Source organism: Salmo salar, chromosome 25 (assembly GCF_965601325.2).
Source record: "Salmo salar chromosome 25, fSalSal1, whole genome shotgun sequence".
Classification (NCBI taxonomy): Eukaryota; Metazoa; Chordata; class Actinopteri; order Salmoniformes; family Salmonidae; genus Salmo; species Salmo salar.
This window is the reverse complement of record NC_138315.1, coordinates 9,713,942-9,786,030: the sequence shown is the minus strand read 5'-3', so window position 1 is coordinate 9,786,030 and position 72,089 is coordinate 9,713,942. Positions and strand designations below refer to the sequence as shown.

Below are 72,089 nucleotides of genomic sequence, written 5' to 3'. Positions count from 1 at the left end.
AGAAGGATGCCACCATCATGGCGATCCACAAGAGAATGTCTGAAGAAGACTCGAAGAGTCGCTTCAATGAGAAGTTCAGCATAATTCAGGATAAAGTGTATTGAAAAACTCCAAGAGGATGTGGAACACGTCTTCATCCCCTCTACATTGAGTAACCAGATGATCCAACTTATCATGCCAACCCCATGAGTGGCCATGTTGGAGTTTTTAACCTGTTGGGGGTAGGGGGCAGTATTGACACGGCCGGATAAAAAACGTACCCAATTTAATCTGGTTACTACTCCTGCCCAGTAACTAGAATATGCATATAATTATTGGCTTTGGATAGAAGACACCCTAAAGTTTCTAAAACTGTTTGAATGGTGTCTGTGAGTATAACAGAACTCATATGGCAGGTAAAAACCTGAGAGGATTCTGAACAGGAAGTGGCCTGTCTGACAAGTTGTTGTTCATCTTGGCTCTTTTTATTGAAGACTGAGGATCTTTGCTGTAACGTGACACTTCCTACGACTCCCATAGGCTCTCAGAGCCCGGGAAAAAGCTGAATGATATCGAGGCAGCCCCAGGCTGAAACACATTATCGCTTTTGGCAAGTGGCCGATCAGAGGACAATGGGCTTAGGCGTGTGCCCGAGTCGACCCCATGGTTTATTTACCTAAATGCAGATTCCCGGTCGGAATATTATCGCTTTTTTACGAGAAAAATGGCATAAAAATTGATTTTAAACATGCTTCGAAGTACGGTAATGGAATATTTCGAATTTTTTTGTCACGAAATGCGCCATGCTCGTCACCCTTCTTTACCCTTTCGGATAGTGTCTTGAACGCACGAACAAAACGCCGCTATTTGGATATAACAATGGATTATTTGGGACCAAACCAACATTTGTTATTGAAGTAGAAGTCCTGGGAGTGCATTTTGACGAAGAACACCAAAGGTAATAACATTTTTCTTATAGTAAATCTGACTTTGGTGAGTGCTAAACTTGCTGGGTGTCTAAATAGCTAGCCCTGTGATGCCGGGCTATCTACTTAGAATATTGCAAAATGTGCTTTCACCGAAAAGTTATTTTAAATTCGGACATATCGAGTGCATGGAGGAGTTCTGTATCTATAAATCTTAAAATAATTGTTATGTTTTTTGTGAACGTTTATCGTGAGTAATTTAGTAAATTTTTTGTAAATTCACCGGAAGTTTGCGGGGGGTATGCTAGTTTTGAACGTCACATGCTAATGTAAAAAGCTGTTTTTTGATATAAATATGAACTTGATTGAACAAAACATGCATGTATTGTATAACATAATGTCCTAGGTGTGTCATCTGATGAAGATCATCAAAGGTTAGTGCTGCATTTAGCTGTCTTCTGGGTTTTTGTGACATTATATGCTAGCTTGAAAAATGGGTGTCTGATTATTTCTGTCTGGGTACTCTGCTGACATAATCTAATGTTTTGCTTTCGTTGTAAAGCCTTTTTGAAATCGGACAGTGTGGTTAGATTAACGAGAGTCTTGTCTTTAAAATGGTGTAAAATAGTCATATGTTTGAGAAATTGAAGTAATAGCATTTCTAAGGTATTTGAATAACGCGCCACGGGATTCCACTGGCTGTTACGTATGTGGGACGAAATCGTCCCACTGGCCCTAGAGAAGTTAAAACTTACCGAAGATTACAAAAGGTGGATTACTGGCCAGGCATGTGGGTCGATACCAAAAAGTTAGTACAGCAGTGTGAAGTCTGTGAAGTCTGACAGAAATACAAACTAGACATTGGCAGACCTGCCAGGAAACTGCAGCAGACTGTGGTGAACCATCCCAATTAAATGCTGGGAATTTTCCTCCCAGCCGGGGGACCCGGAATTCATTTTTATTGGTGGTAGTGGAGTTGTTTCAACTGCAAAGCCACTGCATCTGCCATTGCTCTAATTCTGCGAAGGGAGGTCTTTACCAGATTTGGGATTCCAGACCAAATTCTCTCTGACCGAGGTCCTCAGTTCATATCAGGAATCTACTGGGGTGTAGTTGCCAAGCTGACCACGGCCTACCATCCTCAGACCAACCTGACCGAGAGGGTAAACCGAACACTGAAGGGAATTATTGCTTAATTCGTGGGTGATCAGCACACAAGGTGGGATCAGCATCTTCCTGAGATTTGCTTTGCGCTGAACTCTGCGGTCCAGGAGACTTCTGGGGTCACTCCCGCCAAACTCCATCTGGGAAGACCACTAAAAGGTCAGATGAACAGTCTTACAATGTTCCAATGTTTCACCTGACTGCCCAGTGTTTGATGCAGTCCAACACCACCACACCTTGCTAGCCAGAGTGGAGGACAGCAGAATCAAAGCCAAAAAACGGCTGCCCAAACTATGACAAACATAGACGTGTGTTTCCCATCCATGTCTCCCATCCAAGTCCGTTCTCATCAGCACTGACCCGCGGGGCTCTGGACCAAATCTAGAATCAGACAGAGTCATTTCTTCCAGTCTATGCAGCACCTTGGCAATGGCAGGCTGTGGTCTCATGCTCCATAAACTTGGTCCAGCAGATGGCACCGTCATGTCAGGAAGGGGCCTTGAAACGCATAAAGCAGCACAGACAAGGGATGAATGTCAGCCATGATTGCAAAACTTTAGTCCAATAAATTTCAACACATGAGTGAAGGCAACGTGTGAGTATAATGGGGACAGCCTAGGGATGCCAACTTGTTTAAAGACAATTGCAACTCACCAGTGAATGCTTGGTAAATAGTGGATTTTATGCCACTCCTGCTTGATGTCCTTGGCTTCCTCTCAACCATTTCATCATTGAGCTCTGGTCAAATCCCCTGGTTAAAATAATCATACAAAAGATTCAGGATGAATGTAAAACAGTGTGCAGCAATATGAGGTTACAAAAATGCAAAATGTGTGTTCTCTATGATTTTAATATGAACATTTTTCCATTTCAAAACTCACCTGTCCTTGGCCTGTGCCATGACTGCAGTACCCCTGTGCAAGGTAATGGTGGTGGCACAGTCTTCAACCACATTGTGGTGTAATGTGCTGTCTGGAAGAGTAGAGTCACCAGATGATTGCACAAAGCTCTCCCAGCTGCACATGAACAGAAGAAGCGGTTTACAATGATGGGTTCCTTGGGTGATTGCAATTTGATCTAAATGATGTAGGGGGGGGGGGGGGGGGGGAAATCATCACTTAGTTGTCATGACTGTCCTGTTCAGGTCAGGTTAACATTGACCACAATCCTACAGAGACATCTTTCACACCCACCAGAGGGGAAGAGATCGAGAGGTATGGGGGGGGGGGGGATTTATGACACCTCACGCCAATTGTAAATCTCAAGGCAGCAGACAAAATCCTTTTGTCCTCTCACTACAGAGGAATGGAATGTATGATGGGCCTATGAATAACCTGCCTCAGAACATTAACATGCAATAAATGGACTTTGGGACAATATGTTTCGTCAGCCAAAATGGTAATAGTGACGATAGATGGAATATGAAAAGGAATGTTGTTTTTGTTATGTTATTAAGAGTTAATAACAGACATTGTAACTTGAAGTGTTTTCACACTATGTACTTGAGGTTTGCATACTGTACGTTGTGTGGAAAATGTCCCGATCAAAGAGAATGTTTTTGTAAAGTTGAAGTTAGTTGTCTAAATTGGATCTGAGTAAAATCCAGATCTTGCCTCGTAACTAGGTACGCCCAGAGAATTGCCCTGAAGGCGGAAACGCCCATTTCTGACCCGAGGGTATAAAACATGTGAGTTAAGAATTAACATATCAGACTAAGTGACCCTGAGCTGCAGCCAAGGTCTGAGTGGTCAGCAAACCCAAAACGCAACACGAGGTTGAAGAAGACAAAGGAACCTTTTTACAACCTATGCTACAGAGGAGTAGCTGTATCTAAAGGGGTGAATTCAAGCAGGACCATCCGGTCACCACTCCAAGGAATCGTGTGTCTACACTGTTTTCATTCCCACGCTGGAACCATCCACACGGTTGATTAGCCCTCCTCCAAAGACCCCTTTTCAGAGCAAGGGCGAGGAAACAGACCACTAATACAAAAGACACTGACATTGTGAGGATAAACAGAGTTACACCCGGTAACTGTGAACGGACCATCATCAGAAAAGTCAGAATTCGGTCCACGCAGAGACACCCCATCGGAGACCTTCAACACGTAATTACATCATTATATTCGGACCCATAAGAGTGGCAGTTCGGGGCAAGGCTAGGGTTAAAATAAGATAGCTGACAAATGCACCCAAGTGTGTTTTTCTCTCGTGCACTCTTTCTTTTGAAATCCCCATTTGTTGTAAAATCGATATTCTGATATTCTTTGAGTTAATTTGGGAAATAAAAACTCAAAGTCAAAACTTTTCCATGGTGCCCCAGGTTAATGAGTTAATAATTACCTGATTAATTTAATCACGTAATTATAAACCGTTATTCATTCGATGAGCAGCAGTCGTCACAATAATCAATACAACATCAAGACATAGTCGTCATACTGTTCTTGATTATCTGTGGCAGCAAGGTCATGATTCCTCTTAAATTCTCACATTAAAACATAAACTGTAAAAGTTTACTATACTATATTTTAATGTGATCCTGCTATAGATTTACAGTAATCACAAAGGAACTAGGCCTACTGCATGTCCAGGGACATGAGAACAGATACAACCGAGTTTTTGAACATATTAACAAAATACAGGTAAACTGCAACCACAGCAACACTAAGCACTAAACTGCCTGTCATTTCTCGTAACCTGCAGTGAATGGGGCTCCTCATTCTTCCTTATTGACCTGTGGTACCTTGCCCTTACTACCACTGCCTCCTCCTGGTCTACTTTGTTTGACAATGCACATTCACAACAGAGAAAGAAATAAGAATATTTGGTGACAACGTTAAATTGATGTATGCTAGTAAGTTACCATTGCTACTCTTAACGATACTGAGAGTGGCTGGCCAAATAATTAACATTAATATTTGTCAGACTTAGCTAGCTAACAAATTAAATAACATTATCTAGCTAACTCATGTTAGCACTAACCAATTTGGTAATGTCTTAGCTACCGTTAGGTAGCTAGCTAAGTTGGCTAGTTAGCTAGCTATTTCATCTGGTCGCTTCAAGTACTAACTTACCTTGATAGTTGAAGATACTGTATATTGTTCGTGGAAGAACTATATTGTTCACTCATGCCGAACTTTGGCAAATTGAGCAGTGACTGGGTAAACTCCATGTTCAAATTTTGGGGAAGGCTACAGACGACAACCGGATATCGTCATACACCACTTGGCGTGGGAGGAAGTTGTCAGTTAGGGGCGTGGAATAACCTATTCAAGGTTTAAAAAGGCTGCTAAAGTTTGTAATTTCCACTTTTTAGAGACTTGATTTGACCTAACAAAAAATGTATTAACCCCTGCAAAAATGTCCATTAAAGTGGAAGTTGACCATTTTTACATGTGGCGTTTTTTCAACTTTCTGTGCTTGTAGTAAAAATATTTGGTTTCGTTAGAGAAAATTGGTAGACACATTTTTGCTAATTCATCACTTCCCATTATCTACAATGCATGATGAAAATGTGTCTAAAGAATGTTAGAAAATGCTCAAACACTCAAAATCAACTCTTATTACATCAGAATCCCATTCTGAATGATGTCTCTGCACTTGTTATTTTTATGTTCCACTGTCCCATAAATACATATTTGCATATTTTGTTGTTGTAAACAGCTTCATTCAAACATGGATTTATGGCACAGTGGAATTGTTGTAAAAAAAATGTGTACAGGGACATTAAGATTTTGGAATAGGATGTAATGAAAAACTATATATAAAAAAATGGGTTGGGGATCAAACACAGGAAGATTGAAAATAAGCCCATGTGAAGAAAAAAAACTCCCCTTTAACTTCTATGGGCTACGTGGGACGCTAGCGTCCCACCTGCGGGACACACTATTCAACAGCCAGTGAAATAGCATGGCGCGAAATACAAAACAGCAAAAATATCAAATTCATTTTCTCAAACAATCAACTATTTTACACCATTTTAAAGATAAACTTCTCGTTAATCTAACCATATTGTCCGTTTTCAAAAAGGCTTTACGGCGAAAGCATAAAATTAGATTATGTAAGGACATAAACTTCACAAGAAAAACCACACAACCATTTTCCAAGCAAGGACATGCATCACAAAAACCAAAAATACAGCTACAATATTCACTAACCTTTGATGATCTTCATCAGATGGCACTCATAGGACTTCATGTTACACAATACATGTATGTTTTGCTCGATAATGTTCATATTTATATCCAAAAACCCCATTTTACATTGGCGCATGATGTTCAGAAAATGTATTCCCACCAAAACTTCCGGTGAATGAGCACATCAATTTACAAAAATACTCATCATAAACGTTGATAAAATTTACAACAGTTATTGAAAGAATTATAGATATACTTCTCCTTAATGCAACCGCTGTGTCAGATTTTAAAATAGCTTTACGGAGAAAGCAAATTTTTCAATATTCTGAGCAAGCTATACAGATACCCGCAAAGTTCTGGGGTAAACTAAACTCAGAATTAGTATTATAAATATTCTCTTACCTTTGCTGATCTTCATCAGAATGCACTCCCAGGACTCCTACTTCCACAAGAAATGTTATTTTTGTTCGAAATACTCCATATTTATGTCCAAATAGCTCCGTTTTGTTCGTGCGTTCAGATCACTATCCAAAGGCATAACGCGCGAGCATAAATCCAGACACGTAAAGTCAAATAGTTCCATTACCGTTCATAGAAACATTTCAAACGTTGTTTACAATCAATCCTTAGGGTCTTTTTAACATAAAACGTCGATAATATTCCAACCGGACAATAGCATATTCATTACAACAGAAAAAGAAGGAGCGGCGCGCCAAACATGCCCGCGCAGTAAACAACTCACTGGTCCCAGGCAGTCCACTCATTGACTGAGTTCCTATTTTCTGCCCAGTAACAGGAGAAGGATGAAACACGTTTCTAAAGGCTGTTGACAGCCAATGGAAGCCTTAGGAAGTGCAACGTGACCCCACAGACACTGTAGTTTCGATAGGGATTCAAAAGAAGAACTACAATTCTCAGATTTCCCACTTCCTGGTTGGATTCTTCTCAGGTTTTTGCCTGCCATATGAGTTCTGTTATACTCACAGACATCATTCAAACAGTTTTAAAAACATCAGAGTGTTTTCCATCCAAATCTACTAATAATATGCAAATATTTGACTCTGGGCCCGAGTATTAGGCAGTTTACTCTGGGCACGCTTTTCATCCGAAAATGAAAATACTGCCCCCTATACCTTAAAAAGTTAATTATCCACATAATAATTCACATTTCCTGTTGCTGTGGGATTATTTTCCTGTGAGAATCTGGTGAAATTTAGGTAGGTAGAACTAATTTCATACTGGGATAGTCTTCACATTCTAGCCATCCTCATGGTTTCCATTTGACTCTTTTCTTTCTCCTGAGGAAACCCCAGGTCATACCAATGGCTCCAACTGTGGCCAAAATGGTGAGAGAGAAGATGACTTAGAGAGCCACCTCAGCATTGCCAGGTGAGACCTCCCAGGATGCTCACGCTCTGGACTGGCATGGGAGGAGGAGGAAGGGTGGTGTCATTCTGTTTCCTCAGGAATAAATCCAAGACACAGAGTTTGGAATTCAATCATTGTACAAAATAGACATCTATTACATTTTTGCATTGTTTACTAATTAAATCTGCGTCAGGAACAGATGCCTTCTCATTTTCAAATCCCATTTATTGGGGCTTTTCATGCATACTGTTTAGAGGGCAGAAAAATATAACAAAGTAAAGAGTAAGGTTCACTCTACCATCAGGGTCAGGATTCAAAAACTTTTGAGGCCCCAGTGCAGGGTCAGGGAAGCCATTACACTTTTTGATGGTGGTGTAGCGCGCTGCAGAGCTCTTGGGTATACGTGGAAGGTTGGGGTCAGAGCGGTTCACATAGACCATGCCAAATCTTTCAGAATAGTCCGCAGCCCACTCAAAATTGTCCATTAGAGACCAGGCTGTGTAGCTTTGAAGATCCAGCAAATGAGCTGAAAAGGGAGGAGAAACCATAGTTACTAAGGGCTCTATTGTGACTGGGAAAACAAACAGGAAAAAAGGATAATCGACAGTTACACATAAAATACAAATGACATATTGGACATAACATTTAATTAGTAAAATGTACTAAAATGATATTTATTATGAACTTAACAACTCAAGAATATTGGCAATAAATGAAAAATGATGGCTAAACTTGAAAAATAATCTGTGTATTAGCAAAATTATCATTCATAGGACATTTCAGTTCTATAACTGATGAGATGAATTCGTTATTGTGCTGTACCTTTAAGGGCCCGGTTAAAAGGGAAGTTTACCCCAAAACACTCTGGGCCCTTTATAACACTTGCCTGGTTGTTTGTCAGCACCCCAGACAGCTTTTAGGGCCTGAGAAATTAGATGTAGGTAATAAGCTGATTCTATCCCCGCCTTCCCAATAGAAACCCCATGCAACATCAAAGTACATCATAAATCCCTCCCAAACACACCTCTCTGGCCTCCCATGACCGCAGTAGTTCTTGTAATGACTTTCTTGGCACAATTTTTCAGATAACTTATTTCAGTAGGCAGATTTTTGCCAATATATTTGTTATTTTCGTATTGAAATCCAGGAAGTAGATTAATGCGTGCCGCTGGTTGGGACTTCCGAGGTTGGCGTGGTTGAAGGACGTAAACAATTTTATGTTCTCACTCCCTCATAGTATTTGTCAGATGGAGAACGAAAAGGAAATTGGAGACCTGCCTAATTTTCAGAACGGTACAGTTGTGCCATATCGGTCTGAGCCAGAGTATACTGAGGCCGAGTTGTTCCATTTGCGGATTGACCGAGAGAAAAAGAGCTAGAGAGAGACAGGACCAAGCAGATGAGGAGGAAACTCAGGCTCTTCCCAGAATGCATGGTGAGTGGTGGTGCTGTTGTGGGAGATGCCTACCTCTACCAACAGACAGTGAAAGTCTTGGCTGTTGAGAATGGGACCAGCTTATTCCGATAACGGAGAAGGTAGAACATCAGACCGAAGATGCCGTGTGTGTAACTAACCACTCAGATTTCTTGTCGCTCATCACCTTGGTGTGTTGGAGACTTTCTTCAGAATGCCCAGGATCAACTAGAGACAACGTGCCACACCTGACGGTCCAAATGGGAAGCTCTCTGAAGCATAAGTGTTTTGGCTAATATTAAATCAAAATGTTATTTGTCACATGCGCTGAATACAACAGATGTAGACCTTACAGTGAAATGCTTACTTACAAGCCCTTAACCAACAATGCAGTTAAGAAAAATGTGTTAAGTAAAAAAAAACGAAAAAAAAACAATTACAAACATTTAAAGAGCAGCTGTAAAATAACAGGCTATACACAGGGGGTACCAGTACAGAGTCAATGTGCGGGGGCAAGGTTAGTCAAGGAAATTGAGGTAATATGTACCTGTAGGTAGGGGTAAAGTGACGATGCATAGATAATAAACAGAGTAGCAACAGCGTAAAAAAGGGTGGGGGGGGCAATGCAAATAGTCTGAGTAGCCATTTGAATGGCTGTTCAGGAGTCTTATCACTTGGGGGTAGAAGCTGTTAACCTGTTATGGCTAGGGGGCAGTATTTTCACGGCTGGATAAAAACATACCCGATTTAATCTGGTTACCACTCCTACCCAGTAACTAGAATATGCATATACTTATTACATATGGATAGAAAACACTCCAAAGTTTCTAAAACTGTTTGAATGGTGTCTGTGAGTATAACAGAACTCATTTGGCAGGCAAAAACCTGACAAGGTTTCAGGCAGGAAGTGGTCTGTCTGACAAGGTGTTGTTCTTCTTGTCTCTGTTTATTGAAGAGTGAGGATCTTAGCTGTCCCGTGACACTTCCTACGGCTGCCATAGGGTCTCAGAAGGCGGTAAAAAGCTGAATCGTGGCTTTGCAGGCTCTGGCTGAAACAAAGTAGCGCGTTTGGGTAGTGGCTGGTTACAGTACTGTGAGACTCAGGCTCGTGCCCGCATCGACCGAAAGCTTTGTTTATTTTCCTCAGTTTAGCTAAAAGGAGATTCCTGGTCGGAATATTATCGCTTTTTTACGAGAAAAATGGCATAAAAATGGATTTTAAACAGCGGTTGACATGCTTCGAAGTACGGTAATGGAATATTTAGATTTTTTTTGTCACGAATTGCACCATGCGCGCGACCCTGATTTACCATTTAAGATAGTTTCTGGGACACACAAACAAAACACCGCTATTCGGATATAACGATGGATTATTTTGGACCAAACAAACATTTGTTATTGAAGTAGCAGTCCTGGGAGTGCATTCTGACAAAGACAACAAAAGGTAATGAAACTTTTATAATAGTAAAGCTGATATTGGTGAGTGCTAAACTTGCCGGGTGTCTAAATAACTAGCCCATGATGCCTGGGCTATGTACTTAGAATATTGCAAAATGTGCTTTCACCAAAAAGCTATTTTAAAATCGGACATATCGAGTGCATAGAGGAGGTCTGTATCTATAATTCTTAAAATAATTGTTATGCTTTTTGTGAACGTTTATCGTGAGTAATTTAGTAAAATGTTAGCGAATTCCCCGGAAGTTTGCGGGGGGTATGCTAGTTCTGAACGTCACATGCTAATGTAAAAAGCTGGTTTTTGATATAAATATGAACTTGATTGAACAAAACATGCATGTATTGTATAACATAATGTCCTAGGGTTGTCATCTGATGAAGATCATCAAAGGTTAGTGTTGCATTTAGCTGTCTTCTAGGTTTTTGTGACATTATATGCTAGCTTGAAAAATGGGTGTCTGATTATTTCTGGCTTGGTACTCTGCTGACATAATCTAATGTTTTGCTTTCGTTGTAAAGCCTTTTTGAAATCGGACAGTGTGGTTAGATAAAGGAGAGTCTTATCTTTAAAATGCTGTGAAATAGTCATATGTTTGAAAAATGGAAGTTTTTGTATTTTAGAGGAGTTTGTATTTCGCGCCACGCCCATCATTGGATAATGGAGCAGGTGTTCCGCTAGTGGAACGTCTAGATGTAAGCCTCTTGAACCTAGACTTGGCGCTCCGGTACAGCTTGCCGTGCAGTAGCAGAAAGAACAGTCTATGACTAGGGTAGAGTGGAGTCTGGATGGAGTCTGACAATTTTTAGTGCCTTTTTCTGGTATAGAGGTCCTGGATGGCAGGAAGCTTGGCCCCAGTGATGTACTGGGCCGTACGCACTACCCTCTCTAGTGCCTTGCGGTCGGAGGCCGAGAAGGTGCCATACCAGGCAGTGATGCAACCAGTCAGTATTTTCTCGATGGTGCAGCTGTAGAACCTTTTGACGATCTGAGGACCCAGGCCAAATCTTTTCCGTCTCCTGAGGAGGAAAAGGCTTTGTCGTTCCATCTTCATCACTGTCTTGGTGTGTTTGGACCATGATCATTTGTTGGTGATGTGGACACCAAGGAACTTGAAGCTGTCTACTTGCCCCACTACAGCCCCGTCGATGAGAATGGGGGCGTGCTCGGTCCTCCTTTTCCTGTAGTCCACAATCATCTCCTTTGTCTTGATCACGTTGAGGGAAAGTTTGTTACCCTGGCACCACACGGCCAGGTCTTTGACCTCTTCCCTATAGGCTGTCTCATTGTTGTCTGTGATCAGGCCTACCACTGATGTGTTGTCGGCAAACTTAATGATGGTGTTGGAGTTGTTCCTGGCCACGCAGTCATGATTGAACAGTGAATACAGGAGGGGAATGAGCACGCACCTCTGAGGGGCCCCCGTGTTGAGGATCAGCGTGGCAGATGTGTTGTTATCTACCCTTTCCACCTGGGGGTGGCCCGTCAGGAAGTCCAGGATCCAGTTGCAGAGGGAGGTGTTTAGTTCCAGGGACCTTAGCTTAGTGATGAGCTTTGAGGGCACTATGGTGTTGAACTCTGAGCTGTAGTCAATGAATAGCATTCTCACATAGGTGTTCCTTTTGTCCAGGTGGGAAAGGAAATGTGGAGATTGCATCATCTGTGGATCTGTTGAGGTGGTATGCAAATTGGAGTAGGTCTAGGGTTTCTGGGATAATGGTGTTGACGTGAGCCATGACCAGCCTTTCAAAGCACTTCACAGCTACATATGTGAGTGCTATGGGTTGGTAGTCATTTAGGCAGGTTACCTTAGTGTTCTTGGGCACAGGGACTATGGTGGCCTGCTTGAAACATGTTTGTATTACAGACTCAGTCAGGGACAGGTTGAAAATGTCAGTGAAGACACTTGCCAGTGGGTCAGCGCATGCTCAGACTACACATCCTGGTAATCCATCTGGTCCCGCAGCATTGTGAATGTTGACCTGTCTTGCTCACATCGGCTACGGAGACCGTGATCACAGTCATCCGGAACAGCTGGTGCTCTCATGCATGCTTCTGTGTTTCTTGCCTCAAAGCGAGAATAAAAGGCATTTAGCTCATCTGGTAGGCTTGTGTCACCGGGCAGCTCGCAGCTGGGTTTCCCCATTGTAGTCCGTAATAGTTTAAGCCCTGCCAAACCCGACGAGTGTCAGAGCCGGTGTAGTAGGATTCAATCTTAGTCCTATATTGATGCTTTGCCTGTTTGATGGTTCGTCTGAGTGCACAGCGGGATTTCTTATAAGCTTCCAGATTAGTGTCCCGCTCCTTGAAACGGAAGCTGTAGCCTTTAGCTTTGTGCGGATGTTGCCTGTAATCCATGGCTTCTGGTTGGGAAATGCACGTATGGTCTCTGTGTGGACCACATCGTCGATGCACTTATTGATGAAGCCAGTGACTGAGGTGGTATACTCCTCAATGCCATTGGATGAATCCCGGAGCATATTCCAGTCTGTGCTAGCAAAACAGTGCTGTAGCACAGCATCCGCATCATCTGACAACTTCTGTATTGAGCAAGTCACTGGTACTTCCTGCTTTAGTGTTTACTTGTAAGCAGGAATCAGGAGGATAGGATTATGGTCAGATTTGCAAAATGGAATGGCGAGGGAGAGCTTTGTATGCCTCTCTGTGTGTGGAGTAAAGGTGGTCTACAGTTTTTGAAATCATTTTTTCTCTGGTTGCACGTGACATGCTGGTTGAAATTAGGTAAAAAGGATTTAAGTTTGCCTGCATTAAAGTCCCCGGCCACTAGGAGCGCCGCTTCTGGATGAGCATTTTTCTTGTTTGCTTATGGCCTTATACAGCTGGTTGAGTGAGGTCTTAATGCCAGCATCGGTTTGTGGTGGTAAATAGACAGCTACGAATAATATTAATGTGAATTCTCTTGGTAGATAGTGTGGTCTACAGCTTATAAGGAGGTATTCTACCTCAGGCGAGCAATACCTCGAGGCTTCATTAATAATAGATATCGCGCAGCAGCAGTTATTGACAAATAGACACAAACCCCTGCCCCTCGTCTTACTAGATGTAGCTGCTCTGTCCTGCCGAAAAACGGAGAAGCCAGCCAGCTCTTTACAATCCGTGTCGTCGTTCAGCCAAGTCTCGGTGAAACATAAGATATTACATTTTTTATGTCCCGTTGGTAGGATATTCTTAATCGTAGATCGTCCAGTTTGTTTTCTAATAATTGCACGTTGGCCAATAATACTAACTTGCCGATGAATTCTCACAAGCACCCAGACCTCCTTCCCTTGTATTTCTGTATTTTCTTCATGCGAATGACAGGGAGGGCCTGTTCTCCGGGAAGCAGTATATCCTTCGCGTCAGACTAATTAAAGAAAACATCTCCTTCCAGTTCGAGGTGAGTAATCGCTGTTCTGATGTCCAGAAGCAATTTTTAGTCATAAGACATGGTAGCAGCAACATTATGTACAAAATAAGTTCAACGATGCGAAAAAACTAACTAAATAGCGAAGTTGGTTAGTAGCCAGTAAAACGGCAGCCATCCCCTCTGGCACCATTGCATACCACGATGCAACAGAGCCTGCAGATGATGCCCGGGAGTACCGGCATGCTGCCTACGCACAGTTTGATGTGGCAGCATGGTGCCCTTGGTGCAGGAAACCGAGTTGTCATCCCCAGTTGCAGTGTTTGGAGAATCAGGGACACTTTCCCTGATCCCCATTCAGAGTGCACTGGGTTCCACCCTGGGTGCTAGGATTTTAAATGCGTGTGGCAGGATGACATGCTAGTGTTATGCCCAAAGAGTGTCCTTTGCCAGACACTTATTGACATTAGTATGGCATCATGTCACTTGCTGTGAACAGAACACAACCTCTCCCTCATTTTGCATTCTCCACACACAAACACCTGCCAGGTGTATCTTCAGGATATCAAAAACCTTACTGGGCACACCATGTCATATCAAAGATTCTAAAGGTTGCTCGTTCACACACAAAAGTGTCATCACTGCACTTTCTCCCAGCACAACAAAGTTTAAATAGGAAAATGTCAGATTTTACTGTGTGCTTGAATAAATAATACTTCCACATTAGTTTATTATTCTGGAATTAAAGTTTCAAAGGTAAAAATGTACACATTTTAGACGTTTGTCTATATTGAAAATTGGTTACCATTGATAATAATAATACGGTTCAAATGTCACCCTCAAAACAACAGTTAATGCCAATTACTTGTGCCAGGTCTATGCAGGTAAATGATACTTACTCCAAGCCTTGCTATTCAATGAGACATGGGATGTCCAGTGCAATAAGAGAGAGGCATGCAATTATTAGGTGACTGTACCGATATTCCAGAGGAGTTTTCAATTGGGATATAATACACAACTACTTCCTGCATGAACATACGTGAGAGAGTTAGAATGTAAACAGCAGAGCAGTCAGCTGCTAGATAGTCGTAGATAAACAGTTGTGGTTGCAGGGAGAACGTTGTATTTTTTAATGTTCTACTGAACAAGCATCATCATTAGTATTGGATCTATATCAACTCGACCCGAAAAGAGAGGCGAGAAAGAGGTAAGTGTTAGGTTTCGTTCAAAATGAAATAACAAAGGAAGAGGTGCGTCCTGGGGATCGCAGACGACTTGCCGATTCCAGCTTTAAGGACTTAAGATACAACGTGAACATGATCAAGCGCAAGATAACGCTTAGCTACCAAGAAAAATGGTCAACTGATAAAAGGCTAAAACAGAAACCTGATTATAACCAGATCAAAAACACCTATGATCCAGAACCTTGTGGCAATTGTCACCTAACAAGAAATAAATTATTGGTGTTCCAGCCCAGACATAATATATACCCCTAGAGGCAGGTAGAGCCCCAAGAACACAGGGATGGGAGGATTAGAGGGTAAAGAGGCCAACAATATCTGTTAATAGATCTATGGCTGACAGGTGGTCCGGGTAAGACGTAGCAGCATAGGTGGATCAATGGATTTAGCTGTTTAAAGACCTCTATAGACTTAATCTGAACTAAAGGCCCACATGATCACCCCATTCAAATGACCTCACGTGTACCCCACCGATCACAATCTAAATCAAAATAGTGTGCAGCAAGGGGTTTGGGGAGGGGGATGGTCTGCTCTGTGTGTTTCAAAAGGCTAGAATCACGTTGTCACTCTTATTTTCTCTTCTAAACCAATGATTCGTTTGCAAGTTGGGACATGTGATGTCCCTTTTTTCAAAAAGCCTTTTAGGAGCTGCTTGGCAAATTGAATGGGTGATCATGTGACGAGGGTGGGCCTTTTTAATGAAGTAAAATACTCTCAAAAGTAAGGCCATGTTTACAGAGCAAAGTAAACCTAAGAAAATGGTCTGGCACTGTAGGCCCTCTGCACAGCCTAAGGATATCAATATCAATCCTAATTTCATCCCATTCCTTCACTATGCCAGTCAGCCATAGAGTTTAAGCTGTCCATGTGTGTGTTCCTGTCATCAGTCTCTGTGTGTGGCCTGGTACATGGAGAAAGTTCAGTTTTGGGGTCGGGACTGGGAGGAAGGCAGGGAGGTCTCCTGTTAGTTGCTTGATAGTGGAGGCTTCATAGGTGTCTTTAGAGAGGTCCAACAGCAGGGGTCTTGGTCCATCAGGGCCTTCACTGTCAATCTTGATGTATTCCAACAGAAGTCAGAAAAAATTGAATTGTTACTATGTGGGGCAAAGAATTCTGTAGGGCAAAAACTAAATGAAACCGCTTCTTTCAAATTCGGTTATTGTAATGTACTTGGTGTAAAACAGTTTGTATGTATGTGGGTTATTACCTGGGTTTCTCACAGGGTTGGAGGAGGTGGTCTCTGGTACTCCTGCATGGTCTCGAGGTTCACCCAACCCTAGGGGGAGGGAAAGAATGAGGAATGTGGAGGTTAAGTGTACCGATAATGTGAACTTATAAAAAGACAACTATTCATTGACTTCATAGGTATCATCTCCTACAGGCTTTGTTATAACTAAATCTGAGGTCTGACGCAATTCAATTGAATATTCCTGCCTTAAGTTTTTTATTTACCTAGGCCTCTTCTCACTTGTGATTGCACAAGTTCCTCAGTTGTTGGGTGGATGAATAGGGGGGGTAGGGTCTTCGGGCCTTAGGGTTCTTCTCCTTGGCATCCCCGCCACCAGATTCCAATCGCTTCCTCAAAATCTTGCATTGAAGGTCCGGAATGTACCTTTAATCTGTGCTGTCTAGGTATGATAACAATTCCAACACTGGATCAACATCTTCACATCATAAAACCAAAAAATATATACTGTAATATCTATCATTACATACTCACTGCATAGATTTTCTTGCCCAGGTTCTTGGCTCCATGCCACATATGGAGATACTGGTGTATTCAGCTGTCTTTATATTTTCCTTTCACTGAATGTGAAAAAAACATGATATATATTTCTAAAGCGATTCAATCTGGCAAAAATAAACATTTTAGATGTGCATGTTCATAACCAAACTTACTCATTAGAGCAGAAATCTGTACATGTGAATCTGAGCAGATTTATTTTGGCGGAATCTCCATAATCAGCTGATCCATGGCCCTTATGAATGCCTCGCTCCACGATGACAGAGTTTCTCTGGGTCTCCCTCTTGTCAATGTTCACTATGGAGATGTCTATGGAATCATTCTCCAATGTAGTGGAGGTGCAATACTGTGCACAGTAGCCTGGCCAGTCCATGCGGCCATCAGCTGAAATTGTAAGAGACATTAAGTAATAAATAAAAAAGCAGGACATCCGTGTTAAATACTTGTGGTGTACTGTAAGCACACAAACAATTAAGTCTTACCTAGAGCTACCACAATGTCTTTCATTTGCAGACGGTCAATGATCACAGCCCATCCAGAACAAATTTATTGAATCCACACAGTACGAGTCTTTAATATTGAAAGGGTGCCACTGGAAACCATGTTCATGAATTAGAAAAGGTAAATATTCCCAGAAAGCAAAGTGTTTGTGGCCAACAAAAAGTCACCTGTCAGTATCCTGCTTCACTGTGGACTGAGACTTCCGGGAATATGACTGGGAATAGTTAGTCTCCCAGTATTCAAAATGTTTCGCAGTAATGAATATACTATATGCTTGGAGTATAACCTACTGTCTTTTTCTAAAGGAGGGATAAGCTTCTGAAATAGCCTGGAGAGGTTGAGCTAGGTGGGAGCACCATGGAGGCAACAGAAGGAGCAAAAGAAAAGTTAATGTAGCCTGTTTTTGCCTTCTGTTGCCTCCATGGTGCTCCATGGCAAACATTTTGAATACTGGAGAGAGAGAGACATGACAGTACCAGAGAGATACACCCCCACATAGCCTGCTCAAAGAAGGCCGGCACAAACAGAGGGACACAAAAACCAACCATAAATGATGCACACACAAGAAAGAGCACTACTCAATAGCCATCATTGAATGGAATAGGAAAAAAGGTATCTATCTATTCTCCTATTGAAATTAAGCATGTGTTCTCACCTATCTGATGACAGTGTGGTGCTCCAATGCTTGATAAAGCAGGCAGAGGTAACACTTTCCTTGGAGTGGATTATGGTGGGGCCTTTTCATAACTAGAAGTTGATTAATTACATTTTATTTTGCGCATGTCCCATTATTATATCTAGCTAGCTTGCTAATGTATGTCACAAAACCTAACAAGTGAGCTTGTTTGTCAACTCTCTACCAAGCTACATAATGTTCGCTAGCTAACATTGTTTCAGTAATGTTCTGTAAGAATGTTAGTCACTTGGAAGTCTCAAAAAGGCGAGGCAACTATACTGCCAAGCACCATTGCAGCTGCTAAGGTTACAGCCGAGCACCACTACAGTTCTATCACTCTCAAACAGAGGAATGCACATGAAACGTTAGCTAGCCGCCAATGCATAATACAAGTAGGTTCTAGATGATCATTATGCTCAAAATCACATGCTTATGTCAATATCCTGACTGGTTCTACATTCCATTCACAAACATCACAGATAACACTAGCTGGCGCAACGTCTTGGTAATGTTACCTGTCGAGCAGAAAACAGGCCATCTCTGCATCAGACTTCAGCCCTTTTAGGGCCACCGAGTGACGCTGCTCAAAGAGGGAGCCTGCAGCCTTCCAATTCGATAACAAGAGACTTTTGTTGACCGATGGGGAAACTGAAAATATGAACTCAATTTTGTAAGGGCCCAAAGCATCATTTATTTATAATAATAGTGTAACACTATCATTCCACTATTAATGCAGATATTATGGACATTATAATGCAAAAAAATCTACATAATGCTCCATGAGTAGGACACAGCCCCAGCCAGCCATCAATTTCATTGATTTTACGGAGTTACAGTTCCTGTGAGGAAATCAGTCAATTGAAATAAAATTCATTAGGCCCTAATCTATGGATTTCACATGACTGGGAATGCAGGTATACATCTGTTGGTCACAGATACCTTAAAAAATATGGGCCTCACGGCATTTTTGTGCATTCAAATTGCCATCGATAAAATGCAATTATGTTCGTTGTCCGTAGCTTATGCCTGCACACACCATAACCCCACCGCCACCATGGGGCACTCTTGTTCACAACGCTGACATCAGCAAGCCGCTCGCCCACACGACGCCGTACACGTGGTCTGCGGTTGTGAGGCCGGTTGGACATACTACCAAATTCTCTAAAACGACGTTGGTAGAGAAATGAAGATTCAATTTTCTGGCAACAGCTCTGGTAGGCATTCCTGCAGTCAGCATGCCAATTGCACGCTCCCTCAAAACTTGAGACACAGGTGCACCTGTGGAATGATCATGCTGTTTAATCAGCGTCTTGATATGCCACACATGTCAGATGGATGAATTATCTTGGCAAAGGATAAATGCTCACTAACAGGGGTATAAACAAATTTGTGCAGAAATGTTTTTGTGGGTATGGAACATTTCTTGGATCTCATGAAACATGGGACCAACACCTTGCATGTTGTGTTTATAGTTTTGTTCAGTGTGCTTTGCACCTTGCAAATAAACAGCATGATAAATGTTCATATTATGTACTGTTAACATCCTGAGTATGACACATCAGTCAACTCTATGAATTGTAAAATGTGATCAAAGAAAATAGGCAATACATGTTGGCCCTGTGTCCTCCATACACTCTTTAAATATTCAGCTCTTACCTTTGTAGCAGGACAATGCAGACTGACTGTTGGACCGGATGCTGGAGTGAGTAGTCGTGCTGTACTTCGCTCCGCGGGTAATATTACATTTCATTACATTACAACGGAACGATTTGATTAGTGTAATGTTAGCTAGCTAGCTACATAGTTGTCTTTGCATCAAGGATAAAGGTGTAGCTAAAGGTGTAGGTGTAACTTTGAGAAACTAACAAGGTTAGCTAGCCAGCTGTATTCGTTCGTTCGCACCGTTTTCCAAACGGCGTCAACACCACAGCCACTGCTAGCTAGCCAACTTTACCAACTAGCAGTACTGTAGAAACTAAATACATTACAACGGAACGATTTGATTAGTGTAATGTTAGCTAGTGTTGGGTTATATTTTATTAAACTAGATGTGTTGCATAGCATATGAATACATTAATGTTAAACATAATAGGTTTGTATTGTATTAACATAGAATAGACGTGACTAACTGGAGGGTTGCTGGGCAGCTAGGGTGTAGGCTGAGTAGACTCGTGACACAGACACACACACAATGCCTGGTTGTGAAGCCGCTCAAGGACAGCTGTATGTGAGGAACTGGTAGAGTGGAAAATAACTGTAGCATAATAAAGACTGTCCTTGGGTTTGCTGACTTTTGGGTGAAAAACACGAAGTTAAGCTGGAAGACAACTACGCCTGGCAACAGTGATGCGCCAAGGGGCTGGGACCAGCCTGTGCGCCTGCGATAGGCTGAGCAAGTCTAAACCACGCTCAGCCTCTACTCTGACAGGCCCGCTCTGAGCGGGAACTATCTCTGTCAGAGTATTAAAAAAATCACTTTTGTGTTTGAACAGTTAGTTCTCTGTTTGTCCTGCGAGGTGTTACAGTGAGCCCGTATATACGAAGATTGCATTTACCATTTATTCGCTTGATTAATTATATTGAATAAAAAAAGCTGAGAATATATTCAGTGACTTAGTGTTAAATTCTGTTCTGATACCAGATTCGATTGACGCAACCTAACACTAGCTACATAGTTGTCTAGGTATCAAAGATAAAAGATAAAGGTAAACGCAGCCACTGCTAGCTAGCCAACTCTACCAGCTAGCAATACTGTATCATTTTTAGTCAATAAGATTTTTGCAACGTAAGCTTAACTTTCTGAACTTTCGAGTTGTGTAGTCCACTTGTGTAGTTAATAGCAGGACTGACTTTGTGTTAGCTAGCCAACGTTTAATTACTTCTGCGTTATGAAAGGAACTAGACACGGACACGAATGATCCATTGGTAGTTTGTTGTAATCAAGTATTGGTGCTAAACGTGTGTTATTGGATGCTAGCATGCTAGTTAGCTACGGCGTCATAGGACACGGTGCACTGGTTGGGTTTCACGGAAGAATACTGTACCAAGTTATCTAGCTGAATAAACTAAGTTTGAGCCTATTCCTGGAAACATTGAACCACTGTAGTTTACATCAATTATAATTTCTAAAGTGGAAGTTGGAAAAGTTATATTTGAGTGTTTCAGTGAATGGTTAGTAAGGGAGGCCCTGCTCTCTCGCTTCCCCAGTTGTTTAGTTAATTTTCATTCCAGTCTCCTTTGCATTAGCGTAGCCTCTCCTGTAGCCTGTCAACTATGTGTCTGTCTATCCCTGTTCTCTCCTATCTGCACAGGCCACACAAACGCTTCACACCGCATGGCCACTACCACTCTAACATGGTGGTCCCAGCACGCACGACCCACGTGGAGTTCCAGGTCTCCGGCAGCCTCTGGAACTGCCGGTCTGCAGCCAACAAGGCAGAGTTCATCTCAGCCTATGCTACCCTCCAGTCCCTCAACTTCTTGGTGCTGACGGAAACATGGATTACCACAGAAAACACTGCTACTCCTACTGCTCTCTCCTCGTCTGACCACGTGTTCTCGCATACCCCGAGAGCATCTGGTCAGCGGGGTGGTGGCACTAGAATCCTCATCTCTCCCAAGTGGACATTCTCTCTTTCTCCCCTGACCCATCTGTCCATCTCCTCCTTTGAATTCCATGCTGTCACAGTCACTAGCCCATTCAAGCTTAACATCCTTATCATTTATCGCCCTCCAGGTTCCCTTGGAGAGTTCATCAATGAGCTTGACGCCTTGATAAGTTCCTTTCCTGAGGATGGCTCACCCCTCACAATTCTGGGTGACTTTAACCTCCCTACGTCTACCTTTGACTCATTTCTCTCTGCCTCCTTCTTTCCACTCCTCTTCTCTTTTGACCTCACCCTCTCACAATCCCCCCCTACTCACAAGGCAGGCAATACGCTTGACCTCATCTTTACTAGATACTGTTCTTCTACTAGTCGCAACCTTCGCTCTCTCTCTCCTGCTAATCTGTCCTCTTCCATCCTATCATCTCTTCCCTCTGCTCAATCCTTCTCCAACCAATCTCCTGATTCTGCCTCCTCTCCTCCCTTTCTGCATCCTTTGACTCTCTATGTCCCCTATCCTCCCGGCCGGCTCGGTCCTCCCCTCCTGCTCCGTGGCTTGACGACTCATTGCGAGCTCACAGAACAGGGCTCCGGGCAGCCGAGCGGAAATGGAGGAAAACTAGCCTCCCTGCGGACCTGGCATCTTTTCACTCCCTCCTCTCCACATTTCCTTCCTCTGTTTCTGCTGCTAAAGCCACTTTCTACCACTCTAAATTCCAAGCATCTGCCTCCAACCCTAGGAAGCTCTTTGCCACCTTCTTCTCCCTCCTGAATCCTCCCCCCCTCCTCCCTCTCTGCTGATGACTTCGTCAACCATTTTGAAAAGAAGGTTGACGACATCCGATCCTCGTTAAGTCAAACGACACCGCTGGTCCTGCTCACATTTCCCTACCCTACGCTTTGACCTCATTCTCCCCTCTCTCTCCAGATGAAATCTTGTGACGGCCGGCCACCCAACAACCTGCCCGCTTGACCCTATCCCCTCCTCTCTTCTCCAGACCATTTCCGGAGACCTTCTCCCTTACCTCACCTCGCTTATCAACTCATCCTTGACCGCTGGCTACGTCCCTTCCATCTTCAAGAGAGCTAGAGTTGCACCCCTCAAAAAACCTACACTCGATCCCTCCGATGTCAACAACTACAGACCAGTATCCCTTTCTTTTCTCTCCAAAACTCTTGAGCGTGCCGTCCTTGGCCAGCTCTCTTGCTATCTCTCTCAGAATGACCTTCTTGATCAAAATCAGTCAGGTTTCAAGACTGGTCATTCAACTGAGACTGCTCTTCTCTCCGCACTGCTAAAGCTAACTCTGTCTCCTCTGCTCTCATCCTTCTAGACCTATCTGCTGCCTTTGATACTGTGAACCATCAGATCCTCCTCTCCACCCTCTCCGAGTTGGGCATCTCTGGCGCGGCTCACTCTTGGATTGCGTCCTACCTGACAGGTCGCTCCTACCAGGTGGCGTGGCGAGAATCCGTCTCCGCACCCCGTGCTCTCACCACTGGTGTCCCCCAGGGCTCAGTTCTAGGCCCTCTCCTATTCTCGCTATACACCAAGTCACTTGGCTCTGTCATATCCCCACATGGTCTCTCCTATCATTGCTACGCAGACGACACACAATTAATCTTCTCCTTTCCCCCTTCTGATAACCAGGTGGCGAATCGCATCTCTGCATGTCTGGCAGACATATCAGTGTGGATGACGGATCACCACCTCAAGCTGAACCTCGGCAAGACGGAGCTGCTCTTCCTCCTGGGGAAGGACTGCCCGTTCCATGATCTCGCCATCACGGTTGACAACTCCATTGTGTCCTCCTCCCAGAGTGCTAAGAGCCTTGGCGTGACCCTGGACAACACCCTGTCGTTCTCCGCTAACATCAAGGCGATCCTGTAGGTTCATGCTCTACAACATTCGCAGAGTACGACCCTGCCTCACACAGGAAGCGGCGCAGGTCCTAATCCAGGCACTTGTCATCTCCCGTCTGGATTACTGCAACTCGCTGTTGGCGGGGCTCCCTGCCTGTGCCATTAAACCCCTACAACTCATCCAGAACACCGCAGCCCGTCTGGTGTTCAACCTTCCCAAGTTCTCTCACGTCACCCCGCTCCTCCGCACACTCCACTGGCTTCCAGTTGAAGCTCGCATCTGCTACAAGACCATGGTGCTTGCCTACGGAGCTGTGAGGGGAATGGCACCGCCGTACCTTCAGGCTCTGATCAGTCCCTACAGCCAAAGAAGGGCACTGCGTTCATCCAGCTCTGGCCTGCTCGCCTCCCTACCTCTGCGGAAGCACAGTTCCCGCTCAGCCCAGTCAAAACTGTTCGCTGCTCTGGCACCCCAATGGTGGAACAAGCTCCCTCACGACGCCAGGACAGCAGAGTCAATCACTACCTTCTGGAGACACCTGAAACCCCACCTCTTTAAGGAATACCTGGGATAGGATTAAGTAATCCTTCTAAACCTACCCCCCCCCCCCAAAAAAAAAAAATATATATATATATAGATGTACTATTGTAAAGTGGTTGTTCCACTGGATATCATAAGGTGAATGCACCAATTTGTAAGTCGCTCTGGATAAGAGCGTCTGCTAAATGACATAAATGTAAATGACTGGGCTGGCTGGGGTCACATGTGGGCAAAAGTAGCCTAGGCCGCCGATAGTGGGCGCTAGATCTGCAATATTGTCTAGGATTGATGTGCCCAACCGGTAATACACTCATGTCTCCTGTGGACCGTCTCGTACATAAAGCATCCTTCATTCATGCTGAAAAAGCATGGTGGTGGTGGAAAATTGTGTTTTAATAAGACAGTACACATTTTTCCAGTTGTTTCTCAGATGGCCCGCCATTAAACCTAGTTGAGGGAAGTTGTGCCTTCGCAGCCTAATGGCAAATGCTTTATGTACGAACCACTCCAAGGGGGACACAAGTGTATTACCAGCTGGGCACATCAAGATCTAGCACCCACTATCAGCTGCCTAGGCTAGGGTAAAAGGTGTTCCTAGGGTAGGGACACTTTAAAGTGAGATACCCAGGTACTGGAAGTAGGCCCTGGAGCCCACAGGAAGGGGATGACTGCAGTCAAAGACATCAATCCCTGATTGAATGGCTAAAGGCTTGGTGCTCAGGTCCCTTACTCAGTGAATGGTCAGGGGTCCTGCAAGAAGCATGAAGTCTTGTTGGTCATCTTCCACTTGACATTGGCAGCCATAGCAGGTACAGAGACAGAATCCTCCCTAGGGATCTCATCTTGGTTATAGTGGAAGTCCACACAGTGCTAGCCTTTTATAATGGTGTTTTTTTACTAACTTGAACTCTGACACACACACGGATTGCTACATAATCATTACATGTAGCACATTTTTTTTAAAAGGGTATTGGATTCATTGTTGTTTCTTATTTTTCTTCCTGAACTGCTATGGTGAGAGACTGGTGAGTTTCTTTCTTTCTCTCCTCTACCCCTTTCTTTTGGTGCATGGCCTTTCAGGCTATGATTTCTCTCTTTCTCTCTCTGATCATGCCTTGCTTTGTTATTGTAATTATTGTCTGGTAACTTAAGCTTCATGTATTTTATGTGAAGCCATTCATTTTACAAAGTAATTAAATACATGTATTTACAATTCCATTCTCAGATATTTATTGATTGCCTATTACTGTAACTCAACTTTATAGCGTCAGATACAAATTTGAATAGGCCTTGTGTCTTATTACGAGTCGCATGTGAGGTATTTATAATATCATATATACTGTATATACACACGTCAAATATTACTGCCCACTACATTTGCAGAGGTCAAAATAATAGACTTGCAGCGCTGCTACAGTGAAAACACACATTCTGTATGCATGCGCGCACGTACACAACTGGAACTCTGAACCCAATTAACAGGAGGGATAAACACAGTTTAGGTAGGAAATATCCCAAAACAAGGGTATGCCAAGTACAGGTATCAGTGACAAAATTGATAATGAGCTTAATAGTACCAGTCACTTTGGTAACACTTTGGCAACAAACATTAATAAACTATTAATAATAAGTATTTCATTATTTTTGAACATTTATACAATTAATTTGAACTTTTAGCATTGATAATGTCTTAAGCATTTAAACATTTATACGCATTTATAACAGATTATTCATGAAATGTATTTTTAGTGGTACAGATTATTTTAAAAGACACATTATTCTAGATGCTTTCTTTAATGCGGCCAATTTCAAGACAATACCCTCGGTTTTACAATCATCATTATTTACATCATGTATAACTTATATTTTTACATTACATTTAAAGTCATTTAGCAGACGCTCTTATCCAGAGCGACTTACAAAATGGTGCATTCACCTTATGTTATCCAGTGGAACAACCACTTTACAATAGTGCATCTAAATATTTTAAGGGGGGGGGGGGGGGGGGGGTTAGAAGGATTACTTTATCCTATCCTAGGTATTCCTTAAAGAGGTGGGGTTTCAGGTGTCTCCGGAAGGTGGTGATTGACTCCGCTGTCCTGGCGTCGTGAGGGAGCTTGTTCCACCATTGGGGTGCCAGAGCAGCGAACAGTTTTGACTGGGCTGAGCGGGAACTGTGCTTCCTCAGAGGTAGGGGGGCCAGCAGGCCAGTGGTGGATGAACGCAGTGCCCTTGTTTGGGTGTAGGGCCTGATCAGAGCCTGAAGGTATGGAGGTGCCGTTCCCTTCACAGCTCCGTAGGCAATCACCATGGTCTTGTAGCGGATGCGAGCTTCAACTGGAAGCCAGTGGAGAGAGCGGAGGAGCGGGGTGACGTGAGAGAACTTGGGAAGGTTGAACACCAGACGGGCTGCGGCGTTCTGGATGAGTTGTAGGGGTTTAATGGCACAGGCAGGGAGCCCAGCCAACAGCGAGTTGCAGTAATCCAGACGGGAGATGACAAGTGCCTGGATTAGGACCTGCGCCGCTTCCTGTGTGAGGCAGGGTCGTACTCTGCGAATGTTGTGGAGCATGAACCTACAGGATCGGGTCACCGCCTTGATGTTAGTGGAGAACGACAGGGTGTTGTCCAGGGTCACGCCAAGGTTCTTAGCACTCTGGGAGGAGGACACAAGGGAGTTGTCAACCGTGATGGCGAGATCATGGAACGGGCAGTCCTTCCCCGGGAGGAAGAGCAGCTCCGTCTTGCCGAGGTTCAGCTTGAGCTGGTGATCCGTCATCCACACTGATATGTCTGACAGACATGCAGAGATGCGATTCGCCGCCTGGTTATCAGAAGGGGGAATATTTACCATTATATACCATTTTCAAGTATGGAAATGTTTAATATCCTCCCTAGGGATCTCATCATACAGATTTTGTTGTTCCTACGGATAGTACACAAACAGAGCTTATCACTCTCTTTCCCAGAGATATTGTGGTTATTTAGTACATTTACATACGTATTCATGCCCTTTACTCAGTACTTTGTTGAAGCACAGTACATTGTTACAGCCTCGAGTCTTCTTGGGTATGATGCTACAAGCTTGGCACACCTTTATTTGGGGAGTTTCTCCCATTCCTCTCTGCAGATCCTCTCAAGCTCTGTCAGGTTGGATGGGGAGCATCGCTGCACAGCTATTTTCAGGTGTCTCCAGAGATGTTTGATTGGGTTCAAGTCCGGGCTCTGGCTGGGCCACTCAAGGATATTCAGAGACTTGTCCCAAAGTCACTCCTGCGTTGTCTTGGCTGTATGCTTAGGGTCGTTGTCCTGTTGGAAGGTGAACCTTCGCCCCCAGTCTGAGGTCTTGAGTGCTCTGGAGCAGGTTTTTCATCATTACCTCTATCCTGACTAGTCTCCCAGTCCCTGCTGTTGAAAAACATCCCCATGCCACCACCATGCTTCACAGGGGTGGTTGCAGGTTTCCTCTAGACGCGACGCTTGGCATTCAGGCCAAAGAGTTCAATCTTGGTTTCATCAGATGAGAGAATCTTGTTTCTCATGGTCTGAGAGTCCTTTGGGTGCCTTTTGGCAAACTCCAAGCGGGCTGTCATGTGTCTTTTACTGAGGAGTGGCTTCCGTCTGGCCACTCTACCACCTGGTGGAGGGCTGCAGAGATTGTTGTCCTTCTGGAAGGCCCTCCATCTCCACAGAGGAACTGTGGAGCTCTGTCAGTGACCATTGGGTTCTTGGTCACTTCCCTGACCAAGGCCCTTCTCCCCCGATTGCTCAGTTTGGCTGAGCGGCCAGCTCTAGGAAGAGTCTTGGTGGTTCCAAACTTCTTCTATTTAAGAATGATGGAGACCACTGTGTTCTTGGGAAACCTTCAATCCTGCAGAAATGTTTGGGTACCCTTCCCTAGATCTGTGCCTCGACAACACAATCCTGTCTGACCTTTAAATTATGGTTTAGTTGTTTAGTTGTTTGACTAATAAAGATATTTCGTGGACATCAACATTATTTGCATTGCACCTTTATTGGTGTTGGGAGGGGGACCTGGGACTTTGTAGAATGTTACTGACTAGAATGCCTTCTGATTGCGTTGATGAAATCGAGTATATACTGTGACATTAAAGGAGGAACAACTGTATTGTAAACACCCAATCTAATCTAAAGACCAGAGGATCTGATGCAACAGCGTCCTCTATTGGACGACTGATGATAATGACCATAGACTGGAAATGCTTCAAAAGTTAAGCCTTTATTTCCTAAAATAACAAGTGAAGGCAATGTTTGGTGCAGACACTAATGATTCATCAGATATATAAGCAACAACTAATTTTCATGTACCACAAATAGACAGGCACTTTTCAAGTAGAGTATTGACAGATTATTTTAGAAACAGAGATAATGAGACATTTATGTTGGATGGGGGCAGAGCCTTCGAGCACTATTTATGTGTTCAGAGTGTCTCCATCGTCACAGATTCCACAGAGGATCTGTCTGACTTCCGGTACAGATAGGTTACAGCGATGACTGAGAGGACACCCGTAATGGAGAGAGCAAAGACGCTGTAGAGGGCTACCTCAGCACTGCCAGATGACAGCTCCATACCGAGGAAGCGCACGTTCTCGACTGGTAAGATAGGCGAGGTGGTGGAGGGTGCACTCGTTCCTGGGGTAAGAGAATAAATTCATTGAAATTAATCAGACAACGTGTTCAGATGTATCGGTAAGATTGAAAATCAAGTGCATTTCCCCATTCTGAACTTCCTTGTAAACAAAAAAAGGGTGTCATTACTTTTATGAAAACGCATCACAACACGACAAGGAAACATTTAAGGAGATAGTCCTTTTTTTGCAAAACAAATACATTATTTATTGTCGCATACACAGGATAGGTGCTGTCAAATGTGTTGTTTTACAGGGTCAGCCATAGTAGTACAGCACCCCTAGAGCAAATTTAGGGTTAAGAAAATCAAAATAATATAAAATTGCATATGTCACATGCGCCGAATACAACAGACCTTGTCGTGAAATGCTTACTTAAGGTCTACACCTGTTGTATCCAGGGGTGCTGTACTACTATGACTGACCCTGTAAAACAACGTGTTTAAGGGCACATTGACAGATTTTTCACCTTATTAGCCTGTGTATTTGAACCAGTGACCTTTTGGTTACTGGCCCAACACTGTTAGGCTACCTGCTGCCCCTGATACAGTGCATACAGTGCCTTGCAAAAGTATTCATCCCCCTTGGCATTTTACCTATTTTGTTGCATTACAACCTGTAATTTAAATTGATTTTTATTTGGATTTCATGTAATGGACATACACAAAAGAGTCCAAATTTGTGAAGTGAAAGAAATAACTTACTTTTTATTTTATTTTTTATTTTTATTTAAACCCTGGAAAAGTGGTGCGTGCTTATGTATTCACCCCCTTTGTTATGAAGCCCCATAATAAGATCTGGTGCAACCAATTACCTTCAGAAGTCATATAATTAGTTAAATAAAGTCCACCTGTGTGCAATCTAAGTGTCACATGATCTGTCACATGACCTCAGTAGTGGTCCCGTGTGGCTCAGTTGGTAGAGCATGGTGTTTGCAACGCCAGGGTTGTGGGTTCGTTTCCCACGGGGGACCAGTACAGAAAATTACAACAACAACAAAAAATTATGAAATGTATGCATTCACTACTGTAAGTCGCTCTGGATAAGAGCGTCTGCTAAATGACTAAAATGTAATGTAAATGTATATTTGCACCTGTTCTGAAAGGCACCAAGCAAGCGGCACCATGAAGACCAAGGAGCTCTCCAAACAGGTCAGGGACAAAGTTGTGGAAAAGTACAGATCAGGGTTGGGTTACAAAAAAATATCTGAAACTTTGAACATCCCACGGAACACCATTAAATCCATTATTAAGAAATGGAAAGAATATGGCACCACAACAAACCTGCCAAGAGAGGGCCGCCCACCAAAACTCACGGACCAGGCAAGGAGGGTATCAATCAGAGAGGCAACAAAGAGACCAAAGATAACCCAGAAGGAGCTGCAAAGCTCCACAGCGGAGATTGAAGTATCTGTCCATAGGACCACTTTAAGCCGTACACTCCACAGAGCTGGGCTTTATGGAAGAGTGGCCAGAAAAAAGCAATTGATTAAAGAAAAAAATAAGCAAACACATTTGGTGTTCGCCAAAAGGCATGTGGGAGACTCCCCAAACATATAGAAGAATGTACTCTGGTCAGATGAGACTAAAATTGAGCTTTTTGGCCATCAAGGAAAAAGCTACAGTTGAAGTCAAAAGTTTACATACACTGAGGTTGGAGTAATTAAAACTCATTTTTCAACCACTCCACAAATTTCTTGTTTAACAAACTATAGTTTTGGCAAGTCGGTTAGGACACCTACTATGTGCATGACAAGTAATTTTTCCAACAATTGTTTACAGACAGATTATTTCACTTATAATTCACTGTATCACAATTCCAGTGGGTCAGAAGTTTACATACACTAAGTTGACTGTGCCTTTAAACAGCTTGGAAAATTCCAGAAAATTATTTCATGCCTTTAGAAACTTCTGATGGGCTAATTGACATCATTTGAGTCAATTAAGGTCACAGTTATGAAAACTTAGGACACTAAAGAAGCCTTTCTACTGACTCTGAAAAAACACCAAAAGAAAGATGTCCAGGGTCCCTGCTCATCTGCGTGAACGTGCCTTAGGCATGCTGCAAGGAGGCATGAGGACTGCAGATGCGGCCAGGGCCTAAGACAGCGCTACAGGGAGACAGGACGAACAGCTGATCGTCCTCGCAGTGACAGACCATGTGCAACAACACCTGCACAGTACATCTGAACATCACACCTGCGGGACTGGTACAGGATAGCAACAACAACTGCCCGAGTTACACCAGGAATGCACAATCCCTCCATCAGTGCTCAGACTGTCCGAAATAGGCTGAGAGAGGCTGGATTGAGGGCTTGTAGGCCTGTTGTAAGGCAGATCCTCACTAGACATCAACGGCAACAACTTCACCTATGGGCACAAACCCACCATCGCTGGAACAGACAGGATAGGCAAAAAGTGCACTTCACTGACAAGTCGCGGTTTTGTCTCACCAGGGGTGATGGTCGGATTTGCGTTTATCGATGAAGGAATGAGGGTTACACAGAGACCTGTACTCTGGAGCGGGATCGATTTGGAGGTGGAGGGTCCATCATGGTCTGGGGCAGTGTGTGACAGCATCATCGGTCTGAGCTTGTTGTCATTGCAGGCAATCTCAACGCTGTGCGGTACAGGGAAGACATTCTCCTCCCTCTTGTGGTACCCTTCCTGCAGACTCATCCTGACATGACCCTCCAGCATGACAATGCCACCAGCCATACTGCATGTTCTGTGTGTGAATTCCTGCAAGACAGGAATGTCAGTGTTCTGCCATGGCCAGCGAAGAGGCCGGATCTCAATCCCGTGGAGCATGTCTGGGACCTGTTGGATCGGAGGATGAGGGCTGGGACCATTCCGCCCAGAAATGTCTGGGAACTTGCAGGTGCCTTGGTGGAAGAGTGGGGTAACATCTCACAGCAAGAACTGGCAAATATGGTGCAGTCCATGAGGAGGAGATGCACTGCAGTACTTAATGCAGCTGGTGGCCACACCAGATACCGACCACTACTTTTGATTTGACCCCCCCTTTGTTCAGGGACACATTATTCAATTTATGTTGGTCACATGTCTGTGGAACTTGTTCAGTTTATGTCTCAGTTGTTGAATCTTGTTATGTTCATACAAATATTTACACATGAAAATAAACGCAGTTGACAGTGAGAGGATGTTTCCTTTTTTGCTGAGTTTACAATTACTAATCACTGGGAATAGGGGCCAGGTGTGCATCATGAAAGTTCCGGAGGGATCCTTGACAGTACTACACCAACAGCGCAACGACACCGGCCTCGAGGGTGATCACAGGAATGCAGTGCGGGTCGATCAGGACCCAATGCAGCTGCCGAAGTTACGTCATCGTCGGATGGGCCAGTTTCCGCTGCGGAAGTTGCGGCGGCATCAAACGGACCAGTAGCAGTGGCGTTGGACGGACCGGTTGTGGCGGCGTTGGACGGGCCAGTTGCAGCTGCTGAAGTTGCATTGTCGGACCGACCCATTGTGGCGACGTCGGACGGGCCAGTTGCAGCTGCCGAAGTTGCAGCGGCGGCAGACGGACCAGTCGCAGCGTTGTCGGACGGGCCATTCCCGCTGTCTCCCTTAATGGTTGATTATTCTGTCACGTTGGTATGAATAATTCGGGAGACAGGCGGAGGGGTGCATAATAGGGTTTTTTAATTTACCCAAATTACAGCGTGCCGTGTAAAGACACGGGGATGAAAACCAAACAAACACTATACAAAAACACAGGGTTGAAACCCAAACAAAAGAGAGAGGAGTACCTTGAATAAATAACACACGCGCACAATGATTAACACACAGGACGAGACCTGTAATCATCTGTACAATCCACAATGGCACGAAAGCCAAAACACACAGCACAGGTACTCACACGCACCAACGGACATCGTAACAAAAATCGACCGGACACTGGTAAACCAAGGGAACACTTATACAATTACTAATCACTGGGAATAGGGGCCAGGTGTGCGTAATGAAAGTTCCGGAGGAATCCTTGACAAGATTGCTGTACACCAGCGCAACCCATCCAACTTGAAGGAGCTGGAGCAGTTTTGCCTTGAAGAATGGGCAACAATCCCAGTGGCTAGATGTGCCAAGCCTATAGAGACATACCCCAAGACACTTGCAGCTCTAATTGCTGCAAAAGGTGGCTCTACAAAGTATTGACTTTTGGGGGGTGAATAGTTATGCACGCTCAAGTTTTCAGTTTTTTTGTCTTATTTCTTGTTTGTTTCACAATAAAAAATATTTTGCATCTTCAAAGTGGTAGGTATGTTGTGTAAATCAAATGATACAACCCCAAAAAAAATTAATTTTATTTCCAGGTCGTAAGGCAACAAAATAGGAAAAATGCCAAGGGGTTGAATACTTTCGCAAGCCACTGTTTATCTATTAATCTCGGGACACCTACTTTCTCTATGGGAATAGAGTAGTGAATACTTTAGATTTTCTGACACACAAAAAAATATGCCAGATATAAACATAAAACCTATGTCACACCCTGATCTGTTTCACCTGTTCCTGTGATTGTCTCTGCCCCCTCCAGGCATCGCTTATTTTCCCCAGTGTATTTATCCCTGTGTTTCCTGTCTCTCTGTGCCAGTTCGTCTTGTATGTTTAGTCAAGTCAACCAGCGTGTTTTTCCCGTACTCCTTTTTGCTATTCTCCTTTTCCTAGTCCTCCTGGTTTTGACCCATGCCTGTTTCTGGACTCTGTACCTGCCTGCCTTGACCACGAGCTTGTCAACCACTCTGTACCTCCTGGACTCTGATTTGGTTTTGACCTTTTGTCTGTCCACGACCATTCTCTTGCCTACCCCTTTGGATTATTAAACATTGTAAGACTCCAACCATCTGACTCCTGTGTCTGCATCTGGGTCTCGCCTTGTGCCTTGATAACATAATGACATCCTTTTGTTTACAATGACAACTGCACTTAAGCAGTGCAAAGTTCAAAATGGGTAAACTCCTCTTTAAAAAACCTTTAAGGAGTTTATAAAAACCCTTCCAATCACTTTCTGTCTTTTTTAAGATTGTGTGATAACTTTTATGGTTCGCAGGTGTGATATTGTGTGTGTGTAAAACATACAGAATTATCAATCACTTTAAACATGTTTTTTCCATCTGAAATGCACTGTGTGCAACAGTGTTGCATCCACTGAGATTGACAATGTTGTCACTCTACCTTCGGGCTCAGGATTCAAACACTCGTGAGGCCCCAGAGTGGGGTCAGGGAATCCATTGCAGGTGATGATGGTGGCATAGCGGGCAACAGAGTTCTTGGCTACTCGTGTAAGTTTGGAGTCAGAACGGTTCACATAGAACAGGCCGAATCTCTCTGAGAAGCCAGTGGCCCACTCTAGATTGTCCATCAGAGACCAGGCTGTGTAGCCTCGAATATCCACCCCATCCAGCAAATATGCTGAAAAGAGAGGAGAAAACCAAATTTGGCTCTATAAAGGTTCACGGAAGATTTCATTAGGTTGTGGGAATGGTTTCCAAAACATTAAAGATGGTGTTTCACTTGTAAATTATATTTCATATTGTCAATATAGAAATACTGAATTGTTATTGTGGCCTATTACCTTTGAGGACCTGATTGATGTAATTCTCATAGTAGTGAATCCTGTGGACATCGTTCAGATCCACTGGCCCTCGCGCCGAGATCCCATTCTCTGTGATGATGATGGGTGGGTTGCCGTACTCCTCCTTGATGAAGTTGAGGATCTTGCGGAATCCAAATGGGGAAACCTTCAGCCAGGCAGAGCCAGAGTCCAGCCAGGTGCGATCAGCAATCGTTCCAGCGCCCCTAATACACACAGTAAAATGACAGACTATTTAATTTAATTAAATATGGGTTTGGAAATGGAACAGGACATCAATTTGAAACAAGGACATACAGAAGAACTATAATACATTCATAAACTATATATAGCACTTACAGGTTGACTTCATATAGTTATATGCACATCTCCAGTTGTTGATCTAACCATGAATAAATATTTTCAGTTATGTCCTGTATAGTGTAGGCTCTTATGGCTGACTTCTCACCTGTCTGCATCGTAGTGCTGTAGGTTCCCATACTCAACAGGGAATGCCAGGACAGTTGTGTAGTGGTTGAACCCAAAGTAATCATATGTACCTTTGACCCTCTGGATCTCTGCAGGGGAAAACTCAGGAAGCCTGTAAAAAAGTTCATAGCCAGTTGACCATATGTGTATCATATAGCCAGTTCAGAGCGTTTTATCTGTGAATCACTAATTATTTATTTTACATTTAGGGTTTGAGTCATATAATTTCCTCAGAATGAATGCAAATTCTTCTATGGCTTTTTAAAATTAGCGCTACTAATAAATATTTATCTTACCGTGATTTAGATAGGCCTGCTGCTAGGCTCCTCTCTCGAATGATTGTCTTCATTGTATCACTGTAGTCTCCATTGAATATAGGGTGGGCAAACCAGCCGATATAGAACTGCAACAGGAGAAAGGAACCAATAGTGTTACTGAATAAGAACATTGGCTTTAAAGCTGGGAAACGACAGAAAAATAATGTAGTCACTCTTCATGTAACTCTTTAGTATGTTTGTTTGGACCATTTTTGAGGCCTTTTGTGTACTGTGCCAAATATGGGAAATGTGGTACATGCTATACAGGAACTCTACATACATGATTATGTTTTACACAGGATACTACACTATAGTTTCACTGATGTAGTGGAGAGAATTTTGATGACTGATGCAATGTGAGGCATTAGACTGCACCTGAACAACGCGTCGTGCAGCTTCTACGTCCTCCTGCTTGTAGGGGTTCCGTGGCTCTGACCAGTCTGAGTTGATGGTGATGGAGATAATGCCACCCTGCTTGGTGCGGTAGTTATCGTTGTACAGGTGCCAGGCTTCGGCATGGGCTTTGATGAGGTTGTGGCCCACTGTGTAGGGCAGTGTGCCAGGTCTGAAGCTGATGCCTGGCCATAGATGGATTATTGTTTTAACTGCATCTTGAAGACACTTAAATAAATACGATCTCTTTCTACAGTTCTTTTAAGGGGTCTAAATTATTTTCTTAGCTTTAGAATCTCTTTTTAAAGCTATTGTATTTAGAAGCTATTTAGCATATCAACGATACGATTGTTTCCTGTTACTACAGACACACACTGAAAACAGTCAACAATTGTTTGGCAAATACAAGCCAAATGCATATTTGTTTAGTCTGAATTAAAGAGATAGTACCTGGGGCGGCAGCTCCATAGCCGTGGCCAATATTGGCTATATTGTAAGGCTCATTGATGGTGATCCAGAACTTCACTTTGTCTCCAAGGTGAGTGAAGATAAAATCAGCATATTCTCTGAATCGGTCAATGATGCTGTCGTTCTCCCAGCCCCCCACATCCTGCAGAGCCTGAGGGAGGTCCCAGTGGTAGAGGGTAATCTGGAGAGAGGAACATTCATGAAGAGAGGAAACGATTATTTAACTCAGGGGTTTAATGTGTCAATTCAGGTTTATCAAAGTGCATGTGTAATTTACTCCCTTTGATATAGTAAATTACATATTATCCCAGTCATGAGCATGTCGTCATGGCCACCAAACTCACATGAGGCTGTATGTTGGCAATGAGAAGTGCGTCAACCAGTCTATGGTAGTAGTTGAGGCCAGCCTCGTTTATGTTTTTGGTGGTGCCATCGGGGAGCACCCTGGACCAGGATATAGAGAAGCGGTAGTGGGTCACCTTCAGCCTCCTCAGCATAGCGACATCCTCCTCCACCTTATTATAACTATCACAGGCAATATCTCCTGTGTCATCATTGAACACTCTAAGAGGAGTGTGGGCAAACTTATCCCAGATACTGAGGCCCTTTCCATCTGCTCTCCAGCCCCCCTCAATCTGGATAAGAGATATAAAATGACAAGGTAAACATATTGTGGTGCTTTTATTGGCACTAAGCTTATCGGAATTGTTTTCAGTGAGCAGTCACCTGGTAAGATGCTGTTGCTGTGCTCCAGATGAAATCTTTACGGAAGTTTCCATAAATGGGTGTACCATCCTCCGATTGAGGGAAACCGTTGTCCCTCATGACTTGATAGTAGTAGTGGGCTGAACGTTTGGGCGTCCTAGGTCGGCTTGGGTGAGTAAAGTCCACATGGTGGAGACCAAAGCCCACTGTGTACCGATTGAGCCACTCAAAAGAGTCCATAAGAGATGAGACACTGTAACCCCTCACCTTCACACCATCCAAGTCATGGGCTAAGGGGACATGAGAGAAGATTTTCTTTTGGAAGATAACTTTTTTTTTACAGCAAATGTTGGAAATTCCTAGCAAAGTAAGTTGCATTTGCTTGCCCCTTGGTATTCTGCTCAGTCTGTACTCATTCATCGATGCAATTAGAAGGCATTATAGTCAGTGACATAGTACAAAGTCCCCCCAACCTCCCACCACCTCTTGAAGGTGAAATGAGAAACTTGTAGGGAAATATATCATTAGAGCTTACCTTTCAAAGCCTCATCAATGTAGGTTTTGTAGTAGAATATTCTGTCAGTGTCATCCACTGTGGTCTTTGGAGCCGTTGGAACTCCATTCTCTGTGACATAAATCTCTGGATCTCCATACTCCTCCTTGATCCAGTTGAGGAGTCTCCGTAAGCCCCATGCTACAGCCCTCTGCCCTTTGATGGCAGTTGTGGGGGAATCACCCTCCTCCTCCTCTCCAATGTCCTGGTCGTTATAAAAGGACTGAGGACTAAGCCTGGCAGTTACTTGACGTATCACCTTAGTGGTATAAGCATTTATACAGAAGACATCAGCAGTACCTCTGATGTAGGCCTTATCATCATTGGTGAACATGGCGAGCCTGGAACCTGGCAGGCCTTGGAGCTCACTCTTGTTGCCCACCTGCCACTTCATGGCGTCAGGGTAATCACCGGTTTTAAAGATTGGGTGAGCGAACCAGCCAAGCTGAAACTGCAGGGCACGGTCTGCAGCCATGACTTCCCGGGGGTTGTTGACATCTTTGGGCTCAGCCCAGTCTGCGTTGAGGGCGATGGAGACCAGACCACCTTGGGATTTGCGGTATTTCTTGTCATAGGTGTGGTACACCGTGGCATGTGCCTTTAGAAGGTTATGAGCGACTCTATATGGTGCATCCCCAGGCTTACTGACATTTGGTGGGATCTGCCCCAGACCGTATCCTGACCATGCAATTGTATAGGGTTGGTTGAAGGTCAACCAAAACTTTACTTGCTTCCCAAAGGTGGAAAAGCAGAAGTCACAGAAGTCGTTAAAGATCTCAACCATCTGGATGTTGTCCCAGCCATCAAGGTCCTGCAGGGCCTGAGGGAGGTCCCAGTGGTAGAGTGTCACCATGGGGGTTATGTTATAAGCTAGTAGGCCATTAATGAGCCTGTTGTAGTAGTTAACACCCTTCTGGTTCAAGGAATTGCGCCGACCATTGGGAAAGATCCTGGACCAGGACAGGGAGAATCGGTAGGTCTTAACCCTTAGGGCCCTTAGCATGTACAGGTCTTCCTCTAGTCGGTGGTAACTGTCACAGGCAATGTCACCATTGGCATCTTCGGTAATACTGCCAGGCTTATGGGTGAAGGTATCCCATACACTTGCACCCTTACCGTCAACATTCCAGCCACCTTCTATCTGATAGGCTGAGGACGTCACTCCCCATTGGAAGCCCTTTGGAAAGGTGCCGTAGTGGTAGAGCTTCCTCTGGAAATTGGACTGACTGGAGAACTTCTCCCAGACAACCTTGGATCTGGAGGGAACCTCGGACGGGGGCAGAGTGGGTTGCCGCATAACGGTTTGAAACTTTGGTTCTTGTTGTGGACTTCTTTCTCTTGTATCAGCAAACCCATTTCTCTTGATAATATCAGAGTAGAAATAGGCTGACTGCTTTGGGGTTCTGGGCCTGTTAGGGTCTTCAAAGTTGACATAGTGCAAACCAAACCTTTGGCTGTAGCCCTTTGGCCCCTCAAACCCATCCATCAGTGACTGCACAGTGAACCGCTGCACATCCACTCCATCCAGATGGATTGCTGTTGAAAGTCAACCAAAGTCATCCTGGTAAACAATCCTTATAAACAATCATTCTTTCAAACAGTCTCAAAACACTCCTTCTGTACAGGACTAGGTGACCCCTGGTCTAACACATTCCAGATACTTACCTTTCAGTGCTTCGTTGATGTAGCCCTTTAAGTACTCTGTACGCTCCGTGTCATTGATAGTGTCCCCGCTGTACCCTGTGGGTATCCCATTTCCAGTTATGTAGACGGGCACCTTAGTGACATTCAGATACTCTGCAGAAACATAGTTGAGCAGCCTACGGAGGCCCCAGGGTGCAGAGTGTATCCAGTCAGACGCCGTAGAAGGCCAGGAGTGGTCCACATGAGCTTTGAAGTCTCCCACCCCCTCTGGTCCAGGCACGCAGCCACCATCACTGGCATTGACCAAGCGAGAGGTGTAGTGGTTGAGCCCCAGGAAATCTGCCGTTCCGCGAATTCGCTTACTCTCTGCTGCAGTGAAGAAAGGGAGTATGGCAGGCACAGAGAGGGAACAATCCCGCCTTTTCTGCTCAATCTGAGACTTTAGCAAGGGTGGATAGTCCCCATCCACAAAAATGGGATGGGCGAACCATCCCAGCATGAACTGCAGGTAGCGGTCTGCAGCCACTACATCTTCAGGCTTGGAAGAGGAGCTTGGAGGCTCAGCCCAGTTGGAGTCCAGGGCAATGCCTACTTTGCCTCCCTGGTCCTTCCGGTACTTGTCGTTGTAAACATGCCAGGCTTCAGCGTGGGACTTGAGCATGTTGTGAGTCACCTTTTTTGGGGGGGGGGGCACAAAGGATCAAAATCATCAAAGAAATAATAATTACAATTCCCAAAGTCAACAAAGGGCTATAGGGAAAGGAATGATGCTAGTTCTCTCACCTGGTAGGAGGCAACGACATAGTTCTTTATTCCAGGGGGATGCTGACCGGTACCGTACCCAGCATGGCTAATCACCCAGGGGCTACTGAAAGTGTTCCAGGTCCTAACCCTATCTCCAAACCTGAAGAAGCAGAAGTCAGCATAGTCTTTAAAGGCTTCTGCAATGGAATCATTGGTCCAGCCTCCATAGTCCTGGAGTGCCTGGGGAAGATCCCAGTGGTGCAGGGTCACAGCAGGTTCTATACCCGCCTCTATCAGCGCGTTGATCAGGCTGTCATAGTAAAGCGCACCTTTCTCAGAGTGGCTCCCCCAGTGGCCAGAGGGGAAAATGCGGGCCCAGGAGATAGAGAACTGGTAGGTGTTGACAAGTAGACCTCTCAGGAGGTAGACGTCATAGTCCACTTTATGGTAACTGTCACAAGCCAGGTCTGCAGTCTGATTCTGAAAGGCTTGGTGCTCATGGCCAAAGCGGTCCCAAAGGGTCTCACCCTTCCCATGCTCAGACCAGCCACCCTCGACTTTAAAGGACTCACTGGAAGTGGCCCACTGGAAGCCATCAGGAAAAGACTCATTCAGGAAGAAGTCCCGCTCGGAAATGGTCTGAGTTCCAAATTTATCCCACACTCTCTGGTAGTTTACTGACAGTGCATCCCCCGTGTGATCTGAAAGACTAGCCGAGCAAGAGAGGTGAAGGGCAACATTAAATACAGTGCCGTTAAGAAAGTATTCACACCCCTTGACTTTTACCACATTTTGTTGTGCCATTTGATTTGCCATTTTTTTGTCAAAATACGCTTATGTCAAAGTGGTAAATAAAATACTAATATATCTTGATAAGTATTCAACCCCCTGAGTCAATACATGTTAGAATCGCCTTTGGCAGCAATTACAGTTGTGAGTCTTTCTGAGTAAATCTATAAGAGCTGGATTGTACAATATTTGCCCATTTATTCTTTAAAAGATTCTTCAAGCTCTGTCAAGTTGGTTGTTGATCGTTACTAGACAGCTATTTTCAAGTCTTGCCATAGATTTTCAAGCCAATTTAAGTCAAATCCATAACTCGGCCACTCTAACATTCAATGTCATCTTGGTAAGCAACTCCAGTGTATATTTGGCCTTGTGTTTTAGGTAATTGTCCTGCTGAAAGGTGAATTTTTCTCCCAGTGTCTGTTGGAAAAGAGACCGAACCAAGTTTTCCTCTAGGATTTTGCCTGTGCTTAGCTCTATTCTGTTTTTTTATTAAAAAAAACCTCCTTAGTCATTGCCGATGACAAGCATACCCATAACATGACGCAGCCACCACCATGCTTGAAAATTTGCCCCAAATATATAACATTTTGTATCCATGACCAAAAATTACTTTGCCACATTTTCTGCAGTATTACTTTAGTGCCTTATTGAAAACAGGATGCATGTTGTGGAATATTTTCTGTACAGGCTTCCTTCAATTCGCTCTCTCATTTCTGTTAATATTGTGGAGTAACTCCAGTGTTGTTGATCCATTCTCAGTTATCTCTGTCATTCTGCCCCTGAGCAAGTCATTTAACACACTGTTCCCCGTGCGCCAAAGACATGGATGTCGATTAAGGCAGCCCCCCGCACTTCTCTGATTCAGAGGGGTTGGGCTAAATGCGGAAGACACATTTCAGTTGAAGGCATTCAGTTGTACAACTGACTAGGTATCCCCTTTCCCTTTCCTTTTATCAGAGCCATTAAACTCTGTAACTGTTTTAAAATCACCATGGGCTTCATGGTGAAATCCCTGAGCGGGTTCCTTCCTCTTCGGCAACTGAGGTAGGAAGGGAGCCTGTATCTTTGTAGTGAATGGGTGTATTGATACACCATCCAAAGTGTAATTCTACCAATAGGTGCCCTTCTTTGCTAACCATTTGAAAATCTCCCTCGTCCTTGTGGTTGAATCTGTGCTTGAAATTCATTGATCAACTGTACACTGGAGCCTCAGAATGGAATGAGTTGCTTCTGCCTATAAGAACAACGTCCTCTCTGGACAGCTTTAAAAATAAAGTCAAAATATGTTTGATTCTTCTGTGCCCATATAAATAACCCCTATGATGTAACTGGAATGATGAAATAGATGTTCTTCTTCTATGTTTTTGTTTTATTATTTCACTGCCATACTGTGTTGGATCTTGTCTAGCCGTCTTGTCTCAAGAGGACCACAATGGAAATAAGTCCCAGACTTTATAGTGTGTTATCCTCCATGATTTTATTCATGTGCATGTATGACTTTTACATTTTATGTGTGCTTGTTTTTTAAAATGGTCAAATTAATAAACTAAACTAAACTGAGGGACCTTACAGATAATTGTATGTGTGGGGTTCGGAGATGTGGTACTCATTTAAAAATCATTTTAAACAATATTATTGCACAACAGAGTGATTCCATGCAATTTATTATGTGACTTGTTAAGCACATTTTTACTCCTGAACGTAACTTGCCATAATTAAAGGGTTGAATACAACTATCCATGTTTTATTAATTTGTAAGCATTTCCACTTTGACATTATGGGATACTGTGTGTAGATCAGTGACACAAAATCTCAATTTAATACATTTTAAATTCCGGCTGTAACACAACAAAATGTGGAAAAAGTCAAGGGGTTTGAATACTTTCTGAAGGCACTGTAGATACTGTACATACAGAGGTATGAATTCACACTAAAATACAAAAAAGACAAAAGGTTAATTCAGACTTTTTATATTCCATTATGCTAATAGTAGACTATTTTATATATTACTACATTTCCAAATAGTGCATGAAAACAACAAGTGCATTTGTACCTATTCAGAGTGTCCACCAAATCCAGCTCCTCAAACAAGTCAACCATGTCACATCCCAGAATTTGCAGGTCCCCATTTCGCAGAACTGTAATGATTTTAGACCACACACAGGGGGTTGTTCTTCAAATTCCTCAAAAAATGATTTGATATGAACAACGTGTTACATTATATATTATCTATATTTGCAAAATCCATAAAGGGTATACTCACAGTTTTTAAGTGAGTTGGTAATTGAGACAGCTAGGCTGGAGGTGGAGGGTTTGAACACTGTATAGCTTCAAACATTAAACTGAACTATAATTTGATCTCATCTATGGTCAATTCTTCCATGCATAGTAGTTACATTTAGTAGTTACATTTCTCCAGTCATATACCTGAGCTGTTTACCAAAGAAGTGGTGGGATAACCACTTTGTTGTTGTTCCAATACCAGATTGCCCTTTAACTAGCTAGATAAGCACTTTGCAGCGTACTCCGGACCATGATAACAACAAGTCAGAATTTCATAATGCCTTTACAATCAAATTGGACTATGACATTTTATATTGGATAAAATCTTTGTGGAGATAACATCAATAAAATGATGGTCTCTGGCACTGTAACTACTACAAATCACTCTCTTGATCTGAATCCACCATCTGGTTTTTGAGATGTCATCACCAACACGTTTATTTGACAGTGTAGAGACGTCCATAACATGACACTAGACTTGAGTATGGTGAACTGTCTGTAAGCAAATACAATTTTAACCATTGTACTGAGGTTGAATGGTATGATCATACAAGACACCAGTGATTAACCCGATGGTCTACAAAGCATGCGTGTGTACATTTATGCAGCTTCACATGATTTACCTTGCAGGATGTTACCGAGTGGCTGGAATTGACTGAAAGAACAGCCGTTGATATTCATCTTGTAAATCACAATGGGTATCTGCCCATTGGCCTTCTAAAACATGACAAAGGGATCGTCATTCAGGGGCTGGGCTTTTATGAGACAATTATGAGTCGCAGATTAATGGTTGTGTTTTTTCATCAAAATTAGAGAAATCATATTAGGACATTCTGTATTCAGCCTCTTCAACCTTCAAACTGTATATACAAAATCTCCCATTATTCACAGTTCTCCATTTTGGGGTAAAACATTATGAGTTTCACACACACGCTTTACAATAACTTACAAGGATATTGGCAATTAGACATTTCATTTCGTAAGATAAGACAGTAATAAAATACACTTTTGCGTGGAGGCTCTGTTCTTCCTTTCATTAAGACACAGTTTATCAGAACATGGAAGAGTAAACTACCTGTAATCTTCTCAGCTCCTCTGCCAGGTTTGATTTAGAGGTGCAGTTGTATTCAATTTGCACTGACAGGAAATCTAGGGACTCCTGAATGGGAAATATGTTATCACCATCACAGCAATACGGTGGATGCCTTGGGAAAAGTATAAACCCTGTGCAGGTTTCACATTTTGTTGCTTTGGAGTCTGACATTGTGACACATTCAATTGTCCAAATGTTAAAGGTACTGTACCCATACCTTAATGGCAGCCTCGCTTTGGTAAAGGATGGGAACATCACTGGCCCTGACGCCAATCGACACATGGCCCCCTGAGAGGAGAGCACAGAATGGAGGGCTGATGTGTTATAAAAACAGTGACAATGTTAGCAATCCAGGTCCTTGGGAGGACCATCCTCCTCAGTGAAATTTCATAAAAATTCAAATAGTGAAATATTAAATAAGTTATATTTTTTAGATAAAACTATGTTAAATATATTCATATGTCACCAAAAAAAATATTAAAATACACTGTTTTGAAATGAAGGTCTACAGTAATTTCAACCACACTGTCCGGGGTAGCACCATGGTTTAGCCGGAGGACATCTATCTTCCGTCCTCTGGCTACATTGACCTTTCATAGACATACATGGTAATTATGACCACTTCCGGAGGACGTCCTCCAACCAATCAAAACTTTTGCAGTATGAACTGACATGTTGTCCATCCAATCACAGAATTAGGATCAGAGAATTAACCTTGTGAGTTGTATTGGGATTGTGCCACAGAGCATTATGGGGGCTCTATGTGTTGAGAAGCTAGGTGACATTGCTGGATAGAGATTAAACACATTTTGACATCTCTGTGCGTTCAGCGCCTATACCTTGGGTCTACATTTTTCAGGTCAACACCCTCCACTGGGGGTGTGTGTGTGACCATGCAGTGTTTCACTTTTCACCAGATCCTAACCTTTGCTATCTAATGGCATTCACAACACTTGGCCAGAAATAATCTCTTCTGATAAGGAAAACAATATACATGCAACCATGAATGATAGTGCTAGAAAAGTCAAGGATGGGACATAATTGAGGCACAGTCACTGACCTCTTTCACATCCGGTTGACTGATATTTTGTGAAACAATTTTTACATGTCTAAATCTAAAGCCGCTTTGCTATGAAAACTTGTCGGTTCCAAACAATTCAAAGATCTTGTAGCACTAAAGATCTTCATAAGAACCCACATACTGTAGGAGTATTTATCACAGGCGACAGGTGCATTCTTTACCAGAAAGTAGGCTGGCCCTCTTTTATTTATAAAGCTGTTTTTCTTTAAAACTCCCACTACCTAACAGAGTTAATAACCTTTAGATTTATGAGTTACCATACCCTGTCTAAGGGATGGCTAACTCTGGAAATCCATTCGGTCTCCTCAGAGTTAGGTAATTCAGCTTTTAGTTTCTTTGCACCCCATTGTTCCTATCCTCTTCAGCGTCTCATCCCGTCAGCGGGATCAAAATCCAGCGAAAAATCATATCGCCATTAGCATAACAAAATGTAATAATTTGAAGGGGAAATTTTTTTATTATTTTTCGTTTTATAGATACACCTCTCCTGAATCGACCCACGTCGTCCGATTTCAAAAAGGTTTAACAGGAAAAGCAAATCATTAGATTATGTTAGAGGAGTCCATCGTAAAATGCAGCAACATAGCCATTTTCCGACCAAACACATGCATCACAAATAACCAAAAAACAGCTAAATGCTGCACTAACCTTTTACAAACTTCATCAGATGACACACCTAGGACATCATGTTACACAATGCATGCATTCTTTTGTTCAATAAAGTTCATATTTATATATGAAAACAGCATTTTACATCGGTGTCTGACGTTGACTAACTATTTTCCCGTCAAATGCATCCAGGGAAACAGTGCTACATTTTACTGAATTACTATTCGAAAACATTTTTAAAATGTAATATTGTCATTCTAAGATTTATAGATGAATATCTCTTGAAAGCACCTGTCATACCAGATTTAAAAATAACTTTACTGGGTAATCACACTTAGCGATAAAAGGTGATGCGATACTCAGAAAATGAGCAATTAAATACAGCTCGGCGCCATCTTGGAACAATCGCATTTCACATCTAATGTTGTATAATATTGTCAATAATCCCTTACCTTTAGTTGTCTTCATCAGAAAGCACTTCCAGGAATCCCAGGTCCACAACAGATGTATTTTCGGTCGAAAAAGTCCATCCTTTATGTTCAATTAGCTTGCTGATGTTAGTGCGTCCGAAGGGCATATCCAACTAATCTGCCTTGCGCGCCACAGTGGTTTCGAAATAGTACTTTTTTTTCACATTTAGGTTCGTTCAAACATGTCAAACGTTGTATAACATAAATCTTCAGAGCCTGTTTCAACAAGAGAGCCAATAAGATTCAAGGGGGACGATTTCAATGTGTTTCAAAACGTTTCCAAAGGTGGGGGTAGACAGGGCCGCCGGCGTCATAATGGTGATGGCCCTCCCGCTGTGACCAATTTCGAGTTTCGACAGTGGAAGGATCAAAACACTTTGTAAAGACTGGCGACATCTTGTGGAAGCAATAGGAAGTGCTCAATAAACGATATCTCATGGTGTGAATTATAGGCGACGACGTGAAGTTGAGTCCACAATTCAGAACTCCACTTCCTGGTTCAATCGGTCTCGGGGTTTTGACTGCCATATGAGTTCTGTTATACTCACAGACACCATTCAAACAGTTTTAGAAACTTTAGGGTGTTTTCTATCCACAGGTATTAATTATATGCATATCCTAGCTTCTGAGTCTGATTAGTAGGCCGTTGAAAATGGGCACGAATTTTTTCCAAAATGCACCCCCTATCCTATTTATCACAGGTGACAGGTGCATTCTTTACCAGAAAGTAGGCTGGCCCTCTTTTATTTATAAAGCTGTTTTTCTTTAAAACTCCCACTACCTAACAGAGTTAATAACCTTTAGATTTATGAGTTACCATACCCTGTCTAAGGGATGGCTAACTCTGGAAATCCATTCGGTCTCCTCAGAGTTAGGTAATTCAGCTTTTAGTTTCTTTGCACCCCATTGTTCCATAAACCTATAAGAGTTTAGTACAACTGGATGTAGTAGTGTCCCTCGGGCAGTTCAAAATGTTGATTTGGGACCTCTTTGCTGAGGAATGTGATTGTTTTTCTTAACTGTGTTTGTGACTTTGTGTCTTTGTATGTTACTGTATTTTGTAAATTGTGTGCATGCAGGGCTCCCTTGCAGTTGGACTCTTAAAATAAAGGTACATTTATTGTTACATCTGTAAACTGTTCCCCAAAACCCTGTGAATAATGTACATCTTCTACCACATGCTAATTAAGGGTTTACCTTGGCCAGGAAACAGGTGATGGTAGAGGTGGTACACGTTGGCGTGGGCATGGAGAGCATGTTTTAGCTGCAGATTCACCTCATCCCTCAGCTCTTCAAGGTGGCTCAGTGTCACCCAAGAGTGTGCCAGTTCTCCATATGCCAGAAAAACAAATTCAGCATATTGCTGAAATACATCTGGCAGCTCTGCGCTTTCCCAGCCCCCATATCTGGATCTAAGGGCCTCTGGTAAAGCAGAGCGATGCAAGACAACAAGTGGTTTGAGGCCTGCTTCCACTAGCTGTTCCAAGAAGGTCCGGTAGCAAGACAATGCAGGCTGACTGGGCTGGCTGGGGTCACCTGTGGGCAAAAGTTGAGCCCAGGACAGGGGAACTTTGAAGTGAGTTACTCCCCGACTCTGGAGATACTGGAAGTAGGGTCTGGAGCCCAAGGGAAGGGGATGACTGCAGTCAAAGGCATCAATGGGTTTGGTGCTCAAGTCCATCCTCAAGTGGTTGGTGAGAGGGCCTGCTAGAAGCATAAAGTCCTGTGGGTCATCTTCCTGACACAGACAGCCATAGAGGCACATCAGGTATAGAGGGAGAACCTGCACCAGGTTCTTCATCTTGGTAGTGGAAGGTGAACTGCACAGTAAGCCTTTTATAGCAATGCTGTTTACTGTATTGAACTCTTGTATCGTGTATGTAATCATGCAAGATAACGCATGTCAGAGATATATTGCAGTTGTGTTTATAACTTGTACACAGTGGACATGCTGAATAAGTGCTTTATTTCTGGGGCTTTGGCTCAATTGCAGAAGAAATCTGTACTCTTTTTGTTTCCTCCCCTTCATCTGCATTATTTGGACAGTACTTGACAGATATACAATATACTGGAAGCTCAGACAATCTGGATCAAACCCTCATAGGGTGTCATTTGCAAACATCCCCAAAACATTTGCTTAATTCGTGTGACCGACCAATACTGGGTCATGCATGTGACAGACCAATACCTCACGAGGCTTCTTCTTTCTAAGCTGAAACCTTGAAACAGATACCAGGTTCTGGCCATGCTGCCAAATTCCAGATACTGAGTCGTTCTAGCACATGAATAGAACACAGAAATGTGTTAAAGGAAAAGCACAAACAATACAAACTTTCCATCACAGGAGACATGAATTTATTAGAAAAAGTTTATTTAAGAAATTGAGCACAAAAATACTATTCATACAAAAACTATTTAAACAAATTGTTTGAGATGACAGTTGACACTTAACGGCACTGCTGATATAATGTGTGCACCGATGGCATCATAAGATCACATTCAAGGCATTGGGTCGTTTCAACCATAAAAAGATAACAATGATAACATTTACAACTGTCACCGAGACTGCAGCATGGGGGTCATTATTAACGGTTTGAAGTCTGTTGAATGTTACTTGCATCAATGCCTCAATAATGAACACTGAACCGAGCATAGATTTTGAATTGCATAGAGAAGTAACACAGAGCCACAAATCTACATGTCCCAATTTCAGGAGAAAACACTGAACAAAACAATATAGAAAAATAACCCTGAATTGTGGGAGACTTGAATTACTTTCTGAAAATGCTATTCGACAGAGTAAATGATTGGTTTTTATTTTTTATTTCTATTTCTTTTTTCAAAATTATCTTGGGTCTCCGTTTCATGTTCAGTAGGCACAAAACAGGATGGGAGAGGTACTACAGGAACTTATCCTATAAGAAGGGTTGATTACTTTTTCCCTTTCAAATCATTGCCATGTTGTGCCCTACTGAACAAGACCCAGAGTTCAACTGGTGTATGGCATAGATGCGTTACCCACAAATCGTGGATGGTCCTCAATATGTAAAATAACTCCCAATCTGTTGAGTCCCTCAGTTAATGTAGAAATCCAAAAAGACAACAGTAAACTTCATAGTTGTTACAATTTGGCCATCCTGACCTTAAAGGTTTAATCTTGCAATGCCATCCAAACACTTTCCATATTAAAGTAACAAAATGGAAGAAATCAGTATCAAAAGCATGTTTAACATTACCAGACAAGATAACAATTTACATGAATTCAAGCATTACCCAGGTTTTTTTTAATCCTTTGGACAAAGGTGCCAAAATAGGCTTCCAGTTCCCAGACTTGGCAACAGTAAGATTTATGGGAGGGGGGGGGGGGGGGGGGGGTTCATGATGAAAGTAGGTTAGTTCTCTTTCTGCAAACTACATATTGCTGTGCTACAACTCAAATGTAACTGTTGTTTCTGGTGGTTGACCCAAAATAGTTTTAACCATTTGCTCATTGTAAGCTGTTGCACATGGAAGACAGTTATTCACTCCATAATATCACTTCTAACACCAACTATTACCATACCAGTTAACATCCCCAAACACTGACTCACCGTGGTTCCCTATTCCTCACAAAACACACACACACAAAAATTACACTTTGACATGGTTTTGCGACACACTTGGGTTGCCCATACCTTAGAATGGCTGAAATGTAAACTCCAGTTTTAGGTTGAAGGCAAACTTAAGATTGACCTCTAAACTCCAGCAAAGAGGGGAAAAAAACTACAAACAAGAGGAAACACTAGTATTCCCCCCACAAAAACAGCACAGCTACCCTGAGACGAATAGGAATGTTCTGAAAACAGTTTGTGGACACTTTGGATCTTCAGATGTGCTCAAGTATAGCTGGGTAGGAAGGCGCTGCTCGTTAAGTTTGGCATGTTTCCCTTGAACATTCACTGGCCTCAACACTGAAAGACAGATGGATTCATCCTCCTCAAGTCACATACACACCTGTCCCCACACAATGCTCCCTGGTACCCCTACTGTCCCAGATGCAAGAATCTATCCTGAGAGGGCCAGGTGGGCCAATGACGAAGTTATGCTCGTAAACCTGAAGGCAAGGGGAAAAATGTTTAACGTCAGTTTGAAGTAGACAATTTTACTCTATACACAACATCCATTCATTGATTCCATCCACTATAAAATTAAAACATAGATATACCATGCAACTTACTACTGAAGACGTACTTCTTGTGACGCATGGCACAGCCTACTCACCTTTCTCACAGGTGCTGCTTTGCTTCTCCTGGGCAAAGTTGAGGCGGTTCTGCTCCACGGCCGTCCCGTTGGACTCGGGGCTGTTGCTCCTCGAAGTGCTGCTGTTGTCCTCATTCTGGTAGGCCAGGTCCAGGTGCTGCTGGGCCAGCTTTAGATGCCTTCTTAGCCTCTCCAGCTCCCGCTGCGACGCCTCATCCCCAAACGACTCACGGCCCGAGTCGCCCAGGTTGTAATCCAGTCGCATACCTTTTGGGTCCTTCTTCAGCACTGTGTTGTAGCCTGGAGGAGCTGTAGGCACCTGGCGGCCACATAGTGAGGGATGCTGGCTAGCCAGTTGGTGGGGGGTTTGGGGGCGAGGACGAGGGCGGCAGAAACAGTCCCGTATGCCGCTATAACCCAGGTGGAGGATCTCCAGCAAAGTGAAAAGCAGACAGAGGGCACTCACCGCATACATAATGAGCAGGAAGATGGTTTTCTCAGTGGGACGCGACACGAAGCAGTCCACTGTGTGTGGGCAGGGCGAGCGCATGCACACGTACGAGGGAGACACCTCCAGGCCGTAGAGAATGTACTGGCCGAACAGAAAGGACACCTCGAAAGCAGCACGCGACAGCAGCTGGAACACGTACACCTTCATGAGGCCGTCGCGCTTGATGCGCCGGCGCCCGTCATGCTTCTTGCTAGGCTTCTCCTTCTTCTCCAACTCGATCTCCTCGGAGATCATGGGGTCCTCCTCGCCATTGTCCTCCGCCTCCTCGTAGTTCCGGTTGGTCCCTAGGTTCACCATGGGCATCCTCTTCCCGCAGGGCCTGTACTCATCGTCGTCCATGCGGGCGATTTTGTGCATGGCGAAGCCCAGGTACAGAATAGTGGGGGTGGTGATCATGATCACCTGGAACACCCAGAAGCGGATGTGCGAGAGTGGTGCAAAGGCGTCGTAGCACACATTCTCGCAACCAGGTTGGTGGGTATTGCACACAAACTTGCTCTGTTCATCGTAGTAGATGGACTCGCCTCCCACAGCAGTCAACACAATGCGGAAGACGATAAGCAGTGTGAGCCAGATCTTGCCCACAAAGGTAGAGTGGTTGGAGATCTCGTCCAGGAGACGCGTAAGGAAACTCCAGCTCATGGTGCCTCCGGAATGGGGGGAGAGAGACTTTCAGATCTATATGGGGGAAGAGGGAGGAAAAATTAGCAAAATAGACTATTGTATAGGAGCGCCTGAAAGTGAGGCAGTATCTAGAATCAATATTGAAATATTAGATTTCTCAAGAAATGTCTAACCAGGCTCTATGACATCAGCCTCAACTGCCAGAAGCGTACAGCTCATTGCTGAAGAATGATGAGGGATTCCTCCTCAATACGAGAGTTTGCAACAGTGTGAGAGCCGAAAGATGAAATCAGATTAAGTGCCCACAAATATTACAATATGAAACTGCCTAAATAATATGAAGATAAGACCTTTTGCCTGCAGAGGAGCAGTACATTAACTACACCAACAAACTGAAGTGTGTAGATGTGTTATACACCTGCGTGTACCAATAAAATGAGTCTCCGGTGATGAAGGCCTTTTTCTGTTTGACAGTGTAGGCCTCTTTCTATGTAAGAGGCCAAAAATGTGGTGATCCATTAGCAAGGTATCAGTAATGTCCACCAGATGGCATTAACAGCAATGTGTCTCAAAGGCCACTCAGTGTGGATAACAGAAGTTCCCTCTTGAGAAGGCACATGTTCGGGCAAGGATCTCATGCAATAGGCCTATATCACTAGGCCCAACTGGAATGTCTTATCTCATTAAAACAGCTGTAAGACTAAATCATGTACCAGCTTCCAACTCATCTAGGGCTAAAAACGCAAATTAAAAAGAGAGTAACAGCAGTGTAAAAACAAAGTTCATTGTTCAGCAGTCTTATGGCTTTGGGGTAGAAGCTTTTAAAATAACCTTTTGGACCTGGACTTGGCGCTCACTCCCTTGTTATCAAAGGCAGCGCAGCCCAATTCTGAAAGCTAATGGCGAAAGCTGGTCTTACTGGGGTCAGACACAAAAAACTTTTTGTTTTGACAAAAGACTTTACATATACTGCTCAAAAAAATAAAGGGAACACTTAAACAACACATCCTAGATTTGAATGAAAGAAATAATCTTATTAAATACTTTTTTCTTTACGTAGTTGAATGTGCTGACAACAAAATCACACAAAAATAATCAATGGAAATCCAATTTATCAACCCATGGAGGTCTGGATTTGGAGTCACACTCAAAATTAAAGTGGAAAACCACACTACAGGCTGATCCAACTTTGATGTAATGTCCTTAAAACAAGTCAAAATGAGGCTCAGTAGTGTGTGTGACCTCCACGTGCCTGTATGACCTCCCTACAACGCCTGGGCATGCTCTTGATGAGGTGGCGGATGGTCTCCTGGGGGATCTCCTCCCAGACCTGGACTAAAGCATCCGCCAACTCCTGGACAGTCTGTGGTGCAACGTGGCGTTGGTGGATGGAGTGAGACATGATGTCCCAGATGTGCTCAATTGGATTCAGGTCTGGGGAACGGGTGGGCCAGTCCATAGCATCAATGCCTTCCTCTTGCAGGAACTGCTGACACACTCCAGCCACATGAGGTCTAGCATTGTCTTGCATTAGGAGGAACCCAGGGCCAACCGCACCAGCATATGGTCTCACAAGGGGTCTGAGGATCTCATCTCGGTACCTAATGGCAGTCAGGCTACCTCTGGCGAGCACATGGGGGGCTGTGCGGCACCCCAAAGAAATGCCACCCCACACCATGACTGACCCACCACCAAACCGGTCATGCTGGAGGATGTTGCAGGCAGCAGAAAGTTCTCCAAGGCGTCTCCAGACTCTGTCACGTCTGTCACATGTGCTCAGTGTGAACCTGCTTCATCTGTGAAGAGCACAGGGCGCCAGTGGCGAATTTGCCAATCTTGGTGTTCTCTGGCAAATGCCAAACGTCCTGCACGGTGTTGGGCTGTAAGCACAATCCCCACCTGTGGACGTCAGGCCCTCATACCACCCTCATGGAGTCTGTTTCTGACCGTTTGAGCAGACACATGCACATTTGTGGCCTGCTGGAGGTCATTTTGCAGGGCTCTGGCAGTGCTCCTCCTGCTCCTCCTTGCACATAGGCAGAGGTAGCGGTCCTGCTGCTGGGTTGTTGCCCTCCTACGGCCTCCTCCACGTCTCCTGATGTACTGGCCTGTCTCCTGGTAGCGCCTCCATGCTCTGGACACTACGCTGACAGACACAGCAAACCTTCTTGCCACAGCTCGCATTGATGTGCCATCCTGGATGAGCTGCACTACCTGAGCCACTTTTGTGGGTTGTAGACTCCGTCTCATGCTACCACTAGAGTGAAAGCACCACCAACATTCAAAAGTGACCAAAACATCAGCCAGGAAGCATAAGAACTGAGAAGTGGTCTGTGGTCATCACCTGCCGAACCACTCCTTTATTGGGGGTGTCTTGCTAATTGCCTATAATTTCCACCTGTTGTCTATTCCATTTGCACAACAGCATGTGAAATTTACTGTCAATCAGTGTTGCTTCCTAAGTGGACAGTTTGATTTCACAGAAGTGTGATTGACTTGGAGTTACATTGTGTTGTTTAAGTGTTCCCTTTATTTTTTTGAGCAGTGTACATTAACATGTACTGTGTGTGCATCTATCAGTTACACATACATGTCAGTACATACACACAAGTAGGTCACATGGGGGAGAGGTGTGCCGTGAGGCGTTGCTTTATTTGTTTTTTAAAACCAGGTTTGCTGTTCACTTGCGCTATATAAGATGGGAGTTCCATGCACTCATGGCTCTGTATAATACTGTACGTTTCCTAGAAACGTCTTTACAACCATTGAATCTACACTGAACAAAAATAAAACACAACATGTAAGGTTTTGGTCCCATGTGCTGAAATGAAATGTTTCATACACACAAAAAGCTTATATTGCTCAAATTTTGGGCCCAAATTTGTTTACATCCCTGTAGGTGAGCATTTCTCCTTTGCCAAGATAATCCATCCACAAAGCCCTTTTGTTGGGAAAAACTAATTCTGATTGGCTGGGCTTGGCTCCCCAGTGGGTGGGCCTATACCCTTCAAGGCACCCCTGCCCAGTCATGTGAAATCAATAGATTAGGGCCTAATGAATTTTGACTGATTTCCTTATATGAACTGTAACTCAGTAAAATCTTTGAAATTGTTGCATTTAGATTTTTATTCAGTGTATGTGTTTGAAAAATGTTAAAAAGGTATACTTCACCCAAACAACAAAATTGGTTTCCTTACCCTGTAAGCAGTCTATGAACAAGGTATGACAATAGGCAGGTTTCCATTGACCCAGGTTAATTGTGACAAAAGCAAAATCATTGCGACATGTACAGAGCATGCGGAAAGTATTCAGACCCCTTGACTTTTTCCACATTTTGTTACGAACACCAAGATTGGCAGCCTTATTCTAAAATGGAGACGCAAAATTGAGCTCAGGTGCATCCTGTTTCCATTGATCATCCTTGATGTTTCTACAGTCGAGGCCAAAAGTTCTGAGAATGACACAAATATTAATTTCACAAAGTCTGCTTCCTCAGTTTGTAAGATGGCAATTTGCATATACTCCAGAATGTTATGAAGAGTGATCAGATGAATTGCAATTAATTGCAAAGTCCCTTTTTGCCAAGCAAATGACATGAATCCCCAAAAAACATTTCCACTGCATTTCAGCCCTGCCACAAAAGGACCAGCTGACATGTCAGTGGTTCTCTGGTTAACACAGGTGTGAGCGTTGATGAGGACAAGGCTGGAGATCACTCTGTCATGCTGATTGAAGCTTCCAGTCTGTTATTCGAACTCAAAGGAGGGTGGTGCTTGGAATCATTGTTCTTCCTCTGTCAACCATGGTTACCTGCAAGGAAACACATGTGCCGTCATCATTGCTTTGCACAAAAAGGGCTTCACAGGAAAAGGTTATTGCTGCCAGTAAGATTGATTTAGGTGCAACCATTTATCAGATCAAGAACTTCAAGGAGAGCGGTTAAATTGTTGTGAAGAAGGCTTCAGGGCGCCCAAGAAAGTCTAGCAAGCGCCAGGACCGTCTCCTAAAGTTCATTCAGCTGCGGGATCGGGGCACCACCAGTACAGAGCTTGCTCAGGAATGGCAGCAGGCAGGTGTGAGTGCATCTGCACGCACAGTGAGGCGAAGACTTTGAGGATGGCCTGGTGCCAAGAAGGGCAGCAAAGAAGCCATTTCTCTCCAGGAAAAACATCAGGAACAGACTGATATTCTGCAAAAGGTACAGGGTTGGACTGCTGAGGACTGGGGTAAAGTCGTTTTCTCTGATGAATCCCCTTTACGATTGTTTGGGGCATCCGGAAGAAAGCTTGTCCGGAGAAGACATGGTGAGCGCTACCATCAGTCCTGTGTCACCATGGTCAATCCTCAAGAGGAGGGTGGGCAAATAAAAACCCACAAATTCTGACAAACTATAAGCATTGATTATGCAAGAATGGGCTGCCATCAGTCAGGATGTGGCCCCGAAGTTAATTGACAGCATGTCAGGGCGGATTGCAGAGGTCTTGAAAAAGAAGGGTCAACACTGCAAATATTGACTCTTTGCATCAACTTCATGTAATTGTCAATAAAAGCCTTTGACACTTATGAAATGCTTGTAATTATACTTCAGTATTCCATAGTAACATCTGACAAATATCTAAAGACACTGAAGCAGCAAACTTTGTGAAAATGAATGTGTCATTCAAAACTTTTGGCCACAACTGTACAACTTGACTGGAGTCCATCTGTGGTAAATTAAATTTGGGATGATTTGGAAAGGCACACACCTGTTTATATAAGGTCCCACAGTTGACAGTGCATGTCAGAGCAAACACCAAGCCATGAGGTCAAAAGGAATTGTCTGTAGAGCTCAGGGACAGGATTGTGTCGAGGCACAGATTCGGGGAAGGGTGCCAAAACATTTCTGCAGCATTGAATGTCCCCAAGAACACAGTAGCCTCCATCATTCTTAAAAGGAAAAAGTTTTGAACCACCAAGACTCTTCCTTGAGTTGGCAACCCAGCCAAACTGAGCAATACATTTGCAAGAATTTTTCAAACCAAGTTTTTTGCTTTGTCATTATGGGGCATTACGTGCAGATTGATGGGGGGGATTGATGTTAGCAAATGTGGAAAAAGGCAAGGGGTCTGAATACTTTCTGACTGCAGTGTTTGTATATAAATACACACACACACACACACAGCTCAAACCTAATATTTCTACATTTTACTTTTTAGATGCATGTGTATTGTTAGATATTACTCCACTGTTGGAGTTAGGAACACAAGCATTTTGCAACAACCGTAATAACATATGCTAAATATGTGTACGCAACCAATAAAATTTGATTTGACTTTCACCACACTGCTCATAAAGACCAATACATGTTTACCTGACACACCATCTACTACTTTTTCCTTCACGTGAATACATCTCAATTTTCCCTTCCAATCTTCAGTGTATTGCACTTGCAGTTTGTGGGCTATTAGCATTAGCTGCAGCGTTAGCATTAGCTGCAGCATTCTCCTCTACCCTGGCTGTCTCTCTGTCACAGTCTCATTTGCAGATGGGTTAAAGAACCCTAGCAGTGCTCATTGTGTTAATTGACTGGTCATTGTTTATTTTGGCTAGCCATTCCATTCAGTCAAGCTTTTCCCTTTTTAAAATTCCTGTGGATTAAAACGTAACCCAGCAACAAAAATGCCACTGACAGCTACTCCTGCCACACACAGGCAGAGAGAAAGCTCTGCAGACAGGCAGAGAGAAAGCTTATGATTTGGACAGTTTGGAGGATGGATGAGATGTTTCTGATAATCACAGCGAGTCTATTTAAATTTGGAACTTAAAATTGAATGCCATGTCAGTACACCTGCGTTTTCAGAACAACATTTTTTCTTGCGTTTTAATGTTTCTTTCAGCGTGAAAAAACACAGAATTCTGCGCTAACGCAACATCTGAAATGAAAATAATTACCCAGCAATTAATAAATAAATAACCCACTTCTGGGTCAAAAATCCATGCAAAACAGAAACGCAGCAAAAGAGTAAAAAGTAGGGGTGTACCGGTACATGTAATCAGACTGAACCATTCCGGTCCGCACTGTGAATCCGAATGAATATATGGGGGGGGGGATGTACTATATAAAAACACTAGGCATAGGCTATGCGCCAACGCTACGTTGTAGGCCTGCCTCTAAAGTAAATCTGTCAACTCCATTTAAACAACCTATGTGCACATTGTAATACAAATGACATATCTTATTAGTTCATTTCAAAATGTAATTTTGTGAGGCGCAGCAGGGAACTAGTTCTTTACCATGGCGAGTGGTGGGGTCAATAGAATTGGAGGAAAACCCATTGTTTAAATCTCAAATTTTTGAACATTTTGCCTTCCCAGTAGAATACAACAGCGATGGACAGAGAGTTGTGGTTACAACTTTAACAGTATTTATCCACACTCAACGAGAATAGGCTATGCAGCTGCCAACACCTCAAATATGTTAACACATTTACGCCGACGTCACCCCAGTACACCGGCACAAGACTGAAACGAAAAAAAAAACAGATTCTCCCTTCAAGCTGATTCTGACCGGGCCAAAGAAATTACAAGACTGATAGGTAGGCTGTTTATATTTGTTTACAGTCTTTGATTTATAGCCGCCGTTCTAGGTGGTTAAAAATAGGGGATTCAGCACCTCGTAAAAAAAACTCCTCGAAATTCCCTCTTGCATAATTATTTTTAGCACACAGGTAGTACCCGCTCTTTATATGCAAACCAAAGCTTTCAATGAATTGGCCACTGCATCCTGTGATGCGCTTACTTCTTAGTGATAGCCCTTTTTTCAATTTTCACCTAAAATGACATACACAAATCTAACTGCCTGTAGCTCAGGCCGTGAAGCAAGGATGTGCATATTCTTGGTACCATTTGAAAAGAAACATTTTGAAGTTTGTGGAAATGTGAATTGAATGTAGGAGAATATAGCACAATAGATCTGGTAGAACAAAATACGAGGGGGAAAAAACATCCGTTTCTTTTGTATTTTTTTTCTACCACCATCTTTGAAATGCATCAGAAAGGTCCCAAATCTAGCCATCACTGTGGTTGTAATTCCGATGGTGTCCACAAGAGGGCAGCAGTGCATGTGCAAAGTTTCAGACTGATAACTTGAAGTATGAGCAAGCTACATGACAAATAGTGTGAAGTCACCCAGGTGTCCTTCACGATTTGCCAAAATGTATATTTAGATTACATTTTTCTGCAAGAATATCGTCAAATCTGTATACTTGGACTTTGATTTAGCTTTTCCAGTATTAGTAGCCATATTGTAAGTTTTTCCAGTATTAGTAGCCATATTGTAAGTTTTCATAGCTCTCCATATTCTTGCCATTTTTGTCCAAAATGAAAAGGCTTGCTGTCGCAAAAGGTTCGTAGCAAAATTGTGCGACAGATACGGGGTTTCCACATACTCCCGTAAAGCCCAGCTCATTGGCTAACTAGTTAGCTTTGTTTGTTTGATCCCGATTGGTGCTTATTTGACAAAGTAACAGTCAAATCAAGTGAAGACCACCCGTGTCATCGGCGCGCCATAAAGGCGTCGCTCTCTGACCAAAGTGTCCTATAGGATATACTACACCCCTAATGATATAGTGAAGTCTGGTTACGTTCTAGGATCTCTGAGGAATAAATACAAACGTAATTTGACTGGTTGAAACAACGTTTAGTGTTAGATTTTCACAGATTCCTTTCTTTGCAAATTGAACGGGTGGAAATACAAAATTGATCTTGCATGCTATATGGACCGTTTTAGGATAATGAAAAGGATTTTATCTAACAAAGCGACACTTCATGTTATCTCCGGGACCCTTGGGATGATAAATCAGAGCAAGATTTCAGAATGTAAGTACACATTTCACCTTCAGAGGGGAATTTATCAAACCTGTCGCGGTGAAAAAAGTGTGTTGTTTTGAGCTCTCCTCAAACAATAGCATGGCATTTTTCGCAGTAAAGGCTACTGTAAATTGGACAGTGCAGTTATATTAACACGAAAGCTTTGAGCCGATATAAGACACATATGTACCGACATTTGTTTCTCTAAAATCTGCGTTCGACACATGGCGCAACATGATTTACAATTGTCCCGTTGAAGGGACACCTATCCCTAATTTAGGCAAGTCGAAGTTTGGTAGCCGAAGTCTACACCCCTTCGTCGGTGATTGGTCAACAGTACTACTCCTAGTAGGAGTGGGAACTATGGACAGTGTTTTCATTCAACGAGACGACTAGTTCTCATGCAATTCTTTTCTCTTGAGAAATACTGCACCAAACATCTTAGTTAGATGTAAAATGATGCGACTAACACCTTGGCAAAAACGTGAAAATGTATTATAGATTTATTTATTTATCTTAAATTAATTCAGTATACAAAACATTAGGAACACCTGCTCTCCATGACATAGGCTGACCAGGTGAAAGCTCTGATCCCTTATTGACGTTACCTGTTAATTCCAGCTAGAGCAAACCGAACCTAGTATGCAGGCGGCTTTAGAAGATTCCCCTGGAGGTAGATTCCCCCCCCCCCCCCCCCCCAGATAGGATATGAACAGGGCATGGCAAAAATGTGTAGAATAGAAGGATATTAACTTTTAAAATTCTCTCAGCCTCATTGCAAAATGTGTAAAATAGCATGACATTAGCTATAAAAAAACTGCACATTTGTCTTTCTGCCCTATGGCAACGAGTGTAGAATTGCAGGAAATTAGCTTTAAAAACTGCAGACCTCAGACCTTGCGGGGCCCCGCGAAACTGCGGTGCACCACTACCTCCAGTGGCACAAAGTCAATTTCTGCAGCATGAGATGAGCCGAATTAAACGTAAAAGGCTTTGAAAATAAAAAGCTTGCGGTACGCTCAATGCTCTGTTGACATGTCACACTTAGAAAAAGAAAAAAGGAACTTCGCATTAACAGCATATACAAAAACAGTGCTGCCAACTCACGCATAGGGCATGAGACACGCTTTTGATCCTCTTCACACGCCACACCTCGTATTTCTCGCGCATTGAAAAAAGTATTGCTTTTATTTTCTAATGAATCCAGTTTAGAAACCGGGTAGTTTGGATGATGATTGGCTAAAACAGCATTTAGCCGTGTGTATGTGAGACCATATACCATGACCTTTAGCCTTTTCACCTTGATATCATTGTGCCTTTTCACCTCGATAAAATGGCTACGTCAACAATAATTTGACATGCCAATGTAGAAAAGAAGTGTTTAGATGAATTTTGAGAGAAACCGAAAAGAACATTGTGAAACAAACAAAGTGGGCACTTACCTGCGTCACTGACTGGTGTGCAGAAAAAGGATACATTGTGAGTTTGAGAATACAACAAAAATCGAGCTGAATGTCATTCTACGGAACCTTTATGGTTCAGTGAGAAATTTGAATGGCGAAGAATATAGGATTAGCAGCAGCGCTGGTTTGAACCGACATAAACGACCCCCCCCTCTCAGTTTGACATGGAGTATACAGAAGGACACCGAATTCCCAATGAGCAAACAATGTGTCTTTCGGCGTAATTAAAAAGTTGAGTAAAGAGGGGTGTGACAAAGCTGCTCACCAGTGAATGGATACATATGGTATATAATAGGGATGCACGATATGGGTAAGCATATTGGAATCGGACGATATTAGCTAAAAATTCCAACGTCGGCATCGGCCCGATGTCTAGTTTAACACCAATGTGCAAAACCGATGTCAAAGCTGACGTGCAGACCTATATAACGTAGGTACATGACGTAATGACGCCACAAAAAATAAAGCGCTACACGTGCAACACAGCATTCCTAACCTAGCTCACAATGTCTGCTGTGTGGATTGAGCAGTCAACAAGTCGAGCAGTCTTTTGAAAGAGTAAGAAAATTTCAGCGAGACAACTCAAACGGCGAAATTCATTAACGCCAAGATAATGGAATTCATTGGCCTTGACAATCAACCGTTCTCTGTCGTGGATGATGTTGGCTTTCACCGACTGGTCGAGTACTGGTACGCACTACCAAGTAGGCGCTATTTTTCAGATGTTGCCCTACCGGAGTTACACAGAATTGTTAAAACAAATCCATGAGCTACTTGCTATGGGCGTCACCGCTATTAGCTTCACGACTGACATTTGGACCAGTGATGTCAGCCCTATGAGCATTATGAGTGTGACAGCACAGTGGGTCGACGAGGATTTTGTACTGAGGAAAGCCGTATTGCATGTTCGAGAATGTGCTGTTTCTCATACCGCTGCTGCCATTTCAATGGCATTTGAGAACGTGTTTGAAAATTGGAAACATGAACAAACATTTAACATGATTTCCTGTGGTTACATTTAAACCACAGGAAAATGTTTTGCATACATTTAATGTAAGCTTGGTATCTAGCCTGTGGTTGTTGCATAGCAACCAGTCTAGCAATGAGACTTTTTTCCCGGACAACTTTTTCTGGCAGAATGTATTCATGAATTTATTTACAAAAGCAACATTTTCAATTTAGATGTGTTGTTTCTTGCCTTACTGTGTTGGCAACTGGTTTTTAAAAGCAATAAGGTACCTCAGGGGTTAATGATATATGACCTAAATACCACGGCTAAGGGCTGTATCTAGGCACTCCGCATTGCGTCGTGCTTAAGTACAAACCTTAGCCGTGGTATATAGGCCATATACCACACCCCCTTATTGCTTAAGTATATTGAGTGAGTTACAATGTAACTTCACCCGGGACATCCATAATCTTTCTGGCACAGCACTGTGAACCGCAGCAGATTGAAGCTTGTGATTGGTTTAATAAGTGACCGGGACCAAGGCGATTGGATGCGTTCGTAAAGAAACGCCCCTTATGATTAGTGTGGACTGCAGCCACGGCAGACTGGACAAGCACGTTCATTCTAAGCGCTGATCAAAGTCTATGAACTCAATTGTCAAAATATCAGCATGGCAACTTGAAAGCTGTTTTGTAAACATAAACGTCTAGAAATAAATTTGCGTTCACACCTGTCCCAGACTGCTTCCTTATGACAGCATGTGATAATAGGCTGTCACATACTACTACTGATTTAATATAGGGTTGGGCGGTATCCAGATGTTCATATCGTCCTTGTCTCATGCCGGGATTTATGGTATTATTGGCTTTGTACACAAGGGGGCGTCCCAAAAAAAAGGGATATTGGGTGTCTACCAGAATGCTACCAAATTTAGCACGAGTAACAGATTTCCATTGAGCCTGCTATCTAAATATGTTAAAGAACTAAAATGATTTAACGAATTGCAAAGACAGACAATCCAGCTACCGAATGTAATTTTTGGTGAGTTACAAGCAAATGTGAACGAGAGACATTGTGCAAATGAACAAAGTTGAGACGCATGCTTGTCTGAAGGAAGAACAGTACCTGCTCTGGAGCAGCATATGTACAAAGCTGTGTCTGTGTGGAGTCTAGAGTTGCTACGGCAACTGGCCTGCCTGCTCTGCACGGAGAAGATGGGGGAGGAGCAGACAGGGCGAGAACTGAGAGGAGAATATGGGGGAGGAGCAGACCAGCCAAGAACTGAGAGGAGAATATGGGGGAGGAGCAGACAGGGCGAGAACTGAGCGGAGAATATGGGGGAGGAGCAGACAGGGCGAGAACTGAGAGGAGAATATGGGGGAGGAGCAGACAGGGCGAGAACTGAGAGGAGAATATGGGGGAGGAGCAGACAGGGCGAGAACTGAGCGGAGAATATGGGGGAGGAGCAGACAGGGCGAGAACTGAGAGGAGAATATGGGGGAGGAGCAGACAGGGCGAGAACTGAGAGGAGAATATGGGGGAGGAGCAGACAGGGCGAGAACTGAGCGGAGAATATGGGGGAGGAGCAGACAGGGCGAGAACTGAGAGGAGAATATGGGGGAGGAGCAGACAGGGCGAGAACTGAGAGGAGAATATGGGGGAGGAGCAGACAGGGCGAGAACTGAGAAGAGAAAAAAAAACGCTAGGAAATCAAAAAGATAGCAGTGGCAGCTGTAAAGATAACTCATCCAAAACATGGCAGAAAGCAAACACAATATGATGCCCCATCACCTTAATTCAGCCACTTACTTAGATAACTAGCAAGTTAAATTTAGGGGTAGCTTTAACGCAGAATTCTTCAATTTTTCACGTAGGACAACATATCTTGCTGTGTTTTGTAAACGGCGATCTAAAATACTTCTATTGTAATTTCAGACTCATTTTGTGCTTCAGTTGCACTTCTCCACTCAGATGAGAATTCACGACGATGCTCTGACTGATGTACTTTTCTCAGGGTAGCCAACATACATTTCTCTGATAAAATGCAAGATTAACTTTAAGAAAAACATTAGGAAATGTAGCTTGCTACATTCTTTCTATGAAGTATGATGGCCATGCATCGTTTTTTTGCAACGACAAAAAAATACATAGCTTTTTAAATTGTATGCTCACTTGTGTGGCTGCCAGCCAAATAGCGTTGCACTTCTGTTGTCATCTGATAAAAAGCCATTTTCTGCCGAATGTGTTGCACTAATGTATTTTCTGTGAACGGAAACTAGAGTTGCACGTCTCCGATCACCATTTAACCAAAAAAATAAAACGTGACCCCTGTCAATACACCGCTAGACTCACCTGCTCCCGCTTTCTCCCTTTGTGCTATTTACAAACAAACATGCGACCTGCTGAACTGTTCTGGGGAACTACGGTAAACTTCATAATGCAAAATAATGTGACAGGTGAAATTTAGAGCGCGATCTGCAGGTATTTACTTAAAGTAGCTACAAATATGAAATGTATTGAAAAACCATCACGCGGCCATCTCCAAATACTCTGGTATATAAGGTACACCACCCAAGTCTAATTGAATCCACCACTTTCATTAGCCCAGATCCATAAGCTACATTAAATTCACCTTGTTTGGTCATAGAAAATTTAGCACTAGGTTATTTAGGCTGTAACAATGAAATGGCGTGTTTAGCATGAATTTTGGAAGGGTGACCTGATAACTGTATTATCAATATTATTTTGCCCCCAAACAGATTGTAAACCCAAATGTGTAACTGATTCTAGTGTTTTATTTATTTATTTTACCAGGTAAGTTGACTGACAACACATTCTCATTTAGAGCAACAACCTAGGGAATTGTTACAGGGGAGATGTGGGGGATGAATGAGCCGATTGTAAGCTGGGGATGATTAGGTGACAATACATTGATAGAGATAGAGATAGATATCTCTATACACACACACACACATACAGTTGAAGTCAGAAGTTTACATACACCTTAGCCAAATAAATTTAAACTCAGTTTTTCACATTTCAAATCAAAATTCCTGACATATAATCCTAGTAAGAATTCCCTGTCTTAGGTCAGTTAGGATCACCACTTTATTTTAAGAATGTGAAATGTCAGAATAATAGTAGAGAGAAATATTTATTTCAGGTTTTATTTCTTTCATCACATTCCCAGTGGGTCAGAAGTTTACATACACTCAATTAGTATTTGGTAGCATTGCCTTTAAATTGTTTAACTTGGGTCAAACATTTCAGGTAGCCTTCCACAAGCTTCCCACAATAAGTTGGGTGAATTTTGGCCCATTCCTCCTGACAGAGCTGGTGTAACTGAGTCAGGTTTGTAGGCCTCCTTGCTCGCACACGCTTTTTCAGTTCTGCACACAAACTTTCTATAGGATTGAAGTCAGCGCTTTGTGATGGCCACTCCAATACCTTGACTGTTGTCCTTAAGCCATTTTTGCCACAACTTTGGAAGTATGCTTGGGGTCATTGTCCATTTGGAAGACCCATTTGCGACCAAGCTTTAACTTCCTAACTGATGTCTTGAGATGTTGCTTCAATGTATCCACGTACTTTTCCTCCCTCCTGATGCCATCTATTTTGTGAAGTGCACCAGTCCCTCCTTCAGCAAAGCACCCCCACAACATGATGCTGCCACCCCCATGCTTCATAGTTGGGATGGTGTTCTTCAGCTTGCAAGCATCCCCCTTTTTCCTCCAAACAGAACGATGGTCATTATGGCCAAACAGTTCTATTTTTGTTTCATCAGACCAGAGGACATTAATCCAAAATTACGATCTTTGTCCCCATGTGCAGTTGCAAACCGTAGTCTGGCTTTTTTATGGCGGTTTTGGAGCAGTGGCTTCTTCCTTGCTGAGCGGCCTTTCAGGTTATGTCGATATAGGACTCGTTTTACTGTGGATATAGATACTTTATACCGGTTTTCTCCAGCATCGTCACAAAGTACTTTGCTGTTGTTCTGGGATTGATTTGCACTTTTCACACCAAAGTACATTCATCTGTAGGAGACAGAACACGTCTCCTTCCTGTGCGGTACGACAGCTGAGTGGTCCTTTGGTGTTTATACTTGCGTACTATTGTTTTGTACAGATGAACGTGGTACCTTCAGGCATTTGGAATTTGCTCCCAAGGATGAACCAGACTTGGAGGTCTACAATGTTCTGAGGTCTTGGCTGATTTCTTTTGATTTTCCCATGATGTCAAGCAAAGAGGCACGGAGTTTGATGGTAGGCCTTGAAATACATTCACAGGTACACCTCCAATTGACTCAAATTATGTCAATTAGCCTATCAGAAGCTTCTAAAGCCTTGACATCATTTTCAAAGCTGTTTAAAGGCACAGTCAACTTAGTGTATGTAAACTTCTGACCCACTGGAATTGTGATACAGCGAATTATAAGTGAAATAATCTGTCTGTAAATAATTGTTGGAAAAATTACTTTTGTCATGCACAAAGTAGAGGTCCTAACCGACTTGCCAAAACTATAGCTTGTTAACAAGACATTTGTGGAATGGTTAAAAAACGAGTTTTAATGACTCCAACCACACACCCCTTCAAATTAGTGTATTTGGCTATTTCAGACACACCCGTTGCTGACAGCTGTATAATATTGAGCACACAGCCATGCGATCTCCATAGACAAACAGTGGCAGTAGAACACTCTTACTGAAGAGCTCAGTGACTCAATGTTGCACCGTCATAGGATGCCACCTTTCCAACAAGTCAGTTTGTCAAATTTCTGCTCTGCTAGAGCTGCCCTGGTCAACTGTTAGTGCTATTATTGTGAAGTGGAAATGTTTAGGAGCAACAACAGCGCAGCCACAGTTTGTTTCAGCACCCTGCAGATAGAGGGGGGGGGGGGGGGGGTTGATCTTGACAAAACATTTATGTATGGAGCTCGCTTTCTGCATGGGGGCACTGTCATGCTGAAACAGAAAAGTGCCTTCCCCAAACTGTTGCCACAAAGTTGGAAGCACAGAATCGTAGCATTAAGATTTCCCTTCACTGGAACTAATTTGCCTAGCCCGAACCATGAAAAACACCCTCGTACATTATTCTTCCCCCATCCAATTTTACAGTTGATACCATGTATTCGGGCAGGTAGTGTCCATCGAACTGCCATATGGTGAAGCATGATTCATCACTCCAGAAAACAGGTCTCCACTGCTCCAAAGTCCAATGGCGGTGAGCTTTACACCACTCCAGCCGAAGCTTGGCATTGCATTTGGTGATCTTAGGCTTGTGTGCGGCTCCTCGGCAATGGAAACCAATTTCATGAAGCTCCCAACAAACAGTTTTTGTGCCGACGTTGCTTCCAGAGACAGTTCGGAACTCAGTAGTGAGTGTTGCAACAGAAGACAGATGATTTTTATGCACTACAGCACTCGGTGGTCCCGGTCTGTGAGCTTGTGTGGCCGTTGTTGCTCCTAGACTTTCAACTTCACAATAACAGCACTTCAACGGTTCCACGTTGAAAGTCACTGAGTTCTTCAGGAAGGCCATTCTCCTGCCAATGTTTGACTATGGAGGTGGCATGGCTGTGTGCTCGATTTTAGTCACCTGTCAGCCAGGGGTGTGGCTGAAATAGCCAAATCCACTAATTTGAAGGGGTGTCCACATCCTTTTCTACATATTGTGTACCTCTAGGTGGAATTTCCAACGGTCCTATTTTAAAAGGGATATTTCACCCAAATTAATTCCATATTTCCATGTTGGTGTCTTAAAAAAAAATGTGTGGCTCCCGAGTGGCACAGCAGTCAAAGGCACTGCATTTCAGTGCTAGAGACGTCACTACAGACCCTGGTTTGATTCCAGGTTGTATCACAACCGGCCGTGATTGGGAGTCCCATAAGGCGGCGCGCAATTGGCCCAGCGTCGTCCGAGTTAGGCTACCCCGGCCAAACCCTGTCATTGTAAATATGAATTTGTTCTTAACTGACTTGCCTAGTTAAAAAAAATATGTTTTAAATGAACAAGGAGAGATTAATATTGCCATTTTCTAACTAATTACATTTTCCACAGTTGCCATTCTCTAAATTTCATGCACACAAAAAATCTCATAGTAACTTCAAACCAAGTTGTTGAGTTGGGTTTATTCAACTTTAAAATAATCTTAAATACACCGGACCTGTGAATTTTAAACATTTCTATTTCACCCTTGCCATGTGCCTAAGACCCCCGCTAGGGGTGACAGCATTGACAATCACGATAGGAAACCTCAGTTATCTTCAAAGGTTGGGAACCCTGCTAAAATATGAAAATATTACATGTCATGTCTCAAAATCGACATCTATCTTACCTCATATCGTTTCATTTGATATGAAAGATGACGAGTTCAATGGTAGGCCTGTGTGTAGCCTTAATTCTCGCACAGTATCCAGACTAGGCGACCAGATTTCTCGACCACCTTTTTCTGGTTACCATTGATTTAGTCTCCCTAATTTTGACCATCCTACAAGGGTAAAAAAAAAACAATAAATGTAACGTATTATGACCATTGGTTTCCTTAGAAGATTATCACAATTAACATGAATCTTTTTTTTTTTTTTAACACCTTGTTCAAAAGATGCGTTTCTGATTGGAAACCGCCTGGGTTCTTCAAACTCAACTCTGGACCTCGATGCCAGTTCCATTGCATTTTTTTGTATTGTTCCCCTACAATCAGTGATTGATTTAGACAGAACTGAAAATCAGCAGGCTCCGGACCTCGGAAGGTAAGAGTTGAGTACCCCTGCCCTAGGTGATGAAATCCGCGGTCTACTGTGCTGCGTTCAGTTGCTTCCATCACTTTCACACAATGAAGGAACAAACTACTGTCCACTCAAGACAATATCAATTGGTTGGCTAGATACCTCTAGTAGCACTAATCAAACAATATACCGATGTACTAGCTAGCTACTTATCAATGTCAAACGCAGTACATTTGGAGAAAAACGAATTGCTTCCAGCAGCCAGCAAACAAGAGACATTTATACAACTAACCTAGCTAGCGCACAACATTCGTAAAACGAAAAACAGCCTGGACACATTAATACTCCGTTTTGTTGCTTGATAAACGTGTATTAATTAATCTTACCTTGAAGCCAACTGCGTTTCTCAATTCTTTGAATTCAGCCTGTAGTCGAAACCTCAAAAAAAAAATGGGAGCACTTTTCCCTCTTTCTCACCACAATATACAAAAGTCTCACTAGTTACACCATGGGATTGGATATAGCATGTGACTTTCTCTCCTCCGTCGCGGCTAATTTTTTTTTTATACGGGACACACAAAGAACATCCCCAAATCCACCTCCCTCCGTGCGCACCCCACCCCCTATTCAGGACCTTCTCGTGAAATCTGAGACAAGGATGGTCGACACTCTTCATCATAACCTTAGTCGTATGTTCGGGTTTTTCATATACACTTTGATACATAGTGCCACAGCAGCCAGCCACCGAAACAGATTTAGACGTGTGAGTAGCCGTTTACTTTGCAACTAAAAGACAACGGTGCAATTTCTCAATAAATAATGTTCCTCTCCAGAGTTCATAGCCTGTGGGTAGCCTGGAAGTAAGGGAATGTAGAATTTGATACATTTATTCTCTCAAACTATGTACAATATTAATAAGAATCTTCTAACTATCATATATCCAAAATGTAGAATTTGTACACATTGTTCATAATGAAATGTAGGCACCTATGATAGAGATTTAAGAAAAAATAATATGCAATTTATTTTTTGTGAGTTTTCCGTTAGATGTGCTGTGACAACTGCCTAGTCATGCTATGATAAATTCCTAATGATTAAAGTCTGCTGAGTTTTGCATGCATGCTGGTGATGTGGTCATTTGAAAAGGGCTACAATCCTCATTGTTGTGGGATGTACAGCAACAAGCCCTCAGCTGTTATTTTGCACATAGCCTTCCTGTTGGAGTGGGCATTCGGGAGTTGTTATTTGAGACTATTCCTCCTTCACACTGTCTTTGGCAAGACAGGGGAGGGAATACTTCCATATAACCTTTAATCCTCCAGTGTCATCAGTTGGCACACTCAGGAAGTAAATCATATGCATTTCAGGGTCTTCTGTGAGGTGGAGATGCTGATTCCTGGGTATTTTCATCCACACAATGACATCATCAACTAGACATAAATTCCTTAGAATTCTTCTAGATTGGGAACATTCTGTATATTTCCCTCTTAAATTATTTCAGCAATTTAACAGGGGAGCCTACCATTTGGTCGCCAACCAGTCAGTCAATTATCATGGTCTTTGTTCTTCCTCTATTCACAGAATGCAAGCCAACAAGGCACAGTATTGCACAACATCGCTCTGTAGGCAATTGCAGATGTATTGTGTTCAACAAATTGCTTGCCGAAAGGACTTCATGATTGTGGAGGTCAGTTTTGATGTCTGGCCAAGGCGGTTTGGCGCTCAAAGCCCATCATAATGGTCTTCATTGTTTCATGTGTGCTGCAAACAGGTCAGAGATGGAATGTGTCCCCCTTAGGGAGATTTCACAAGTGTGCTTTCATTCATGGTCCCCTCGTTAACTATAGTACAAGCCCCCTTTTCACCACAGAGGCAGAAACTGGACAGCAGGAACAAAGAACTTTGAGGTTTTCAAGTTGCTTGCCGATAATGTGTAGACCCTGGATTGCAGCTTGCTCTGAGTTTACTCTCGTGCATTTCTCCAGATTGGAGTGTCCGACTGCAAATGTTAAATTACTTAAGTATAGCACTAGGTAAAAGTGCTTTGACCAACAGTTGCTTGTTCCATGTGTGCCACTGTGCCTAACCTGTGTAGGCTAGTCGTTGAATCATCCCCTCGTGATGTGTGTCTTCCTCAATGCCACATACACCCTGCTTTTGTGAAAGACTATAACTGGCTTGTGCCTGAGCACTTGTGCAATTTCTGCCATGAGTTTCCCCATTAGGGAGCTGTAGATAGCTATTTTGTCTATGTAATCGGCTGAGAATGAAGGAATTGGGGAGTGTGTGGCAGAGAATAAGCAATGAGTCCCAGGGATAACATAACACTTTGGAGCTGCTAAAATAATATTACAGAGAACAAGCTTCATTTTGGAGAAAATCCCCATGAGAATTAAGCTACATTGCAAACCGATTTTCACTGGAAGAATTCTGTTTCCAGGTGTTTCTCACCAATTCCACCCCTGATTACTTAAACATTTGAACTACTCACTGTCACTGAATTGACTAGATATATACTTTAAGTATTCTGCTTGAGGGAGATAAAACTCACACCTACTTGTGTTCCAACAGCATTAATACAAAATCCATCCCCACCATTTTCTCAAGAAAAGGTGCCTAAACCAGTTTTAGTCACTGGGCAACACATCTGTGGAATTGGAATTGCACTACACTCCCCTCAGCACAGCAACTCTATAGCCTTTCTCTGTCCAAGCCCTTAGTCATGCTGTGGTGCTTTGAGGCAGTTGAATTATTAGAGCCCGGCACAACTCCCCTGCTGGTTGTAATGCTCCCCTCACATTCTTGAGCTGATCTCCATACCAGCACACTAGCTGACGTTATACCATACAATTTGCAAGACGTTGGATCAATTGTTGTGCAATATCAATGGTTAGCGGGACTCCTTACACTTACAGATTCAGCAATAATGGACATACACTTGACGCTACTGTGTCCGGACTAGATTTGGAAGCTGCTGAGGGGAAAATGGCTCATAATAATTGCTGGAACGGAGCGGATGGAATGGCATCTAACCATGTTTTTGATGTATTTGATACGATTTCACTTATTCCGCTCCAGCTATTACCACAAGCCCATCCTCTCCAAATATGATGCCACCAACCACCTGTGTTTGGCATGCATGGTTCAGGTTTCCCGGTCCAAAACAAACATGTTTTAGGTTGAGTTCCGGTTGAATAATTAAATTAATATAATCAATTACAACTTTTTGTGTTTGCCATGTATAACTAATTCTTTGGAAGAATGAGTTACATGTCAGAGTGGCACAAGACAGACTGTTCACGTTGCAAGATCAAGGCATGATTCAGCAAAAGCTTTGTGGTGCCCTTCACCATCACTACACAGAATATACCCCTGACTTGTGCTTGCAACTGCTGTCCATGTGTTTTTGATCATGTCTGTTTGCTGTGTTGTTCTATAATATGGTCTTTGATGTTGTGATGATGGTTGATGTTTATGGGCTGTGAAAATCATTTGCCTATTTGAGGACAATAAAATGTCTGTGGTGACGTTTCAGGGTTCCAGCACATCTATTAGCGTTGCTTTCAATAAACATGTTTTCCATCCACATGGCCAAGCCATGTGTTTAATACTGTTCATAACAATTCTGCTCCAGCTATTACGGCGAGCCCCCCAGTTAATGTGCCAGGGAGTGATTATTTATTTTATTTAACCTTTATTTAACTAGGCAAGTCAGTTAAGAACAAATTCTTATTTACAATGACGGCCTACCGCAGCCAAACCCGGACGATGCTGGACCAATTATGCGCCGCCCTGTGGGACTCCCAAATCACGGCCAGATGTGATTCAGCCTGGATTTGAACCAGGGACTGTAGTGTCGCCTCTTGCAGTGAAATGG

The 72,089-nt window shown here is 43.1% G+C and overlaps 2 protein-coding genes and 1 long non-coding RNA gene across 6 annotated transcripts; all 3 read right to left on the bottom strand.

Moving 5' to 3' along the window:
- Positions 1-14,509: 14,509 nt before the first annotated feature.
- On the bottom strand, positions 14,510-23,971 carry LOC106586088 (uncharacterized). The gene is made up of 5 exons (XR_001324124.3): positions 16,944-23,971; positions 16,765-16,850; positions 16,497-16,672; positions 16,252-16,320; positions 14,510-16,096 (listed from the first exon to the last, which is right to left on the bottom strand). It is a non-coding gene; the product is annotated as an uncharacterized LOC106586088 (long non-coding RNA).
- A 3,999-nt stretch (positions 23,972-27,970) lies between these two features.
- Positions 27,971-47,681, bottom strand: LOC106586119 (lactase/phlorizin hydrolase). Of its 3 annotated transcripts, none has more exons than XM_014172995.3 (17): positions 47,051-47,681; positions 43,911-43,981; positions 43,676-43,759; positions 43,224-43,317; positions 42,371-42,455; positions 39,568-40,237; positions 38,806-39,457; positions 37,123-38,676; positions 36,609-36,877; positions 36,227-36,517; positions 35,865-36,063; positions 35,397-35,599; positions 35,001-35,107; positions 34,685-34,816; positions 34,219-34,442; positions 33,819-34,055; positions 27,971-28,627 (listed from the first exon to the last, which is right to left on the bottom strand). In XM_014172995.3, the coding sequence occupies exons 1-17, from the start codon at positions 47,652-47,654 to the stop codon at positions 28,416-28,418; spliced, it is 5,688 nt and encodes a 1,895-aa protein (XP_014028470.3). In that variant the 5' UTR covers positions 47,655-47,681; the 3' UTR covers positions 27,971-28,415. The 3 variants fall into 3 exon arrangements, with proteins under 3 accessions (XP_014028470.3, XP_045563481.2, XP_045563482.1); XM_045707525.2 differs by having other exon boundaries at positions 43,224-43,314; XM_045707526.2 differs by lacking the exons at positions 43,224-43,317; positions 43,676-43,759; positions 43,911-43,981; positions 47,051-47,681 and adding an exon at positions 42,581-43,197.
- A 526-nt stretch (positions 47,682-48,207) lies between these two features.
- Positions 48,208-68,784, bottom strand: LOC106586118 (gap junction gamma-1 protein). 2 transcript variants are annotated; one of them, XM_014172993.3, is made up of 4 exons: positions 68,599-68,784; positions 67,822-67,974; positions 50,114-51,281; positions 48,208-49,946 (listed from the first exon to the last, which is right to left on the bottom strand). In XM_014172993.3, the coding sequence occupies exons 3-4, from the start codon at positions 51,243-51,245 to the stop codon at positions 49,933-49,935; spliced, it is 1,146 nt and encodes a 381-aa protein (XP_014028468.3). In that variant the 5' UTR covers positions 51,246-51,281; positions 67,822-67,974; positions 68,599-68,784; the 3' UTR covers positions 48,208-49,932. The 2 variants fall into 2 exon arrangements, with proteins under 2 accessions (XP_014028468.3, XP_014028467.3); XM_014172992.3 differs by lacking the exon at positions 67,822-67,974.
- Positions 68,785-72,089: the final 3,305 nt, after the last annotated feature.

What these genes read in the sequence shown, in the direction of transcription:
- LOC106586119 (XM_014172995.3), bottom strand. Translation starts at nt 47,654, where the DNA reads ATGAAGAACCTGGTGCAGGTTCTCCCTCTATACCTGATGTGCCTCTAT. An exon ending in TTGCCAACATACAGCCTCAT is followed by an intron (nt 36,064 to 36,226) that starts GTGAGTTTGGTG and finishes TCCTCTCTCCAG; the next exon opens with ATTACCCTCTACCACTGGGA. An exon ending in GCAGGCCTATCTAAATCACG is followed by an intron (nt 34,817 to 35,000) that starts GTAAGATAAATA and finishes ACTTTTTTACAG; the next exon opens with GCTTCCTGAGTTTTCCCCTG.
- LOC106586118 (XM_014172993.3), bottom strand. Translation starts at nt 51,245, where the DNA reads ATGAGCTGGAGTTTCCTTACGCGTCTCCTGGACGAGATCTCCAACCAC.